Here is a 72,089-nt window from a genome sequence, read left to right as displayed (position 1 = left end):
TTCTTTGTGTATGCTATGGCAGTTTTTAATTTATATAATATATATATAATTTTTTATATATATAATTTATATATATTTATAAAATTAAATTGCAAAGCAGTACTGTGATATGGAACACTATCCAACACTAACCACTTCTACAAATTTACTCTCTTTATAGTAGTGCAAACACTGCAGTTCTCGGAAGTATGAGATGGCTTATAAGAGACACAACTTGTTTGGAAATCAGGAAAAATTGGCTATATGGTTGCAGAATTGATGATATAGAAGTAGGGCCTCTGCCATATCTGATACTTATCTTAAAAATATATCATGGACTCCAAAAGTGAAACTTTACTCAAACAGTAAAAAAAACTTTCATAGTTACGAACTTATGGCTCAAATAACTTCTAGGGAAAACGTTTCCCATAGAGTTATCCATCTTTTCTCTGAATAATCGGATATTTTGTCATTTTTGGAAATTGAGGAATCCATTATCTTGTGGATTGATTCAGCACAATCATTCCTATATTTCAATCACAGAAATGTAAATACCTACAGTTGTATATACAGCAGTGTATAATATTGTAGCTAGTTTTTACAAGGGAAATGACTTAATGAGCTACAGAAGGCAGTAATGCATTTTCTAATCTGTAAGTGAGTATGCTTCGGTACCATTGCTAGTGGTTTCTCATAACTTGATAAATGTTGGAGAGAAGTGTGCAGTTTCTGTACTGACTTACATGTAATTTCTCTTACTGTAGGTGTACACCTGTCTAAAACCATGCAAACCAAACTAACCTGTCTCTAAAATCCTCAAGAAAAAGGACTTCTGGGTCATCTTCTGGAGCAAGGAGGTTCTTAGTTTTCTTTTTCTTACTGAACATTCACTTTCAATGGTCCACCTGCTGCCATTGATGTTAAAGATTCCAGAAACAAAATTTTAATGTCATTAACTTGAGATATTAAGCAGAGATTAAGTTAAAATGTCTTAAGCATTCTGGTTCATGGAAAGTAGAGCAAGTCAGCAGACTGTGAAATAGGAATGGGTCTGCCTCAAAGTTTTAAGCTAGGAGTGGGAGTGCTGGAATGTCAGATTTCTGCCTCCACCCTGACTTTTCTGTTACTTTTTGAGACTTTTTACTGCACTTTTCAAAGAAAGGTCATGAGTAGGAGCATAGTCCTCTGCTGTTCCTGAGTGCTTAGTCCTCTACAAGGGGAGAGTGAGTGGAGTGATAAACTGCTTTCCCTCTTTCCATTACCTCATCCTTCCACCCCCTTGTTTTTTCAGTATAAGCCAGTGTTGCAGATGCGACTTTTTTTGCCTACTCTTGTAGTGACCTGATGGGCAAATTGCATGTTTTCCTGCTTTAATGCAAGAAGCCTATTTTTGGCTTGTGCTGTACTGTAAAATAAAGTGCGCACTTAGTGTTGCTGCTTAGCTTAACAGTTACAGGAGAAAGTGATATTTGTATTGGTCTTTTAATTTCTCAAAGCTGTATGAGTATATTTTCATAGCTTGTTACAGGGTGGGGGGGAATGACAAACCACCTCACTACTTGCATTTACTTTCTACCCCATCTAGCTTTCCTACAGTCTGTAAGAGCATGTCCTGCCTGGGGAAGGGAGCAGAGTTTCTCAAACGCATTTCAGCTCTGCAAGATATTTAGTGGCAACAGCTGCTTCCATGTGTGTACATGTGCAGGAAGAGATGTTCAGCTGAACAGGAGGCATTCTCTTTTTATTGTGGTATGCATAATGCTGACATATGTTCTTAGTTTGCAAATCTGCAGAATATGGCATATTTTTTTCTGAAGCTCATTGAACAAAATATGACTGAAAAAGAGTGTGTATGTATTTGTATTTTAAAAACAAACAAAACCAAAAAACCACCCTGAATTGTGTTGCAGTAATTTGAAGACATGGCCTATTTGTTAATCTACCAAAATTACCTCCTGTTGTAAAAGACAGGTATGTTACTTTCCTTTCTGTGTATTCCATCCTACAAGTGAAATACTGCCTTCTGTCTAGGTCTCCAGAGAAGGAGCCAGGGCTTGTACTCCTAGTTCTGACAGTGCACCTAGAATCTATTCACAACTGGCTGACATCATGTCAGGCAAAGTTTCAATTCACTGAGCCTGTGTACCTCAGTCCACAAAATGTATTTTCAGTGCAAATCTATATGTTTGGGCATTGGGACATAGTTGTCATAAATTCAGAATTGCAAATTTGTTTTGTTTAAAAAAAAAAAAAAAACAAAACAAAACCCCAAACAAAAAACCATCAGCAAACTGAAAAGTAGGAATTCTATTTTGGGATAAAGACAAGTGAGTTTCCCCTTTTCCTCCTAAAAAGTCTGGTCAGTTACTTGTGTTACTTGTGCTTGTGTTAGCTGATGTTGCAAAACAGGAGCTGACTTGAAGCCCAGCAGTCAACTCCTTCCTCTGATACTATGATTTAAACACTTGTTTCACTTGTGCTTGCAGACTGAAGGGAAGGAATGGTGTAAGTCCTGCTTCAGTACCAGACAAACTGGATAAAATTAATACATTGACAGCTTAGCTTTTGTGGAGAGGAGTTTTGACTTGGAAATCTTTTGAGGGAGTCAGTGAGCATGAAGGAAGAGTTTATTAGGAGCAATCAATGTTCAGGGCAACCCAGGCAATGTAATATATGTATGGCACAGAACAGTGTTTTTTCTTGATTGTCTGCAAAAGCTTGGAGTTTGAAAATAGAAAATTAGCAGACAGAAGAAAGAAGCTGAGATGTTGGCACACATGATATATCAACAAAAGTAGTATCATGTATGATGTGAGCTAGAGGAGAGACATTAGACACACACTTCAGAATTCAACCAGGACTAGTTCAGGTGCAGTACTACCTCAGGTCAGCTAGAGAGAAGACAAATGGGATTTGCAGTACCCTGCAGTCTGCACAGAAAGATAGGAACCATGGCATAACTAATGTTTAAAACCATTCTAATTATCTTAAGGTATTTGGAGCCAACAGCTAAGTTCTCCTGCTTGCAAAGAAATATTTGCATATGGGCATAAATAAAGTTAACTGAAAAAAATGAAAAGCAGACCTGCTAGAATATTCTGTCAGTCTGTTGTTCTTATGTTTCTTACAGAGTATGGATTTAAAAAAAAACCAAACCATATTTTATTCAAGTACTGTTTGAAGTACTGACTTTCCCCTTCTGCAATACTGTATGTTCCAGTGATCAGTATAGACATGTCCCACTTTGAAGTGGTCTATGCTTAATTACCTTGTTGAAATTCCAAGCAGAGCTCCACTTCAAAATTTACACTGAGATTCTTTCCTGCCCTCGTGAGGCTAATCGGTTCAGACACTGTTTATTTTCAATCCAGGTACAACTACTGCTTTTTAACTCTCTTCCAAACTTCAAGAAAAATTGGATTTCATAGAAAAAAATAGTTTAGAAAGTGTTAATTGGCATGATATTCTGATACTGATGAGAAACTTTGTTCTAATCTCCTTCTCAAGTATCCTCTGCAGAGATGTGATGTTGGCAAATGAGCCCAGATAGTTTGTAATAGTTATTTCCACCTCAAGTAAAGAACATATAAACATGAGATCATATTCCTGACATAAATCAGGGTTTAAGAGTATTAGAAATCTGCCATCAGCTTGCACACAAATATCTACCTTTTGATTATTTGTATTGTACAGATTTGATTACATTTTGGGTACTGAGTAAGGTACTTTATATTCATGTAGTAGGCAAGATCAGCATAATGCTTACAGTTCCGCAGACTGCTAATTCATGTAGCTTTCCGCACCCCATGCAAAATGGGTAGTAGAGGCTTTGATTGGAGTACATGTGGAAGTATCCTCACCCGGTGGTAATCTTCAGGGTATGCTGAAATAACTTCAGGGCATTCCTGAATGCAAGTCTGCTCCCTTCCTATCACTCCTGAGGCTTCTACTGAGGAAAAGCTTCTTACTGTGGAGAAATGAGATTTCTATTTAAAACAAACAAAAAAAACCCCAAAAACTTGATGGTTAACTTCAATGGAAACAGGCTCCTTTGTGCCTAGAAATTCTTGACTCTTGAGACCATCAGTTCTGAAATTAAGCCATCCATTCAATTCATACCAGCAGTGAAGAAGTTGTCTGATAACTCTTTTTTTAGTGGATACTGCCTAAAGCTGGCTATCAGCTAGCATGTTAGAGAACTTCATTTCTCACTCCTAATATCTAAGCTGTATTATTATTTTCTGAACCATTCCGCATGCAGTATACTTAGTTTTTGGTGTCTCATAATTTCTCAATCTTTGCTTTCATGTTAAAAAGCCATTTAAAAATTTCCTTATTTTTAATACTTGGAACTATAAATATTTAAATAGCTACTTGTTGATAATACCTCTGTTTTGTGGTAATGTCTAAAGCTGAAGACAGGGCAGATGCTGTCATCTTTCACTTTGTTTTTTATGAGAGACTTGAAAATTTTTCCTTGAAGATACTGTAGATGAAATAATAAATCCATACCAGTTACCTTTTAGGGAGAAGGGGGAGATATGATGATACACCTAGTAATCTTGTTACATAAAAAAATGTATCTTGGTGTAGAAGTCCCAAGTTAAACATAGTTTTGACAAGAAGTCATCATCCAGGAAAAGTAGAAGTTATATTTTTTAATTGTATTAGACAAACTAAACTAGAGGATTATCGGTGAAGCAGCATGGAAGAAAAAACCAGAGTTACCTGTTTGATAGAAGGGTTTGCAGGAAAATTTTAAGAACTCATAAAGATATTGGGCTAGTAGTCATTGGACTCCTTGGGTAACAGTGGAGTGAAGTTACTTGTAGCTCTATGGTTGGCTCAAAAATAGCAAAAGAATATGGGACTTTTCTGTTGAAACACCATCGAGATGACCCGTTCGGGTGTATGATCAATGAAGTACATGAAGAGAATGACTACAAACCTAAACTCTCATCTGTTCAGAGAAAAGCTATGCCATTTCTGGGGCCCCAGGCAGTCACTGCTCAAAACCAATTCAAGTCTACAAAAACGCTATAAGAAAACTAATGGATGCCTCCAAATGCTACCAGTCGTAAGGCTTTCGGGAAGGGAAAATGTTCATTTCTACCTTACATTTCTGTGCCAGTCCCAGTAGCTCCAGGACAGACATCTGCTTTTCATAGTTGAAGAACTTTTTGTCTGCTTGTCAGGATTGACAGATGAGGAAATTGATGTGACTGTCACTTCCAGGTAATTGAAATTATCCTCGCATCTTACCACTTTAGGTGACTTCTCCAAGACAGTGGTTTTCTTTCATAACCTACATGACATATAACCAGCTGCTATGGCAGTAGGGATGTCTGCTTCATCCCTACTGCAATTGATATCACCAGCCAGTGTACATATGTCCTGTTAGGTGATCCAGCTGACACTTTGCTGCTCAAACTTGTAAAGCAATATCCAGATACAAGAATGTCTGTACTGAACAGTTGTCAAAAGTTGAAGGTAGTTGAAGGCAGCAATGTTTTGCAGGCGGGCAAACTGCTGTTACCAGCCTGTTCAGATGGCAAATTCAGTTCATGTTACTGGTGATAAAGAGGATGTGTTACAAATAGAAGAATGGAGCCAAGAGCCACTGTTAGGAGTGAACTGAAATCAATGAGTCAATTCCAAGGCAGGACGTGCAGCTCTCCTAGCTGGGTGGTGTAGCAGTACAGGGGAAGCAACAGATACCCTTTGTTCTTACATTTTTTGGGGACAGAATGTGTAGATAACTGGTAATTTGACTTCTGAAAATTATGTGTGCCCATGTTTCTCACAGTTTATTAAAAGCTTTGTTTCTCCTCTTTTTCCTCCCCAACTACAATGGGTTGTATGAGGGGAAGGGGTGAGAGACTCTGCCCTGGCAAAAGGAATTTCTAAAACTCATCTTAAGCTTTTCCTGTGCAAAAAGCATAATCAATCAAGAGTGGGCAAAGGTTCATGCTAACACAAACAGGATGCTGAATTTGGATGCAGAATGTTGCATGTGACAGCAGTCTTCAACACATGCACACAAACAGTGAATTAGCAGTGCCTAGGTAGCAGGCAGCAGCAGTGTCATGGGATTTCTTAAAACTGCATGTCATACAATAGATTTATGACTTAGAATGTCTCAGACGGTGCTTTAAGGCTATTTCTAATGTGCAAAAAACATGCACAGGTTTGCATGTTGAAATGGTCAGTAGGTTTGCCATGTTAACCCTTCTCAGGACAGTGAACTTCCACGTACCAGCAATTGAGACACAACCTTGCTCCATATTCAGACTTAACTTTCCATTTTGGAAACTAAGTGTGTATGTATTAGCATGTATCTCTGCTACCTCCGTCTCTTGATGTGCTGGATTTGTTCTGCTTAACTTTTCAAGTAAAACAGACAGAACTGGCTAAAGACCCTTAATTTTCCTGCTTGCTTGGAATCCATTTTGGATTGCCTGGGGTGTAGGAAGGGAAGTCAAATATTGCAAGCCATTCTTCCAAGCTGTGACAATGAATGCGTGATAATCTTAAGTCTCCAGTGATTGTACTGATCGAACCAACAAAATCCTTCCACAAATATTGTGATTTCTCTCAAACTGATAACAAAGGTAAGTCAACTTTTTACCTGTGACAGGCTGCTTTGGGGATTTTTGCCTCTCTTTGGCTTTTGCTTTTAAGGAGGTAAGTTTTGGGTTTTTTATTGTTGTTATTCCCGGCACATATCTTGGCCAGATCCTTGGGTTCCAACCTGATGATGATGTTCAGTCTCTCTGCTCTCCTGTAATGTGACTCTGGTTCCTAGGTCAATTTACTCTTCAAGTCCTTTCATTTTCTTCTCAGAACATTTGTCCAAAAGGCGAAAAGAAAGGATTCGCTTTCAGATGCATAACACTTTCAAATGCACACCACTTCCAGCAAGTGGGTGTTTGAGCCCTTCACATTAAGGGCAAGTTGAGGTCCTGCTTTGTCATGTGCACTTTCATTTTTGTCTGATCTCTACCTGGTTCTGACTTATTCTTGTGGCCTTGTTGAGAGGCTATCTTGTAGTTGGCATACCAGTTCTGGTTTGTCTCCTGCTGACCTCCCATCACAAATTCACAGAGGATGTCTGAGCTTCTAGCTGGCAAGCCATGTTTTGGATGCTGAAAGGTGATATCCAACTTAGTGTCTATTTTGTTCCGCATAGGTAGTGGTATGGGGAACTTCACTGAACCAGGTGCTCAGAATGAGATACTTGTGCACAAATAGTGGCAGGGGTTGGGCTAAAATCCTCTCAGTGCCTAAACATGGTGTAGTGAAGACATGCCTGTAGCTAAAACCCTGTTTTAGCTTTTTAGGTTTTTTTTTAGCTTTTTAGCTAAAAGCTTTTAGCTAAAAAGCTTTTTAGCTTTTTTTTAGTTCCTTCCTTGACAAGAATCAGTTTGCAGCATAGCTTCCATTAAGTTTTGTTGATACTTAGGATTTTTTGCGTGTCAAAACAGCAGTGCTGAATTCAACTATGGAACTCTCATTGTTTGAATTGTTTCTACCTGCTTGAGACTATTGTTTTAAAAAATATTTTAAAAAGGAACACTTTTTATGGCACTGTAAGTCAATGTTCTGTTTGATTATATAATGAATAATTAAGACAATTTCCTTATATTATCAGTCGTAATATTGGTATATGTTTTGATACTTATTTCTTCAGTGGTGAATACACTTTGTAAGATATTTTGTAACCATGTACTGAAAAAAATGCTAAAGACTCATCTGCTTCATTTTTTCCTAACTTTGCTATTGGAAACAGAAAATATGTAGATACCTAAATTGCATTCCAGCATGACCTACTAGCAGGCAAGAGGATTTCAGCTTCAGTGCTGCAGTTCATTAAACAGTAGTAAACAGAAATGCTGCTAAAGTGTACTATGGGCATGTGATGAGAGATTTCTGATAACTTCAAGGCTTGCTCCCAAATGATCTTATTAATTTTGTGAGTAATCCGGGGAAAATCAGTGGGGTTTCTTTGACTTTTGCCCTCTGAGGTTGCAGTTCTTACAGCTTGGAGCAGCTATTAGTAACAATAGCTCTTGAAGTGTAATTTAAAAAACCCCAGGAAATGTGTTCCTGTTTTTCTTTCTGATGCAGTTACAACTGACAACTCCTCTTCCTTTAGCCCCTAATTCACTGTGCCACTGTTCCTGGAAACCTGTTTGGAATGTTATAATGAAGTTTGTCACTTGACTGAAGTACATCAAATGTAACTTTGAGCCCGGTTTCCAACAGAGACTTCATTCTGCATGTGGTCAGCTGTTTCTCATGAGTTGCACTGTTGGCTGGGTAAGGAAGGAAAGGGTTGCTTTGTGCAGGCTCTGGGAATTTCATGATTTTAATTCTGTATCGGGAAGGCTTCTGTTACAGTTGTCAGCTCATTTGTGTTCAATGTAACTAATCCAGGACCAGAAAGTGACATCTTTTGTAGCTGTTAGTGGCAATTAAAGCACTGATTAAAATTTACTGTAGAAATCTGGACATAAAGTGTCAGTTTTGTGGTGATGGATGGAAGAAAAGTGCAATAAGTATTTGTATCTTTTCTTGTGAACGTGTTCTCTTTTATCTACCTTGCAGTTTATTTTTTTTGTCAGTTCCCCTTTGAGAATTATTTGCAGTATCATTAAAACCTTATCTTGAAGAGTAACACAAAGAGCTACTTCAAATTGCTCTTCTCCTTACGTAGAGTGCCCTTCAGAGTGGCATCATCCTGTCTAGAACTGGGCTACCTCTTTCCAGGTGTCTTTTTTCCTCCTGTTCCATTTTGCCTACTCTCTTCACAGTTGTCATCATACAGTCTGCGTTGGAGAGGGCCAAATTCCTGAGAATATCAGACATTAACTGTTTTGAAAGGCTTGTATCTGTGGCCTGGTGTCTTGATGTTACTTTATATATATAGTTAACATTTCTGTGTATATAAACACTTCCATTTTAAGACTGTTCCTTACTATGCAAATTAACTTTGTTCTTTAAAACTGCTGCTTTTTAAAACTGCTTTTCATCTTAAGGTAGGCATGCTTACCTTGCTATTCAGTGTTAGCAACATATTTCTTTGACGCATATCCATATAACTTTGACACTATTATAGTTTTCTAGTTTAGCTAGCTGCCTTATCTCTCTGCTTTAAAGTCAGATTTGGTTAAAGTATACCCTTTTAAATCAGATAAATGGGAAAGCACAGAACTTGAGACAACAGAGTTTTTAAAAGTTTGATCCAGTCTTCAGTAGTGTTTAACCTTTGGTTACTGCAGTTAGGAGATTATGAAGGGTTCAGATTTTTTCAGCTTTTTAAAATTTACTGATAATTACTAGTTTTGAAGCTAGCAGCTGTGTTACTTGATGCATCAAACAAGTAGATAATAATATTGTGATTAAACTTATCTTTGGAAATCTTTTCCACTGTTCGGTATCTGTTAAGCCTAATAATACCAAAGTCACATTTTATAACCCTGGAATGTCATAATATTCATTATAGTTGGTTAGTATTATTTTTGTTATCAGCTTAGAAAAATCACAAAATCCAGTAATGCTATTAGGAAGTGTGTTTTTTCCTCCAGATAGTTTTGATAAGGAAAGCTACCTTCTATAGCTTCTCATGAACTAGATTAATTGAGAGTTCATATTTGATTATTTTTTTCCTGTTAGTTTTCTTTCACTTATGTTTCATTGTTCTTCAGAGACTGAAAGATAACAATAATGTCTTCATTTCTGATTTCAGGCAAAGGCAAATTCAAGTTAACCAATGCATTGTATTTACATCCCAGGACCAGGCCATAGGAAACATTATTCACTCTATCACATGTAGTATATATAGTATGGCCATTGGCAGTGTTTAGGCTTGTTCTCCTTTCTGCTTCTCGCTTTTTCTAATTAAAAGAATATTAGGTCAATCTTATAGAATAGTTTCTTAAATACTGTTAGAAACATATTAAAGTATGCGAGAAGAATTTTCAGATTACAGTTAGTGACATACAACACGCCTTGGCTTACCTGCTTTGTAAACCAGATTCATGATATTTGCAGGGTTTAGATAATCAGAGGAGATGTAGCATTTAGTGTTTCACGATTATCAGTCATTTTGAATTTTGGTGCTCTCGAACGATCACAGATCCCATTGCAGATGGGGCTGGGTAGTGTGCCTTTATCCCTTCAGTAAGTGTATAGGGCAGGCTTCTAACTGTTCAGCTATGTGTTTTAAATGGTAGCGGTAAAGAATTGTTCTTTTTTTCCTTCTTATGACTTCTAAAGCAGCTTTTTTAAAGTATAAAAAACAGTTTAAGAAAAATAAATACCTACAATTTGCCAGTATCCACTGTTATTTTTAGTTCTGTTTTCAAGGGTTTAAAGTTCTAGCAGTGGTTTTCAGTATTTTCTTTTAGAAAGATAGGGTCTTTGAGGATAAATAGCTAGTGTTTGTTCAGTGGTCTTTCGACAGTTTGAAGTAGTTGGCTTGATCTGGAATTGGTGAAATGTAACTGTATTGTAACTTTGCAGCTGAGTAAGAATCATTTAGAAAGGGTTTTCTGAAATATTTTCTTGGTGAAGTCAGTCTGTAAAAACAAAATCATTTTAATGGTGACTTTGAATATTACAGTTTCTCACTAATGAACAAAATTTCTGATTTCATCTTCCAACTGTTTCCCCTAGGAGGATAAATAGCTTTGAAGTAATCTTAGCCTAAATTGGAAAACTTGAGACGTGCCTCATCAATGAGCCTTACGGTGCCTGACACTTCAGTGTTGTGGAAGGTGCAAATGCACTGCAATGATTAAAAGGTGAAACTGGTTAATGGAGTCTGTAGAACCCGTGTGCCCACAGAAACTTCTTGGTTGTATGTTAAAACTGTCCTGCATGTCAAAACTTCTTGCAATGATAAGTAGTGCTTATGCAGAGAGGTATTCTACACAGTAAGATTGCCTACAGAACAGATGCAGAGATTTCTCCTTTCTTATCTAGACTGCTGCTTCTAGAAATTAATCTTCCGAGTTTCTGGTTCTGCTGATTCAGTAGACTTTGTAATTAGGAAAATTCAGGAACAGAGGAGATAAATATAAAAATAGAAGCAGGAGATGAGAAAGAAGCAAAGGTCTGTATAAAAGAAAGAGAAATGGTGCTGTACCTGGAGCATAAGGAGAGACTGTTATTGATAGACTGGCAGAGCTGTGCAAAATGGGTTCAGTAGTAACAACAAATTATTTTGCTGCCTTAGACTGAAAAGCAGGTTTTGGCAGCCTCTGCTTTCTTTCTTACTTCCTGATTTGCCCATGTGGTGTTCTGAGTTGGATATTGAGGAACTGTAGCTCCCCACTGTGCAGAAAACCATTTTTATTTTAAGTTTCATTATATCCCTCTGTCAATTACTATATATATTTGTACACATTCTTAAGGAATTCTGGAATATATGGGGACGATGATCTCATTTAGATTCTTATCGCCCAAGTTTTCAGCAGCCATAAGGGGGGAAAATCCAGCTTTATCAGATGGAATATACACACAAAGAAATGTTTGCTTTTGGCTTGGTGCTCAGAAAGATTTTTCTGGAAGGATTTCCTTCTAGTTAGAGTGCGTAATTTGGCAACTTTAAAGAATACTATAATATATTAATACTTTTATTCACAGCTTCAGCTAAGATGGCATGATCAATGGCTTTAGCAGGTTTTAATTACCCTTCTGCCTGTTCTGTTACAACAAGAGGAGTAAATGCCTTATCAACAGATTTCTGTTAAGTGGGAGAATTTAACTCAGTGTGTGCTTACAAAAAGAAGGGGAAAACTGCTTTTGTCTCAGATTACTCCGTAGTATCTTCTATGTTTACATCTCTTTTAGATTTACTGTAGGTTAAGTTGTTAGATTATGGGTTTGATGTAATACATAAATAGGATGTGGAGCATTTCTCTTGTAGATTGCTTTGCTGAATGCTTGTGATGCCAGCAAAGACCAAACTGGCTTCCTCCTCTGGTAGCAGTGGCTAAGCTGTCCCTGCGGAGCCTCCAAAACATCCACTAGCCGAAAGTGCCAAAACTGGCACTTGTTTTCCTGTTTCATGTTGTTTAATGCTTGCATTTTGTTTGTCTTTCCTTGGGTTTTTTGATTAAGCTTTTACTTCTACTGAATCTTCATCTATGACAGTTCAATTTTTTTGAAGATAAATTGAAGTGGCATATACAGTAAAATAACTTTTCAACAGCTTAGTGTTAAATGTTTCCAGATATAGATGCAATTTAATCACATCTACACTTCATGAAAAATGTAAATCTGTGGTTCTCTAAGGAATGTTTAGTAATACTTTTTAATGTTTATCATTCTACATGAGGAAAGTGTACATAATCCCTCTGTGTTAGAAAGAACCTTCAATTTAAATTTATTAAAGATTACTTTACCCTGTCATGAACAAAGTGTCCCCTAAATCCAGTTCCCTCCCATGAAAGCGTGAGAATTTCTCCACTACTTGGGGTCTGTGCAAATCATCTGCACTACAAAAGAACCCTGGCTCCTTCCATTTTAGGAATCTGGGAAGGGTAAATATTTAGAAGTGCTGGCATAACAATAGCAGAAGTAGAAGGAAATTAAAGTTTGGGATCCAGTGCTGAGACGCATTTGGCTTAAACTGTGGGTGGAAAAAAGAAAAGCTTTTTAGTAAATTGGTGAAAGCTTATGATTTTCCCTTTTTTGAATAAGGAGTATGCGGAACTGTTCTATGTAGAAGAAACCGCCCAGTTTCACAGACAAGAAGTCTCAGTTTTGAAAAGGTAGCCTTTTTAGTTCTTGTTTAGGTTTTTTGCCTTTTCTGTCAGACTGGAGTATGTTGTTGTTCAGTTACTTTCTGACAGGTCGCAGGAACTAATATTTCACTGAGCAAAGACTAGCGCTGTTAAGTGAACAAGTCTTTTTATGGAAGATTACTGCTGGTATGAGAGCTTCTTGAATGTAAAGCTTAGAGGCTGTAGGTTGAATGAATATATGAAGTAGACTGAAATTAAGACCATGGCATAGAAACTGACTTCATTATAGAAACCCTGGTGTTCAGGTCGCAAAGTATTTTGCTCTGTAAAAGATTTTCTGTAAAATCTCTTCGAGAATTTCCAGCATCTGCTGTTTGCAACAGCTGTTAGATATTGAGCAGAAAGATTCATCTATCCTCAGAATAGCAAAGAAAAAAGTATTCTTTATCTTGATAAATTCAGTTCAGGTTGAGTAACTCTTTGGATATTAAAACCAGTTTTCCTGGTGTATTTGATTTGTCTTTGGGAGATTCTTGGCACTGTGTTCAAATACCTAAACGTGTATGTTCTAAAGACTGAAGTCTGTTTCTGCCAAAATTTGCTGTGTGACTTATGAGCCTATATAAAGACCATTATAGTAACTTAAGCTGATTCTTGGCTTGTGTTTATGCAAGACAACTCCAAATAATCCTTCAGCTTAATTTTGAACTGTGCTACGTTTTTCAGAAAGAGACCGTATAGAGTTGGCTGCAGAAAGGGAACTGTACTTTTGCAAGAACTTCAGTGTGTTGGAATTTGATTTTTTTTTTAGCCAATTTAAAAGTTAAAACAAAAAATTCTGGATTTCTTTATAGAACGAAATAGAGTTTATCTCCAGGGCGTTTGCCTCCACAGATAGGAGACCCTGCTGGGTAGCCTCATCTCATACCTCAGGGCTCTTAGCTCTCACTCAGCTTGCTCTAAGCTGTATGGGTCATCAGAAAAGGCAGGTTTCCAGTTAGTTCTGTTGGAAGATTGTCAAACTTTACCATCACCATCATGTTTTTACTGTATTTTTTCATTAGCCTTCATATAATTTTGATTTTTACAGTTTCCAGATGGTAGATGATTCAGTGCAGGCCCTGACAGAGATTGTTGAATTTCAGATCACCTAGTGTCTTGAAGGCTAGCAGAAGTTGCTGTTCAGATTTAGGTGCCAGGTGCTGCAAGGGGAGCTAGACCCACAGAACTTTGGAACTATAGTGAAATAGTATTAGTGAAATACAGTGTAATAGTGTTTGGAGATACAGTAATTTAGACCACTCCAGGACTTCAATGTCTGAGTTTTCTTACAAATGTCTCTATTTTGGTTATCTACTTATGGATATTTATTATCTTGAAGTTTCATTTGTGGGATGACAAAATACTTCAGTACTTAAGTGCCTGTCCCCTCTTGGCTGAATCTTACTGAGTGCTCTGCAAATTCTGCAAAGTGGAGCAATTCAAAGAAATTCTTATTTCAGTAAGGTCATTTGTTCAACCTAGACATCTGAACAGCTAAACCCAGTGCAAGGAGGTAATTGAACAATGTGATCTTCCTCTATACCACAATGATAGAGAAACTGGCACAGCAGAGAAGAGGTTGTTTGCTTGCTTTGTTCAGAAGCAGATGTGCCCTGCGCAAAAGGTGATATTGAATCTCACAGCTGATTAATCAAGTACTTTTTCAGCCTTCTGCATCATTTTCTGTTACTGGGTATCTCTAGTTATTATGTAAGTTGTGTCAGTTGTTAACACAAAACCCCTTAAAATATTAAGCAGAAAAAAGAAATTACAAAAGGAACTGTATTTATAGTAAACTGAATTTAGATCATGAAATCTGCAATCTATGGTAGTTTAGTCTCTTAATGGCAAGTTAATATCAGTCTGCTTAAGATTCAGAGTCTACAGGACAACTGTTGAATTTTGGTCATAGTTCCACAGAACTCGTGATGACAATCAGTGGGATTCAAGTACCTTTGCATAATAGCTTTCTACTGGTAAAATAAATCATAAGAGTATGATTTTAATCTATTTAAGGCATGTGGAACTATGAGAACTTTAAGTTCCTGTTCAATTCTAATGAGCGTGGCTTAATTGTGACAGTAAGGTAACACTCCTTTTAGTGTGAGATTTACCATGACCATTTTGTGGGGTGTTGCTTTTCTTCCCCAGTAATTCCACTATAGCACCATTTTACCCGTCAGTTCCTTATGAACCATCAGAATTGAAGATGTTTATTTTACCCTGTTTAAAAATGGGGATGCTAAAATGCGTTTAGCTAGGATAGTGTCATTACTTCTAGAAGCTCTTCTGACAAAGTATAGCGGAACTTAGGAGGGACAACAGGGATGAAGGCCCTCATTGCATGAGGGGGAGTGGAGAGCTTGGCATTAACAAATGCAACACTCCAGACCCCTTGCAGTCCAAGCATCAAGGTATATTGACGTGTTGTAGAGCAGAGGCTGTGCCCGGCGCTCTTTCTACCGATGCTCTGGTATCTAAGTTCCACGCAACAGCCATAAAGAAGTGTCTCTGAATGCCTTGCAATACTTTGATATAATTGCTGAGTGACTATGATAACTCCAAGAAAAAGATGTGGATTTGATGCCAAACTCCATCTGAAGGATTTCAAGCTCAGGTTTCTTCCCAAGTAGTGGAGACTTAACTACTTTAAGTACTCAGCTGTTTACTAGGTTGGGATCAAGGGCATCCTTTGTACAACTGGGAACACAAAATTTATATGACCAGAGTGAGGGAGAGCACAAGCAAGAGAAACAGGATTTTGTAATCCAGGGATGAGGTCACTTACCTGGGAGGGGGGAAACAGGCTGTACTTTGAGGACCATATATGTATTTTACATGAAACAGTACACAGAGTTTATTAGCAGTCTTGGAAGCTTAAGTAGAACTAAGCATAGCTTATAAAGTGGTGGATTGAATAATTTCTGTCTAAGGTCCTTTGTAAATAAGTGAGCGAAGCTTTAAAATGGCAGTAATGAACACAGAATGAAAGTAAGGTTTTTGTGCATGTGGTTTCTTGTTTTTTCCAGATTCTTGATATTTGCAAAATTGATTCATTACATAGCAGAATTTTGTATGATGAAAGCCTCTGTTTAATCTTACTCTAAATATGCTGATCAAGCTACAGTTTGTGTACTTGCCAGAGAAATTATTCTTGATTTGTGTTATGGTTTTAAGAGAAAGGAGCATATTGAAAATCAATAGAAATTCTACATCCACATCTGTGGATATAAAATGTTGATGTAATAGTGGTGCATGCCAGCACTCATGTGTTTCTCAGTTTATATCTTCAAAGCGAAGAAAATGCAAATGTATTGTACCTCAATGCATGACTAAATTAGAGTATTAAAACAGGTTCTTTATGTTTACCTCTAATTTTGATGGTTTAAAAACCTCACTTGTTAGCTAAATTTACAGTGGCAGTTTTAGGTTTCTAGGAAGCTCTAGTGACCTCTGTAAAGAGGTAATTCAGTGAACCTGTCACTAATAATTTCATTCTGCAGCTAATAGTAATGGGTTTAATCCAGAAATTATGAGCTGGGCCCCCCTTCCCTGAGGGAAGTATTTCTTTCCATCTTTAAATGTAAGGGGGGGCAGCATAGTAAATTTAACAGGACCTGGCTGTTCTTTTATTCTTGAAGTCTCAGGCTTTTGCTAAGTACTATACAGAATTTAGTAATACACAGCACAATTTTTCTTGAATTACCTCCATCTGAAGGCAGACACATGGGTTTCAGCCATGCCACTTTAATGGAATACAGCTTTGTTTGCTGTGATTCACTGCAGCCTTGCAAACCAACTCATGATGGCTGCTGTCTTTTAGCTGTGTTCTGTGCACAAGAAGCCTGACCATTTCAATCATGCTCCGACAGATAATTTGAAGAGTATTGATGCTTCTGCTCAGTGTTTACAGTAGCCATGCAAGTAGATTAGTAATGCAGCACTTGTGAAGACAGTCATAGAAGATAATGACACTGTTGAACTGTTGACTTTTTTAGCTCTGAAAGAAAAAGTGCAGTCATTCAACAAGAAAGCAAGAAACCTGGGAAAATGCCTTCAATGGCTTTACCAGTTGTACCCAACTACGTTTTAGTACTGAATTAGAATGCTAATCACTGAGTTCTTCTCCATCTTGTCCTAATGAAAGAAATCCCTGTATGTAGGGGACTGGAATTTTAGTTTGTAAGCATTTCAAACACAGTCCTTTGTTTCTGCTTTGTTATTTTGTGAGAATTTGAAACTGGTTCAGCAATAACTTGTTTTCTATAAAAACTTAAAACCAGATATTATGTGTTATGCTTATCCCTTCGATTTGCAGTTCTACTTTTTAGTTAGGTTCTGTGTACTACATGCTTTTTCTTAAGCAAATGTTTTAAAAAGTTTCTATTTAGTGCTATGTATCAACTCTAAAGCCTATTGCTTTTACAGTGTGCACTGTAATACACACATTATAGGCATACATTCTCCTACGTGGACATAAATCATCAGTGCCACTGAAAGAAGCGCATCTCCCCACTCCTGCTGGTGATTCTTGCCTGTTATGGTTGCTATCCTTATGCCAGCAAACAAGCCTGTGAAGGTATGTGGTGAGTTGAATTTAGAAAATTTGTTGGGATTAAAACTAATCTATGAGGAGGAAGTGTGTGGGTGAGCGTCTTGGCATGTGTTTGCGCAATAGGCGCTTGCATCTTAAAATTGTCACCTAGCTTTGAAATTCCTTGTCCTCTGACCTCGGGCTGAGCATTCCAGGTTCCTTTTTCTCCCTTCTTCCCTGCCCCCTTCCCCTTGAAAGGCGCAGCTTGCTCTCACCCCTGGCTTAAAATATGCTGGTAACCAGGGAGCTCAGGGTCACCTGTGTCTACTTGCCATGCACAAATACTGCTGGTCCTGCCTGACACCTCACACTTGGTTCTCCTGGGAAGGTGGGAAGAATGCTGGTGGATATTACAGTCTTTTCTAATGTCTAGCAATAACTTTGTATGCATTTGGCTTTGAGTACTATGGCCAGGTCCATGTGATACCTTTTTTGTTCACTGTGAGGAAAAAAAAATGTAATGGCTATGTCATGCAAGCATGAAGAACAAGTCATCAAAAATTGATTGGGATGCTTTCATCAAGGTTAGATCATTTTTTTTTCTTATCTTTGTCTTTAAAGCAAACTCTTTGGGAAAGATTTTTTTTTTGTTGGTAGATTTATACATAAATTGTTTTGGAAAGGGTATATGCAAAGATTAATATCTTCCGACAAATGGAGCAATCTTGCTGTGGCTGCTCTTTTGCTTTCACTAGCTGATTGGGCTTTGAGTTCTTGCTGGGAAGGTCAGTATCTTATGTATGCACTGCTCATATTAAAACAGTATCTGGCTGGTGACTGCTAAATATTGTAGACTAAAGGCTGTTCTGTTAAATAAGATTGAAAATTTTAAAAAGAATATTCAGGTTTTAATATCTGAACACTGCTATAAAGGTTCAATGGCTTGGTAGTAAACCAATTTCTTAGCTTTATTAAAATTAGCAGTGCCTATGCCCTGGAACATGGCCCAATTAAGTGAGCTGAAAGGGAGGGAGTTGTAAAGGGACCAAACTTTTCTCCTAGCCACGGAATGGCTGTGCAGCTGCTGCTGCTGCCACAGGGCTGCCAGAAGTCTTCGGCAGCTGCTGTATGCCTGTCTCTGTGTCTGATATGGAGGTGGTTTACTGGTGCTGACTTTGTACAGCTGTGGTACTGCTGGCATGCACCCAGTCACTCTTCTTTGCCAGGATATAAAAAAATATCTCCATGGTTGTACTCTGTAATGACCAAAAGTGACTAGTGTTCTCTCAACTCCCATACCCTGTTTTCCTGTGCAGAAGACTGGTATCAGTCTTGCTGCTTCGGAGTCCTGGAGTGCTTCATGATTCTCAGTTCCTGGGTGTGGAAAGAAACTGTACTCTGAAATATGTTTCAGCACCTGATCCTCTTCAGGTTCCTCTCTTAGTGAAGAGAGTTAATCTGATACTAAAATTAATGTAACCAGTCGAGAACCAAATCCTACTCTGATGAATCTCATAGAAACACGTGTGGTACATATAAAATGGGTAACCTGTAGTAATTGGAAAAAGCACTGTTGTCTAACTGAATTGACTACATACTTCACAGAGACTGTAGCAGGAGTAATCTAATTGAAGTCTGATCTTGAATTCGATCTTTAAATAGCTATCCAACTGTACTTATTGAATGTAAATCTCAAGAGGTATCATCAGGTTTGAAAAGCCTTCACGTACATCACCTTAGACATTTTGTCAATACTGAACACTGAATATAAAAATTTGGTTTGTTAAATGGACCTCATGCAGAGAAATAATATATCTGGATTTGTAGTACAACTGTAATGCAATTTCTGTATACCCTGTGCTTTTCCAAAGGATTTTTTGATTTGAGAATTGATCAGGAAGGTATACAGTTGCAGTTTTGTACTGACAAGAATACAGCTCAGAACTCTGTGGCTCCAGGGAACCTGTGTGCACTGCAGAAAACGCCAGATCAGGTTTTTGAGCAGATACACCTCAGTATCCCTAGGGATAATATAAAAGGAATACAGATAGCATTTTAAAAAACCAAACCACAGCCATGTAGGGGAATGTTACATAGATGTTTCATAGTTTAGACTTGTCTCAAGGTTTTTGACTTAGAGTAGCAGGTAAAACAGGCACTTAGCAAACTACCTTTAGTGAACAGCTTTGGAAATTGTGTGACTTGTGTATGGTAGCTAGTAACTGTAGTTTAGTCTAAACAGTGGGAAATCAGAGGCTCCCGGAGAAATCTGACATCTCCTTCTAAAGCTGTGGAGGTTGGTGCCCTGAAAGGTCTGGTTCTTGATTTATCTGAACATACGAGAAATTCCCAGGCCCACATCTGTTTGCGAAGAGACAGCTAGAAAAGATTGACTTCCCATTGCAGGAGCTATGTTTGGGTAACCCTCTGGCAGGCAAGCAGCCTAGTGAGCAAACATTGAGTTTGTGCTCAAATAGCATTTTCTCTTGCCTTGTCTGTCAGGCCTTCGTTAGTGTGTCAGTAAAGCTCACATCAAATAAAAGCTCCTCTATGGGATCTAGCAATGGTTGTTTACTCTAAACACTTAGATCTTTTTTTTTTTTTTTTCCCCTGAAGAAAAAGAGATCAGCTTTGCTTATTTCACTTTCCTAATGAGGAAAGGTGAAGGTGTGATGTGCATTGTGCACAAAATGGGGGGAGCCCTTTCATGCATTATTTGAAGGTTTAGGCAGTTAATTTTGAAAATCCTTTGGAAAAATGCGTAATTCGGAAGCTGGTAGGGGTTTTCTCTCCTGTTACTTTTACTAAGCCAAGGGAACAGCATGCTAGGTTGAAGGCTGAACTTGCAATAGGTAGAAGAAATGCTTCAGAACTACAGTTGTCACCTAATTTGCTCTTAAATGAATAGCAAGAACTTCTACTTTAGCTGTGAAAGTGAATGAAGTGAACAACAAAATGAGTAATTTCCTGATATCTCCAACATAAATGTTTATTTTACACGTGTTTATATTGCACACATATTATATGGCAATACTTATGCAGTTGCAATAAATATTGATGTTATGTTTGTAGTTTCCCTGAAATTAAGTGCAAAACAATGGTCCCCATCTTAAAAGTAATTGACACTTCAGTGTTTTAAAAAAAAAAACTTACCTTTCAAGTCTTTGCTGTTTCCTGAACTGAGAATATGAATCTGAAAAAGTGACTTTTCCTTTTCTTCTGTAGCTGAAATAGAAATAGTAGTAGTTGTGTTTTCTGGACTGTTGCTGTATAAGCGCCTCCAAATGATGGGAGAAATGCAGTTCTTTGTTATTTCTTTGATTTATAAACAAGTTACTCTTAATATAGTAATTACTTGAACAATGTTGGTAAAGTGCATTTCTCCTGTGACTTGGAAAAGGATTATACTGCAATAGTCACTTTCACTGTAACATCAGGACAGTGGTTGTAATTTAAATACTGTTGTTGTATAAGTGATGGAATTACTGCTTTTTGTGTCACTTGTTTATTTTATGTTCAGATAAAACATTCTGTTAGTTTTTCCCTCTGGTATGTCTGGACTATTTTACAAGTGACATTATACATGTGTGCACTTACATAAGATACACTTAAGTGTAGTTAGTTCATAGTGGAAAAGGTACACCTGTGGGAAAGGAATGTGAATGAGAAAATGTAACTGTGTAAACATGTTTATGCAGCTGCATTTTAATGTAAGTTATTATTGGAGTGCTCTGTTTAGAGAATAAAACTGTTATGGCTGAAGACAAGCTATTAAAAATTCCTTCAAAACATTGTGAGCTGTAGATAAATCAAAAGTATAGATCTTCAATTCTACTTCCAGATTTATTTGTACTTTTAACAAGTTTTCTTCATATTAGTATCTGAAAACTATTTGAGATGCTAATAAAACTGTCTTGCAAATTTTCCATATGAAAGCATTTTTGCAGAGTATTAAAACTGATTTTGTTGTTTTTCATGATTAATACACAGCTTTGTTTTTTACTTTAGCAATGTAAATAATTGCTTCCAATATGGGGATTTTTTTAAACTTAATAGCTTTTCAAGACTTGTATGATATGGGACTTGAGTTACTGTGGAGCCTCAGATATGGATTTCAATTCAGAGTACCTGTGACTTGGAAACATGCAAAATAAAAGATTTATGTCTATTGATCTTCACTGAAAAAATCATTAAATTGATGTTGTTCGGTAAGTAGATAAAACAAGATAGTCTTATAGTTCATAAAACTCAACCTTCACATGACCTGGTTTAAAACCTCAGGATCTCAATGAAAAAAGCTAGAGAAATACTGCTAGAGTGTCTTGTTTCAGTTGGAGGGACAAAAAAAAGACTGGAAAATGTCACTATCATACTTTGAGAGCTTTTTTAAAAAATCAATAAAGGAAATAGTTTAGAATCCCTGCTGTATTTGTTTGCAATATCATACTGAACTGGCTCTTTAATTACACTAGGGACTGAGAGCACATTGTTCTAGGCACTTAATGGACAATGAAGGACCCTCTTTGCCCCCAGAAATTTATTTCTGTGCTTTGACTTTGAGTGTTATGTAAGATGAAGTGACCTTAAATGTCCAGTTTCCAGAATATTAAAAGAATGTGTTGGTATCTGTTTTATTGAATGTAGTGTGCAGAGTTTAAATTTCCCAAGTACAAGCCAGAAGTCCTTTGTTTATCTAAAAAAGCAAATAGAGCATGATCAGCAATCATGTCTAACATTTCCCCTGCTGCTAGTGCTGGAGAAGACTGCTTTGCAAGCCTTAAAGATTTTTCAGCCTCTATAGTCACTTAATTCTCAGCCTTTCTTGAGGATATCAATTATGAAAGATTTTGTGATGAAGTCTGGATGAATAGAAACTGGAGAAGGACAGCCAATTCACGACATCTATTGAACAATGTTTCAACCTCATGGAGCTAGCAGTCTGAAAATGGAAGGCTCAATACTTAAGGCTTCAGCCATAGATATATAATGATACTGAATCAGTTTTGCTTATATTACAACCTATATTTATATGAAGGTTGTCTCCTCCACACCTGGGGAGGGGACCGATGTGTATAGAAGAATGCCAGCGTAAGAGGTTGTGAGTTTTTATGTTTAATACTTTGTTTTTCATTCACTTCCCATTCACTTCCCTTTCTTCATCCTGTATCTCAAAGAAATAAATCCACAGATCTTGAGTACAGGGGGTTTTTTTCATTGCTGGGTGCTTTTTTTATCCCTTAAAATATTCTCTTTCACCTCTGGAAGGGTAACACAGGTTGTGAATTAAGTTCAGTCTCTGTTTAGAGGCTCTAGAATGCCAATATTGAGAGTTTCCATCTCAACGGTGATGCCTGATGAACACAGCTGTTCTGTTTTCAGGCTCAGTTTAGGTCTAGGAGCAGACAACTCACATTTGTGTGGCTGCAGTCTCAGATAAGTCAGTTTATGTCTCTGCCTTGTATTTCTGAACCCAAGAGCACTTGAGAGCACTATGCAGGCACTCAGAGGTGTCTGCAAAATTGTCAGGTGTGGCATAATCAGTGGCAGTCTAAATCTAGTAATTTCTGATGGATCAAGCTGATTCAGTCCGATTAACTTTCTCAATACTGTGCTCCTGGCATGTCCCATGTACTGCTATAATCTGGAAGATCCCATTGTGTGCCCTGTGTGCCTCTGAGTAGTTAAAGTAGCTGCTGCTATCACAGGATTACCTCAGGTGTTGCATGAAAATGTACCTTTAGTATGAAAAGTAGTAAATAAATGGTTGGTTCCCTACCATATTTCTACCACTGCATTGTTTGTTTTAGATGGCTTTTGGTAAATTGCCTATTGGAAGTACTGTGCTATAGCATCTAGGATTCAATAGAGAATATTGTGTCCAGGCAAAAAACACCAGTCGGGAAATTCTGTAAATGGATGGGAATTGTAATAAAAATTCAATGTAGTTATAATAAAATACTTGCAGAGTACATGTGCTATGTACAGAACTCATTCTGTCATTTTAGCCTTTAATTAGTTCTTTAATTCTGTATTCCCTTATTCTCCCCAGTTTGTTAGCAATTCAGCAGAATTTCTACAGCACCTCTGGTGCCCTCTGTCTGGCCTTCAAGGATTTCAAAAGCCTCTGCGCTTTTTCCCTGAGCATCAGCATCAATTTGTCCCCAGAGCACCCAAAAAGGCCACCAGCTCTCCTATTAATGTCCAACACTGTCAGAGTCCTTCAGCTTCTTCTGAATCTCTCTCTTGTTAAGACACTGCTCTGACAAGAAGAATCTGTGATTAATGTCATATGAAGCTCAGAGAGGCATGTGAAGGCATCCAGCCAAGGAATGATATGGTGAATAGCTGCAGCTACAGTGTCGGAAGGGTGGTAGCTCAGTAGCAGCTCTCGATCATGGGCAGCCAAAGCTAGCAGAAGTGGCTGGCACTTGATGGCATTGCCTGGTGTCTTCAGTTTAGCCTCAAAAGAGGCTATGAAAAGATCGCGGCCAAGAATTGCAATGCTTTGTATCTTGTTTGAATAGAGAGAATGGTCAAACTCCATATGTTACAACACAGTATGTCAGCCATACTTTGTAAATACAAATACGAGCTTCAGGTTTTTAGGCTTATCTTCTTATATATTACACAAACTATAATCCATTTGAATCTCTAATATGATTATCATCATAACAGTATTTATTTCTTTTCCTAAGGATTGTATATAGAATTCTGGGAGCTGCAGTATTTTTACTACTGCTTGATTTTTATTAGTTAAGCATGCTATGAAAAATGTTATTTTAAAATCTCGATAAAAAAAGATGCTTATCATGATAAGTTATGAGAAGAGATGGTTTGACTGTTTTTCTAAGTTTAAAGGATTTTTCTTTTATCAGAACATGTAAAGTACTTTTGCCCAGAGCAGCATGTCTACCTTCAAGGGCTTGAAGTTTGCAAGTTTTTAAGTAATCCATGAAATCTAAAAGTAATAATTAATCTTCAAGATGGTATAATAGTCAAATTTGATTCTGCTCATCTTCTCTTTAATGTGTAATGAAGTTTTGAGAGTTCATTTTATTTATGATAGAAATTCTGTTGCTTGTAAAAATGTATTGATAGATCCATAGGTAGATGGAACTTCCTGGTGGATTGAGGATCGTATTGACTTAAACCAAGGCTGAATCAGTAGTGCTGATATCCTGCAGATTCTCTGCATATATGTATTTCCAGGTGGTGGCTAGAGCAGAGTGTTACTCATTTATCTTCTCAAAGCCTCCACAGACCAAATTTGACATCCCTGATCTGCCTTGAGTTGGTCTAAATTCTTCCATCCTTTTCCACCTTCCCCCAATTTTCCTGTACCGGCACTCCATATGCTGCAGAGCTCAGTTGTCTTTCCTAATCACTTACAAATGAAGAAGTCAGCATTTGTCTGATATCACTGGAGATGAACAGCGGGATAAATAGCAACGCTAAAAGTTGAATGTGGTGCAGAAGGGGATGTTAAAGGGTGTATGATGGAGATGTCAAAACCAGGAGCGTGCCGGGGGGGACACTGGACAATTAAGGCTCTGTGGAGATAGAGCGTAGCATGGGGGAAAGGTTTCTCGGCACTCGCAGTGCCAAGTTTGCTTTTCAGGTACTGTAAAGGCAATAATTGACTGCAAGTCTGTAATTCAAATATGCAATACAGTATTTAAATCCAATTTGCGTGGGAATCATTTTATTAAGCATAACCTATGAACATACATTATGCATTCATTTTACTATCATTCTTGGGAACAAAGTAGCTGCAGTAAGTTGATATGCTAAGATACAGTAACACTATTTTGTGCAGTACATATAATCTAAGAGCTTTAATAGATTGTAATCCTTTAGATTTTTATAGTACTTCTCCCCCTAGATATCAAAGCAGTGGGCAAATATTATGTGCCTTTTGTCACTTCTTTGAAGTGGTTAGCAAATACAAGTGATACAGTATCTGCAGTGAACTGATATGCAGTAATAACTACATATTTAAGAAATACTTTTATTAGATTTTTCAGAAATACATAGAGTTTTGTGACTTTGGAAAAGTAGCTTTGAGATTATTCTTGTGATGCTTCTGGGCATATATTATGTATTTCAGATATTCAGAAAGTGAATACTGAATTGTAGTCCTACTTCTATTTTGAATTATGGTTTAAAGTTATCTGCTTTGTAGTATTGCTATTTTTGTTCAAGAAACATATCTGAGTTTCTTGTATACAAACTGTCCTGGACCATTAGCACTGGATGGCTCTATGTTGGATGGAAAGCAAGTTTTCTGTTAGAGAATCCATTAATGTTAGAAAAATTATGTTCTAGATAGGATGCTGATGGTGTGGGAGGTGGAGACAGGGCAGCCGATGCCAGTGAAATTTTCCAGTTGAAGCTAAGTGAGAAAGGCAAGGAACAGTGGTTGTTTGTTTTTTTTTTAAAAAAGTTTCCCCTCAGAAGTGGGGAAGCAGCAGTGTCTCACCACCTGTTAAAGACCAGATCCAATGAGCAGGAAGAGCTGCCTTGCGTAAAAACTTGTACTAGAGTTAGGATGCATAATTTTGAGGTCACACTGAGGGAAACTGAGCCCCAGTGTTTCCTTTGGTAAGATTTTTTTGCTTTACAAAGAGTAAAGATGCTTGTAGATGAGAAATTCCTTTTGCTACAACCAGCTCAACTTGACCCTGAAATCAGAGCTCCTGTATTTCAGTGGAGGGGAAAGAGAGCTTCTCTAAAAAGCCAGTCCCAGGTGGATTGTGACCTGCTTTGGAGTGGCAGGGGACTGGTTTATAAGATCTGCCCCAGGAGGATGTCAGTTCTGAGGTTTGCATCTGAGATGCCCAGAGCTGAGGAAAAACGGGAAGTCACCTCCCAAAACATGAGGCTTGTGAGCATGTGAGGGTCAATAGTTAGTCTGAGCATACCCTGGCAGAGCAGGTTGAGACCAGCTTGTGGCGTTTCCCATAGTAGTATTTTAAAAAGTCCTTAATACAGCTCTGCAAATGGAATGAGTACAGTGTTTCCCACCTTAATACTGAGCTCTTTCTAAACACGACCTGCTGCTTTGTTCTTGAGGTCCTAGACTTGGGGGTTTAAATATCCCCAGAATTTGGCAATCTCTGGTTTTTGTTTTGTGGGGTTTTGGTTTGGTTTTTTTTTTTCATTTTTGACTTGTGACCAGGCTATCTTCTCTGCTCATGGAGTTTTCAGCTTTTTTGCATTAATAGTCTGTAATAATTCAGTTTGTATTTATAAAGTCTTTTAAGCAAATGTATCTGAGGAGTAGGTGGTGAAGTTCACTTTTGGACTACCAGGTCCTCAAGTGCTCAGGTGTGAAGGAAGCTCAAGAAAAGGTGTTTTAGGTACAAATATCTTAAAACCTGGTGGGGCAAAAGCCCTGTTTTCCCAAGTAGGCTGGTTTTTTTTTTTTTTTCTTGTCTGTTTGTTTTTGGAGAAGTGTCAGCGATTTGTAGCCGCATGGAGCTATTTTGTAAGAAATGCCTGACAACCGAATGATGAAGTCAAGAGCTTGGGGCTGGGGGACAAGACACGTTTGCCAGGAATTACTGAGGACTGAAGCGAGGTTGAAAACCGCTCCAAACGACACTCGCTGCTCTTCGCATCTCAGAAATGCGGGTGGCCGGGCGATGCCCCGCGTACTGCCCACGTAAGCACGCGTGTTGAAGCTGGAAGAGGGGCGCGGGTCCCGCCGCTCCAGCGGCCGCGGGCAGGTGAAGCCGCCGCAGAGCGCGGCTCTGATCTCCACATCAGCCTTCGCCAAACCAGATCAAAGAGGGCTGGAACCGAGGGCGGGGAGCGGCCCCGGGGTTCCCGCAGCGGCAGGGAGGAGCCGGCGGGTCGCTGCCAGCTCCCCCGACCTGCCGCGGGGAGGGGCAGCCCCGGCCCCGTCTCCCCGCAGCAGCAGCAGCGGCCGGCTGGGCTGGGCTGGGCTGGGCTCGGCGCTCCCCGCTCGGGGCCACTGTGTTGGGGCGAGCGGCGAAGCGGGCCCGGCTGCCGGGCAGCTGCGGGAAGAGCGGGCGCCAAGGCAGGGGATACCTGGATCGAGGGGCGGCTGCTCTCTCCTTCCTGCTGCCCTTCTCCGGCCGGGGTCTGGTAAGCGTGAAGTGCGTTACATTGGGTTGCTTCAAATCTGGCCCTGCATTCCCGTAGTCTGTCTTAGGTTAGAGCCGAAACAACTGGGGCTTTCAGAAAGCGCTAGGATGTAGGTTGAACTAAGACTATTGTGTACCTTCAGTTTATTTACACAAAAATGCTACTTTAAGGTGAGTAGACTCTTGGGCTTGTAAAAGACTACAGCTGGGTAGAAATGCTGGAGAGCTTGGAACAGGACCCTGCTAGCGCTGAAGAGCTGGTGAGAAAGAAAAACACCCCCCTGACTCGAGATCCAGCTATTTCAACAGATGCGCTATTATAGAAGCGGTATCTGGGGTTTATCATTTGGCCTTCAGAGCGTGGCTTAGCAAATGGGTGACTTAAAACCAATGTACGCTTGGGAAATGAAGCGGGGAAAACAAAAAAATCGGTTCTTGCGTGTTTAGCTTTCGAAGAAAACGATTGTTGGACTGCTAGTGTAAAACTGTTGTGCTGTGTTTTCTGTAGCTAAATGCAAAGAATGCTCTGTGTTTATCAAATAGGTGTGACTGCTGGTGTATACCTGCTTGATGTGCCCTGGCATTCTCACCAAGTGTTTTGCTTGTTTAATATACAGTAGTTGTAAAATTATGTTAGTGCTTCCATTAAAATATGAAGAAAAACTGCTATTATTAGTAACAGATTCTTTAAAGATGTTCAAACATAGCTTTTAAATTTGGACGGAAAACAAAAAATCTGCTTCTAAACAGATGGTCGAGAGGTTTCTTAACCTCTTACGTAACACTAATATAGTCAGGATGATGGTAGGCATAGCTGGAGCTGTATCCTAAAGGGTATTGCTTTTGTGTCCCTTTACAGCTGTAATAATTTCAATGTTAATCCCACAGCATGGTAAAGTAAAAACCTGTGGAACTTTCAATGCGAGTAACTCCTTTTACATCCAGAAAGAGACACATTTTGGTTTTCCCCCCTCTGTCTAAGCAGGATTAGAGCTATTTTGGATCAGAGTATTTGCAATTACAAAAACTTAAATGTCTTTCATATGGTAATGGAAAGTCAGTAAGTTCTGTAAATAAGATTTAGTGTGATGACAGTGTCACAGTTGTAAGCAACATTTGGGGTTTTTTTTAACAGCTTTCTATGCTCTTAAACTGTGCTGAGGTATACCTGCTTTCCAGAACTACGCATGTTTTTTTCTTCTTGTAGTAGTATGTTTTGGGAAGTGATAGAGCTACAAGCAGAAATTATTGGAACAAAACAGAGTATTTTAAGCGTTTTTAGGTTTTCTTAATACATCTTTTTCCTATTTCCCCTATGTATATATGCTTAAGTTATTTTTAAATAAAATTTTAGGATTATACAAAACTTCTGGAAGAGAATTTTCAGGGCTGCTGCTTGTTGTTTCTAGCTATAGTTTAGTTAATTTATTATGAATTCTGACTTTAAAAAAAGACTTTGTAGTTAAAGCACTGCAATTGATTTCTTTAGTCAAAGCCCTGCAAATGATTTCTGTAAATGGTCTGCTCTTGTTTTACTGTTTGTGCTAGGAGAAGTAACTTTAGCTTAAAAGCAAAGCAAAATCTATTTCTGAAGTTCTGGAGAATACCCTCTTTCCCACCCTTTGCAGTCTTTCCCAGCTCCCTCACCCCACAATTGTCGCTGGCGGGTCAGTTTGTGTGCCAGCTTGGCAACCCTGGTTCGCTAGTGCCCATCTGTAGCATGAGCTGTGGTCCTGGCACTGTGACATCTGGAAACTCCCTGTCACAAGAGCTGCAATTCCGGAGCCTGCTTGCGATGCAGGAAATGAACTCATGGTGTCTCAGGTTCAGGACGGGACAGCTTTCAACCTCTCAGGCTGCGGAGAGGGATGGAAGGGCTAGGTGGCTTTTGAAACACTTGCTACAAAATGGAGGAGAGGGAATTTCCCATCTGAAAATCTTTTCTGCTTCATAATTGTTGTCTTCTACTGCATGGTGAAAGTACTTAGATTGCTGAAAATCTTCTCATTAACAGGGAGGCATTAGTTGAGCAAATGGGTGTTTATAGGCTGTGCAGAAAATAAACTGACCATAATGGCATTTCTCAAAAATAGGAGCTACTTTGCATCAATCCTCAAAGTGAAGCAGTTGCATTAATAAGTATATCACCTAAATGTGTGTGCTGATAAAATAAGAATTGGAGAATCTTCTTGAAGATTAAATACATACTTTAAGTACTTGAAAAAGTGGAAAGGACAGGGAAGGCTTGTTCTAGTAAGTGTCTATATTTTGTAGAGTGAAAGCTTTTCAGGGAAGACCTAGTGGTTAACAGCTGAAATGGCAAAGCAAGAATTCAGGGTATTGAGAAAAACGAAGCACCGCATATGAATGCATAGGAGTAAGAGCTAGAGAATTTGAAAAATGTCTAGCTGAGAGCCAAAATGGAGATCAACAGCCATAAAACATTAAAAAGCTGCTTGACTTGCTAAAGACCCTTGCAATGATAGATAACTAGATGTCTCCCATAAAACCCAGTATCAAACACCAGGCACCACCTGTTACTCTTGTGAGTGCTGAGAAAAAGCAAGGATGCAAAGAATTTTGGTGATGTGAAAGAGGAGAAAACCCTACTTAAGAGTGGCTGTGCACTGGCTGGCGCAGCAAACCCAGTCTGGAGAGGATTTAAGTGAGTTTACAGATTAAAACTGTGTAACCTATTTGCCACATTAAAAAACTTTAGCATCTTAAGGGACTGTAAGTCCATTATAATATTTCATCTGGAAGGAGACTTAATAGGTAGCACTGGGATTGTTAAAAGTTGCTTATTTCAAGAATGCACTACTTTTAGACTCCAACTGTTTTAGATGGACTTTTGACATGGAAACACATTTTTGTTACTTCGGACATCATGTTCATCTCAGAACCATGATGCTTTGTAGCTGACAGAGCTGCAAAGCCCAGAAAATCTGGACTGGTTCAGCTGAGTGGCATGATGCTGACTACAGCTGAAAGGCTTTAGATAACTTTTAAATGAAATTTGAGTTTTGTCGTACCTTAAATGAATAATATAAAGTCTTATAACCAGCTTATTTTAGTGCAAGGTACAGATTTGGGGGATTTTTTTTTCTTACATGGTTAAAACAACCCTCACCACTGCTGGTTTCTGTCGTCTTCTAAAGATCTATAAATTATCTATACTAATATACTAGGTTATACTAAATTTCCACTACATCATTCCCTCTTGAATTTGCACTTCTGTCATTCTCAATTGCAGGCATTATGCGTCCAGATGGGGGTTGTTGAACCAATGTTTTTTTAAGTCTGTTTTTTTTAAAAAAAGAAACTTTAAAGCAAAGAAATTCTTTCAGTTGCAGCCAAAGGAACAGGTGAACTTAATCCAAGTCTAAAAAGAACATGCTAGTTAGGGAACACCAAATCCTACATAGTTTGTGTGGTACAGCATTACTTTATTTCCTGAAGGGCTTGCAACGCAGATGGCAGATGTCTGCTGGGTAAGCTGTGTTCATTGTTAGCTCCACAAATAATAGAGGGATTACTCCATAAAACTGTCACTAAGTAACATTGCCTCTGCAGACCGTGTTACTTTCCAGATATGACACTCTTCCAAGCTGTTGTTCTGAACTGCGTGGCTAAAGTGCTTTCTTAGCAGTTACGGTTATCAAGCATGCAGTAATTAAAGATAATTCCAGTTTTCTTTCCTTGGCTGTCCAGCTGGCATCATTTCTACGTAGATGTTAATGTTTAAAATACTGTGTGTCCAACTAGAGAAGTGGATACCTGTGTGTGATGTATTAAACATGTAGGTTAACACTTTTTCCTAAGTGAATTTAATCTTCTGTTAAGTAGGGCTGTCTATATTAGAACCTGTATTATTTACAACCTCATTATTCAGAATACCTGTTCATTGCTTCAAAACCTTCAGATGTAAATTGGAGTAAGTCTGAAAAAAAACACTCTGGAGAATACTAAGTCCAAAAGCATTCTAAGGAATGCAGCGAAAATAAACTTTCAGCACTGAAAGAATTCAGAAATCTCAAAGACTGCATTTTGAAAAATTCTTGGGTTTAGATTTTTTTTTCATGATAAACAGGTTCCTTGTGTTCCCAGGTCCATATGTTGTTAAAATCTTACTGTGCTTTTACTTGTTGCGTTTAGCTTTCCAGTTTGTGCATCCTCTGAAGGAGAGATTGGCAGTTAACTTTTCCTTGGGCAATTACATCTCACAGTAAGTTCCCAGTCACTGCATTTGTGGTTAGGGGAGACAAAATACACCGAGATAAGAATACGTTCTAAGAATATATTTTGGTGCGATAGCTGCAGGTGAAGTTTTGCTGTCAGTGGAGTTGCAGTCACTTGTATAGAATGTGACATGAATGAAGTACTACAGTACATAACTTTTCATACCCTCAAACATGAGTGAAACAAAATGGGTAACATTAGACTTGTCAAGTGACATCAACTGTCTTATATTTGTTTAAAAAACAGAAAAGCTACCAAACTAAATGAAAAAATACAGCCCAACTCGTGTTCTAGAGAATTGGTTTGAGTCCCAGTTCCTCTTAACTGTGATTGAATAAAATACTTAATCAGATGGCTACCTTAAGCATGCTAAGTAGTCTTGCTTACTTTAATATGGCATTGAAAGAGCTTCAAGGTAAGCAGGTGCTTCCATTGCCTTGCTCAAAGACTCCCATGAAAATGGACAGAACTCAATAATTTCTCAAGGCTTAGGAAGAAAGAATGAATCGGCTTGACTTGTTAAAAATTTTTATAGCTTGAGATAGTTCATGAATAGCCTGTTCAAAAGGAGAACAAAGGTGGAATTTTATATTGTAGTACTCGTGATGATGATCTTTGGCTTTTCTTTGAATTTACTAGTTTCTAAAGAGCCTTTCTGAAGGTTGTGTTTAAACTGAAAGGCATGCAGGTAAATATTACATATGTTGAAAATAAAGCATTTTATCTTTGATCATATTCAATGGAGGCTGCTGGGCTGTCTGGAACAAAAGTTATAATTCCTGTGTTGGTGTTCACGAGGGGCACAGAAACGCTGAAGATCCCAAGCCTGTGTGTCTGTGCTGGGATTACCCAGTTTCCGTGGGTGCAAGTTAGCTTGCATCTCTGCCTGGTACATGTATGCTGTGCGTGTAAATGCGTGGTTTCCTTTATAAAGTCATTTGAAACAGCTACTAAAAATGATGTTGTGTTATCTCAGTTGCATGCTGCAGATGTCCTGCGTTTAAAGCAAAAAGGATGGTGCATCTGTCTTCATGAAGGGCTACATATTTGCAGTATCTCCATGCTTTATTTTCAGTGTAATAGTAGTCTGCAGAACAGTAACTTTGATCAGTGTACAGTGGTTTCAAGCAACAATATGGATGTGTCAAACCAACTTGGAAACAGAAATGTAACAACATCACCATGCAGCCTGTCTCTTACCTGAGTGAATGTAAAAATAAGCAGCCAGAAATTCCTAAAATGCTGCCAGACAACTCAAGAGGAGCTCTCTGCCTTGATGTCCAGCTCTCTCTCTGTCTACTTCAGTAGGCACTGAAGCTGCCTACAGTGTGAGAGAAAACCAGACTGTTCAAACACGGCAGTATTTCACATAACTAATATGTCTCTTCAGACTGAAATTAAGTTTAGCCAGCCACTTGAATTTACCCTCTGTGCTCAGCGGAAAGCCCTCCATGGGCTTGACTTGCCTGGGCCGGGAGATGGGGTCCCCTGCAGGAATGTGTGGAATTGGAGGCTGGAAAAAATATGCTCATCAAGCAGCATATTTGCCTGTTCTGAGCAGTTATCTAAATGAAAATGATTTCCCAGGGCATCTGGCTCTGCACATGATCTAGAACAAATAGCAGAGGATTAATTTTCGTTTCAGAAGTGAAGGGTTTAGCTATGTCTAGGGGAGATGCTGCGTGGGGGGGCTGCCGGGGCTAGCATTCCACTCTGTGAAGCACTTTCTGCTCAGAATTAGCATTCAGGCCATTAAATAGCTCAGCTGGCTGGGCAGGCTTAGCTCTCTGAGCACTCAGCAAAGGTATCAGGGAAGAAAATGAGTTAGACACTTCCTTGCTTGTCTGTCTTAATCTGTTTGTTGTGTCTTTCTGCAAAGTTCAGTGGCTGTAATGCAGGCCTTGAAATTTGGACTTGGAATGTTGTTGATTAAATTCAGTATTAAAGAGGTACCATTAAGTTAGCCAAAGCAGTTGTAATTAACTGATTCTGGTTTTTAAGCAAGTGTTGAGTTATTCTTCTAAATAGTACGTAGTTAGTGTTTGTTCTTCCTTGCTCTCCTTTCTCCTCCTCCCTCCCCCTGCCATGGAACTTGGGTAACAAATTCTTACCTAAGTGTGGTGTTTGACCTTTCATGTTGTTTATCAAAGTAATAATAACACTGGAGGAAATTAGCTGCTGTGAGCACCTCAGACAAGTTTTGGTTTTTGAGCTAAGCTCCTCAGTCACCTTTCCAGCATTAATAGTTTTTACTTATTTGCATTTTACTTGAAAGAGACAATACACTAAAGAAAATCTTTAATATCCTTTATTTATAGCACAGTGCATTTCTTAATAACATTTGGAATACATGTCACTTGGGAGGATGATCTTCTCAATCAGCATTGATTGAATCCCAGGATTTTTTTTAAGCTTGGGAAAAACTTGTGGTTATAGCATATCTTTTTAGTGTTCATAACAGTTCATTTTGAACTTCTGCTAGAGACCCAGCCTACCATCCAGAAATTTTGACAGACGTCTGCTGAAGTGGCTTGATTTATTTCAATAAGGCATTTTAAAAGATTTTCTTCAAAAATACAAATACGCCTGGTTTTCAGTAGAAATTGGAGGTGGGAAAGGAGGTTACTGAAACAGCACACTAATGATTATTAAACAATCTCTACTTTGTGGTCCTGTCTCCTGCTGACTTTCAAAGCGCACAGGCAAATTGCAGTGCAAGGTGTGGATGGTTACACAGTTTATGCCAAAATCTCTCTTCATAAGTAGTGGCTACTACTTAGTCTTGTGCAAAATGATCTTGGTCCCCTGCATCTCAACCATTGCTGTGACCAAGAGTCTGACAAATGTGTGTTCATTTAGAATAACCACACTTACATTCTGGTTTAATCGCTTGGCGTTTATGTAACTTCACTTAACTTTTTGTTGAACAAGTGAAAGTCCTTCAAAAGATCCCTGACAGTGTGTGTGTGACTCCTTTCCATTTCCCTGTGTTGTGACAGGGCAAGATGAGAAAGGTGCTTTACTTGCTTTAGAATAAAGTTATTTCTGAGCATCTGAAAACACCGCAGCTCTGTAAACTTTACTGTTATGTTTTTTCAGGAACGTCACATATCCATCAAGAGCTTGGAGCATGGCTATGAGCAATGTCAGTGACTCTGTGGTTCTGAGCAATGGCAGCATCTTGTCAAATGCTACTGGCCCAGGTATCATTGCAGCTAATGACGGAGATGTCACGGTCCAACAACTCCCATCCAAGGAAGCACCAAGAACAAAAGCGCCTCCAAATGGCTGCCTGCAACTTAATGGTACAATCAAACCATCCTTTCTGCCTTTAGACAACCAAAGAACTCAGCAGATGTTGTCGCAATGCTGCCACCCTTGTCCATACCATCATTCTTTAAGTAGCCATAACAAGCAAGAATGTCATTCAGTGGTTGGCAGCTCAGCACCATCTCCTATGACTTCGTGCTGCATGCAGCCACATACCGAGTATTCGGCATCTATTTGCCAAAACCACACCCCCATGTATCAGCCTGCCTGCTGTCTTCAGCCCTCCCCATCCTTCTGCCTTCACCATCAGTGGCCTGACCATTTCCAACATCAGCCTGTGCAGCAACATATAGCCAGGATAAGGTAAGCAGATTGCATTATTTGTTAGTTCTGACTATGGGTAACCTTTTCCATAACCATTTCATTTTCTTACAAAAGCAGAAGATCAAAAAGGAGATGAACCAAACTTCTTCCCTAGTATTTTTACAAGTTAATCTTTGATGTGTTACCAACTTTTTTATTTTTTTTTCCAGAAGAAACCAAGTCAGGAAAGTAGTTTTGCTGTACTACATGAATATTCCTGAAGTGAATTAGTGAATTAGTTCTTTCTGGGGGAAAACAGGCTGTTTTTTTTTCTTCTTCCTGGGGATTGTTTGGAAGCTTGTTAACTCTTTTACAAGACACAGTATATGCCCTTATTATGTGAAACAAACCAATGCAGAGATAGCTAAGCAAACACAGAAAGAACTGGTGTCTCTGCATAGCCTAATCAAAACCCGTATTTCCCAAAAAAGATGCATTGAAAAATACTTTCAACAATTCTATTAGTGTACTGGGTGTTTTTTCTTTGTCAGGTCAGCGAGTTGCCCCCATATCCTTCAGTGTATGTATTTGCTAAACTTCGGAGTTGTGCTTGGATTGAGAAATTTTGGGTTGTTCCAGGTTTTAATTCTTTCTATCTTCCACTTCATCCAAACTTGCCTCTTTATGTGTGTTAGCTTTGGAGTTCCAATGATAGTAGTCTCAGCTACAAGGAGCAACAATCACAAGGAAAATCTTCTACAGTCTGCCTGCTGGTTCAGGGCAAAATCAGTCAGTCCAAGAGGCAATTTCTGAAAATCAATTTCTCCATTGCAGTAAGACACTTCTAAGCTTTTATGCAAAGTTATTTTTTTCTGAGTTGCAGTTGAGCCAAACTGGATGAACTTGCACTGGGGTAATAAAAGCTACCCTTCTCCTTGTCATCCAACATCTGCATCCTTGCTCGAAAACTTGGAGCTACAAGTATTTCTGTCAGTTATAATGATTTTGTCTTGATGAAATGTATGAACTAATTTTAAACTTCAGAGAATATCAGACTGGGACAAATATGTAATGTGGAAAAAGTCAAAGTGAATAAAGCTTTTTTCCTTAAGGTGAAAGCAGATGAAAATAAGGATAATACAAAGAGCAAATCAGTTTTTCCCTGCCAGTTATTCCTCTTACAAATGGAAAAAATCTTAGTTGGAACTGCTTACAATCAGACATGTTTTTTCCACCCTGTGCTTGTTTAAATGTTAAGTAAAGATGAAAATGTTTATGTAATTTTGTATGCAAAGGTATGCAGGAGGTTGAGCCATAACAGAATCAGTCAGTCTTACTTTTCAGACTGTAAGAATGGGTGCACTAATTTCACTGTTTTTCTCCTTGTGCAGCAGAACTGTTAAACTTCATCTGTATTCCATAGTCTTGAGGAAGGGAACAAATATGATCCGTAATCTGTGTTTCTGTTCTTAGTCTAGAAAAAAGAACAGTGAAAAGTTCTTCCAGATATGGTAAAATAATGTTTTCCATAGCACTACACAAATATGAAGACTTTGTTTGAACTGCTCTGATTGGGATCTTGAACCAAGATGCTTTTTTTCATTTTGCACTTCCTCACCATGGTGTACATTTCTACATAAATGTATGTAAATTATAAATAATGATTTATGGTAAATGTTCATCTTGCTGTTAGCAGTCAAAATAAGGATACAATCTGACCTTTAAAGCACCTGTACTTATTAACTATATGTGTTAGCATACTGTGCATATCCCTATCAAGTGGTTACTGTTTCATTTCTGGACTTCCTTGTAGCTAAGGCAACTGAATTTTCTCAGCCAGAAGATACTTGCAATGTGCATCATAGGTCAGCAAATCAAATGAATCCATCTTCTAAAAGCCACCTAGCTTCTGGTTGCTATTACCTGTTCTTTTAGCCTAAACATGGTAAATAGGACTCGGGTCCCATGCCATGTTGGGGAAGCTGGACTTCTTGTATGCATTTTAACTCTTGAAACTGGTCGTGGCTGCATTAATGGACAATGCATAAGTCTGACTATCGCTTCTGTTACTAGCATGGAACCAGACTTCTTTTCTCTCTGAATAGTCTACAAGGTGTGTCTAAATGTTAGTCTACTGTTGCATCGTAAATCTGGTTTATCATACTGAGAGGCCATTGTCAATGAAGACACGTTGGTAGATGGTAAAAACATGGAGCAACTGGATGCAACCTTGCAGGAGGATGGATACATGCTCAGAAAGAAGCAAACTACCTCATCGGTAGTTACTTTGCTGTGCTAAAGAGAGTAGGTAATAAATGTGTATTCATTTTTTTATATGCTCAGATAACTTTCTGTACACAGAAGAGTGACACTTAGGTGTGTGATATATTTACGTGATCTCTGCTCCACACTCTATTTTTACTATATTTTGAGCCTATAACCTGCAAAACAGCTTCTTCTCCACATATTTTTCTTACAAGGCTAATTGGAAATTATCCAGCTTTATAACATGTGCATGTTTTAACAGGGTTATTAAAAATACAGGTTCTCATATGATACATTAATTAAATTCAGTGTGTAGTCAAACTAGCTTTCATTTTGGTTCTTTGTATTTTTAAAAAATGCATTCAAATATTGTTCTAGTTTTAAGTTTGAGGGGGGGAAAGATGTGATTAGAGGGGGGCGAACAGTTTTTGCAAACTATCGCTAATGCTTACAGCTCTGGGCAGGTAACCAATTGTTTCATCAGGACAGGTTTTGTCAGGTTTTGAAGCCCAAGGCTTAACATTTGTCAGTGACCTAATGTTAAAGGAATGTGACTCCGGTATATCACTGCAGATTGGAGTGTATAAAGAAGACAGATTGAAATAATGCCACGCTTGTCCTATCCTCTTAAAGCTGGCTGGATCTGGAATTTTGTAGTGTGTTCAGCTTTGAAGTTTAAACTAAATTACATGGAAATGTCATCTATACACCGTAACTTGAATGTCTGAGCAACTGGTAATTTTTTTTAGATCAGTGAAAAAGGCTCATAGCATGAAAGAAAATATTTTTAGTGGTTTGTGGCTTACAATGTGATTGTGGCAAAAAATTCTGTTGTAAAAGTGGGTAAGATAGGTCAACTGTTGGCTGTAATGATTCTGATGATTTTTAGATATTTTTCTGAGGTTGGAAGACCTTGAGCAAAGCTTTTTTTTGTGTGTTATTTTGTGCATATTTAAAATGTAATTCATTCAAACACATTCATACATCTTTTTTTAGTGGGTATAGTATCTTGACTGCACAAATACTCCCTGGGAAATTCTAGCAATCTCTCCATATCAGAATGCAATTGTCCAGGGACTTGATTTGCTTTCTGACAAACAGTTTCTAAACTTACCTGTTTGGAGCACGGTATGATTAGTTCTTTTTTTCAGGTACTTTTGGAAGGTGTGGGTTTTGGTTGTGGGTTTGTTTGGGTTTTTTTTTTTTTCCCCCCATCCTGCCCCTTTGGAGGACTGATGTTGAAGTAACCCTTTTAGGCTGAATGCACTTATGTATCTCAAGAAACCTGCGGGACTTAGAGCCACTGGGAAGGTGGGTAGTTATTGTCCCTCCATTGCTACCATCTGCTTTTGTAATCATCAGCAACCTTCAGCGGGTAGACGGTAGAAATGAGGAAGAGGAACCAAGTAAGGCTGTTAATCTGAAGAAGTGGAAGAAGCATGAAGATGATGCTTGACAACTGGAAGCTCTGAGTTAGGAGTCACTAGGGAAGAGTAAAAACTATGCAGCCCAGCAGCGTGTTTAGTAGAATGAAAGGAGGGTAAAATAAATAATGAAGAGTTGGATATTCTAGCAGAACTAAACACTACAGTGAAGAAATGTAAAACCAGAAAACTCTTAAAATAATTCCTGGTATTTTTCAAAACCTGTTATTTGTATAGGAATGTATGCATGTAAATAGGAGCAGAAGAGGAAGAATGTGCAGAAATGATTCAGTAAGTCGTCTCAGGGTTGTAGAAAGCGTGGGGTAACCGTGCTGTGCATGGCTGTCATCTCTGGTACCAAACTGAATTGCTTCTCTCAGACTTGTATGTGAGCTTTTTAATGGGAAAACACCAGTTAAAAGCTACTTGTATCCTTGTTAATCTTGATGCCAGCTTTTTTGGAATCTCTCTTTGGTGATACAGTTTAGAAAACTTAGGTCTATGGACTCACAGACAGAAGGTGGGGGAGAAGAGGTCAAGGAGCTGCAAAAGAACCGATGGTACTGCTGATAAGGAAACTGCTCCAAACTGCCAGTGCGTGTAGTGCTTGCATTTCCGCCATATTGAACCAATAAATTCTTTCAAGTACACTTCACTCAGTGTAGACCTGCTCTATATTGCCTACCATTATTTACATTTCAAGACTATACTGTTAATGCTTTCGGTTAAAGGAGATAAGTGAAGAGAACTGTTTTGAAAAGCATCTGAATTCTCTCTGGCAAAAAACACAGGATAAAAGGACATGTGGGATGATCTCTCCATGATCATGCAATCATCTCAAGCCAGAACATGAAAATAAAATCAGTTTAAAGCCTCACAGAATCATTAGTTTGGCTAAGATTTAAGACTTTGGGATATACGTAAATTGCTCCTCATTCCCCCACTAGCCTAGTTTGGAGGTTTTAGCTCCCAAAGCGTAGTTTGAATTGCTGGATTCAAAGTTTTTGCTTGCTAGACCAGTTTATATTGTAAGCAAGGCAAAAAACATAGTACTTCAGAGTCGGGGAAACTGGTAAAGTGTTAATATCTTCAGACTTATTGTACATCTTCCTTTCAGTTAGATTTAAGCCTTCTTTTGAACTGTTTTGGGATTACAGATTTATGTGACGGTTCTGGGATTTTGAGTTCTGCTGTATCTCTGAGTTCTGTGCCACACGCTGTTTGAACAGTATTGCAGATACGCTTCAATACTTACGCTTTAATACTTTAAAAAGGAGATCTATAAAAATGAAAAAGCTGTGAAGTGAGGACAGAACATTATAGCTGCCTCTTACCCATTTTATATTTTCCTTCTAGTTATTTAGCATAAAGATTAGAACCAGAAAGAAATAAAAAGCTCTTGTTTTTTCAAAAAGCAAGAGAATGTTTGCCAAATACCAATCTTAATAACAAGACTTTGTTATGAAACAGCTCCCTGCTTGATTCCAGGAAAAGGATAATTGTTATCTAGTACATTCTGTGTGGCTTGCAGAGCTGGTTATAGGTGTATATATGTGTATACAGTCTTTTGAAATATTTTAATTTCAGCAACATTAACTGTTCATGAGAACTCCTACATAGAGTTTTTTAAACAAAGTGTTTTCCACCTGTCTAAATATTTTCCATTTCTAATATTGTTAGCTTCTGCTCTATCTGATGCATTAGAAGATACTTCTGTTCTCACTTTTTGTATGAAATGTGTACTAATGTCTTTTATACAAAATACATATGCATATACTGTGTTATTAATAAGAGACTTATTCCCTCCCCCTAGGAAGATTAAAAATAGATACCTTTTTAAAAAAAATCCTTTAAGTCAGATTTTTGGAAATTGTTTCTGAAACTTTTTATTAGCCTTTAGCAACTATGTTGTGGTTTAACCTGGTGGGCAGCTAAACACCACACAGTCATTTGCTCCCTCCCCGCCTCCCCACTGGGACAGGGGAGAGAATCTAAAATTTGTGGGTTGAGATAAAGACAGTTTAATCAGACAGAAAGGGAAGGGAAAATAGTAATAATATACAAAATCAGTGATGCACAATGCAATTGCTCACCATCTGCTGACTGATACCCAGCCAGTTCCCAAGCAGAGATCGCAGCCCCCCGGCCAACTCCCCCAAAATTTATGTACTGAGCATGACGTCATATGGTATGGAATAGCCCTTTGGTCAGTTTGGATCAACTATTCTGGCTGTGCCCCCTCCCAGTTTCTTGTGCACCTGGCAGAGCATGGGAAGCTGAAAAAGTCCTTGACTAGCATAAGCAGTACTTAGCAACCACTAAAACATCAGTGTGTTATCAACATTCTTCTCCTATTAAATCCAAAACACAGCACTATGCCTGCTACTAGGAAGAAAATTAACTCTATCCCAGCTGAAACCAGGACAAACTAAAAGGCAAAAGCTGTTACCATCATTTCATTCAGTTTTCAGGATGCTGTAAATACCTTGATTCGTGCTGTGGATCAGGAGTCCCTGCATCTTGGTAATTTGTATGGAAACAATACAAATTCTGGCTCTATTCTCATTTAAACCATTTATTGCATGCTAAAATAGGAATTCTTTATTCAGTGGTTTCCCAGAATGAAGAGGCTGGAGGCATATGGGAACCACAAACTGGATGCTTCCTTTCGTGCCGCAGCATTAACAGCCTGGTGGCATACTTGGGGATTTTGATGTAGTTGAGGAAAGGAAGGGGAATGTGTAGCAGTCTCATGCATCCTTCTGAATCTGAATCCAAATGTGGGAGTCTCTGCTGTGCACATGTGGAGGAAGAGCTCTGCCTGTGACCAAACAAGTGAACTTGTTCCTTTTCTTTCTCAGAAATAATTTTTCATGGCAGTCAATAATTTGAGCTGTGCTTTCTCTTTTCTACTCATTTTACTCATTTTTACTTTTAGTCTTACATTATCCCCGAGTGTGATACCTTAAGAGGTTTATTCCAGTTTTATTAATTCATTTACTCTTCTCATGATAATTATTGTGCATTGTCAGCTATGTGAACAATATGCTGCACTTTCTGTTAGTCTGGCACAGAGCTGAAAGCAAAGGACTGACACACAGGCACTGGAATACAAAGAAAAAATGCCATTTATAATTCAATGGCTGGCCAAATTAAAAATAACATGCATAGCAAACAAAAAATTAAGTGCACTTAAGAAAAAACAAAACAAATGCACTCATTCATTAGGCAGTCCAAGGGCAGGCTTTTAATTGTACTAATTAAGCATTAGTACTTGTCTAGACTTCAGATCACTTTGAAGCAAGCATTTCTGCAATAGCAAAAAAGGATTTTGAAGGTTCCTGCTCTTGTCTGAGTGCAGCTGAGTACCAGCCTGGCCGTATTTTGACCTTTAGTCTCTGCCACTTACAAACTCCAGGTTCTGTGCATGCTTGAAGATGAATTTCCCGTGCCCTGTATCACTCACCTTTCCTCGAACAACAGAAGAACTAGTACTTAACTAGCAATCTGCTGGGCCTTTGAACTGCAGTCTTCGGAAGACATAAAGCTGATAATGTGAGGGAAATGGTAAAAAACACAAGTCCTTTCTTTTGTACTAAATTGACTGGAAAACGAGCATCAGCTGTATTCATTCTTGAAAAGGACTAATTGGTGTGGTTTTGAGATGACTTTTAAAACTGAGCATTTATGTACATGCACTTAGAAAAAAAAAAAAGAAAACGTGGCAGAACAGCCAAAATGACATCAGTTTGTTGGAATGCTTTGACTGTGTATAGTTGTTCTCACGCACTTTTAATGTAATAGTAGGTTGTGATAAGGTTCAAATGTGAAACAAGACAACAAAGAGCAAAAGTCTAAACTAAACGTGGCCAGTGACCTGATTTTCAGCACTCTTAATGAGATGGGATTTGAAAGCTTTGGGTATTCTTCCATCTTAAAAGTTTTCAGTCTTCCTTATGCTGGGGGGAAAATGCAGAATGAGGAACATCGACTTTGGAAAGCTCTTTGTAAGTTGCCATAATTGTCTCTGTCTCTAGCTCCTTCCAAAATCACTTGTCCTTCCTCTGATATTTCAATGTTGTCTTCATCTCCTAGTAAGTAATAATTGATGTGTGTGCTTTTAAGTAGTCAGTGGTGCTTGAACGATAAAACAAAACAAAAAAACCCAAACACAATACAAGAGGGAAATACAGAGGGTGCCTGAGGAATTTGGCATTAATTTTGCTAACTAAGATTGCTGTGCAATTTCTGCCCAGGATATCTGCTGAATAAAGAAATCTCTTAAAGCCTTGACTACCAATACAAAATAGAAATGAGATGGTACCACTAACAGGTCAGTATAGGTAAGGGAAGTTACAGGTAGGAATCCTGATCATATTTCAGAAAGCCTGGCCCCTCTATTTGGAAATTAGAATATTTTTTTTTAAATAAAATCATAAATAGATGAAGGTACTGGACTAGAAGAGGTTACATGCATCACTTCTGTCACTTTTCCAGTGTTTTCGGTGATGTTAATGGGCTACCTTTCCACAAAATTCTTGCGTTTCGTTTCCAGTTTGTAGGATGTTTAGTTCATTCAGTCAAATGGATGAACTTTTGTTAACTTTTTGCTGAACAGTTTTGATTATATTAAATCTGGTTTATAGTCTGTTTAATCTTGCAGTGCTTTTTTGGCGTCTTAGCTACAATACTGGAAACCTTTAACTGTTCAGTAAATATTCCCTTTTTGCTTGCTTCTTACTGAGCAAACAAAACAAATTTAATCTCAGGAGGTATAGAAGGTGATGTTGCATTATATATGTACGGTTTTTCATCTATGTCAGCATAAGCTAAAGAGCCTTCTTTGTGTAATTACTTACTGAATCCTTTTAAATCTTTTAATTGTGTTGAATATACAGTTGCTTTATATCATTTAAAAATTATGACATTCTAAGGGACTAAATTCACAGACATTGGAACAGCAGCTCAACACTGAAAGGTATGTTCAAAGTGAAATACTTCGCTAAATTTAGAACCGAATTGCTTAAGTAACAGTATTTTCATTTGCTGCAAGAGATTAAATACGTAGAAAGATAACAACTAGCATTTGTCCCCATAGTCCGTCTAATATTTTTTGAGAAATGGTAAGGGATTGTAGTCTATCTTCAAAAAAGCTCTCTGGTCAGAGGACGTTTTCTGAGAGGAAAAATGGCCCCCATGGTGACTTACATTCACAAATTCTTACATCTGCACAGGAAGGAAGACTGAAGCATGTACCAGTTGAAGCGTGATATATGACAGTTTGAAGCCTTCCGACTCCAGAGTCAAACTTACATATGCTTAATGTCAATTATTAATGCCTATAAGAACATGGATTTCAGCCTTTGTGGATAAATACCTTGATAAAAATAGGTGCTCTTGTACATCTCATTCTCTTTGGTATCATGGGATGGAGTTTTTCTTGTGTGTATGTTGTGATTTCTTGGGTCATGTTAATTTCCTGTCTGTCAGAGAAATACAAGATGTGGCCATGACCTTGGATTGCTCCATTCAACTGGGAAGTGTAATAAAAACAGCTTTGAAATAAAATATTTCTAAGGAAGGAACTTTTTGCCAGTAAAAATGCTGAAAACTACTCTAGTCATCATTTAAATCCCAGAACATATCTATTAATTTCACTGTAATTACCAAGAAAAGAAAAAAAACTAATGGTTTTAGACTTGTGAAGGATCTTGAAATAATATTAGCCTGCTCCAAATTAGCTGTTGGCTTGTTTTCAAATAATGATTCATGGTGGTATTTTACTAAGCCTTTTTTATTGTCTTGAACAGTTCAGAACTTTTGTTTAACTTGCCAAGCAGTACTATATGTGGTCCTGCCCTTAGTGCTTCAGAAGTTAAAGGAATATATATAGAGAGAGCACTTTAATGAAACCTTTTGAAGAAGAATATACTTTAAATTATGTATAACTTTGCCATTTAAAGCTGGGACAATCCAGTTTAAGTATGTCTGATGGCAATTTTCTTATTGACAGTTTGAGAACTGTGTTTAAAAGTGGCTACACTCATTAGAAAAAGTTTAGGGAAAGAAGAATGTAAGAAAAATATTTTTAGGGTGTATATTACTTGGCTCCTTCATACACTGTCAGATTTTCCTACGGAGAAGATGATTTACTTCCTGTTCAAGACAAGTGAACCAAGTAGACGCTATTAAGGAAAAGAGACAGCTTTCCTAGTATTTGATAATATTTAGCCAGTTGTTGAAAATGAAAGAGGAAAGGCATTAGAAGTCAGTTTTGCAAAAATGAGTTTCTAAGGAACTTTAAACTGAAGACTTTGTAAGTAAATCTGGGGCTCCTACATGTATGCCATCCACATGGAGCAGTTGGGGGGGGAACAAACCCCAAACCTTGGAGATGTTTATATGAGCATTTCAATGTCAAGTCATCTGTATGTTATAAATTTATAGAAGTTTCAATTTTAGCATATAATGAATCATATGGGGATAGAATACAATAGACTAGACTATTTCAGTTGGAAGGGACCTACAGTGATCTTCTAGTCTAACTGCCTGACCAATTCAGGGCTGACCAAGTTAAAGCACGTTATTAAGGGCATTGTCCAAATGCCTCTTAAACACTGACAGGTTTGGGGCATCGACCACCTCTCTAGGAAGCCTGTTCCAGTGTTTGACCACCCTCTCGGTAAAGAAATGCTTCCCAATGTCCAGTCTAAACCTCCCCTGGCACAGCTTTGAACCATTCCCACATGTCCTATCACTGGATACCAGGGAGAAGAGGTCAGCACCTCCCTCTCTACTTCCTCTCCTCAGGCAGCTGTAGAGAGCAATGAGGTCATCTGTCGGCCTCCTTTTCTCCAAACTAGAGAAGCCCAAATCCTTAGCTGCTCCTCATCGCACATTCCTTCCAGCCCTATTGGTAAACTTACCAGAGTAACTTCAAAATGAACATAGGTTATGTATAGGATGTCAATATGATTGCATTGAGCTTTTCCTCTCTCTCTTGACTTGATGGAAACATGTTTTCCTGTTGTTTGTTGGTGTGAGCTGGAAGTTTGTGATTGGGGGTTGTCAAAACTACCTGTTACTTTTTCAAAGTAGGTTAATAAAGTTTAATATTAGATTTCATAGCATAAAGAAAGTGAACAAAACCTTGGCTTAGTTAAGTATATAGAGTTTGCCACTGATGTTCAAGGACTCTGTTTTTACCCAGGGTACATGCTGTAGGTCAGTAAAACATACACTTTTATGCTAATTTAAATCAGAGCAAGAATTGCTTGGACAATGACTTTATTGTTAACGCCTTCCTTAAAATTGCTTTTCTTGCAGAAAGGCAATGTTATTTGGTCATACTTGCTGTGAACATAGAGCAGATCCTCGGATGGAACTGAAGAGGTAGGTAAGAATACAAGAAGAGCAGAGAAGAACCTTTATAAAGCTTGGTATCTCAACTATAACACTGTGAATTGACATCTATAATATAGTTGCCAAATAGCATTGATTTTTGGTCTCTCTGCGACAAAGACTTTCATTTTGCCTAATTTTATGCATAAGAATAGTCTTAGCAGAAATAATTCATAAGTATAAGGTTAAGCAAAGCTGCAACATTGAGATTTCACGCTTTTTAATGGGATGAAATAGCAGTTAGTTTCAGATCATCTCACCCTGATAATCTAGAAATAAAAAAATAAAATCCTTTTGGATTGTTCCTTGACATTTTATGTGGGAGAGAACAAGAAGATTCTTTGCATTTTTCTTGTTTTCAATAAAACCTTAAAAAAGGCAACTTACCAGAAAACTGAATTCTCTTTACAACATCCTTCTGCTGTGGGTTATCCTTTTCTTCCTTTATAGATGTAAATAAGTAAAGCTAAGTGCAGACAAATACAATAAATGCTACATGTTTCAAAAACATCCAGAGACAGTTCATGGTTAGAATCAAGGAAAACTCTACACATCATAGCAAAAAATTAAATTAGGAGACTTGTAAAAAGTGTTTTTGCAACTTAATCTGTTGGATTTGTTGCCTGAGCGATTGTAGTGATTGTTAAAATGGTAAAGCACATAGGTGTTATACCTGATATAGCAGCTTGATATTTAAGAGCAATTCAAATTGTTCTCATGGGTCAATGACTTCTGAAACACGAGGATTTTCTTCCTCTGTTGGCATTTAGTTTGTATTGTATGTTCTAATGGAAGGTGTACAATATGATGCATATCTCATTCTATCCTGCAGGGTTTTAGCTTCTCCTTGAGTGTAGTAATGATAAAAAGCTATGTTTTATTGCTTCTTGTAACCAGATCTACCAACAAAGGGAATGGCTTCCCTCTGGCAAAGTAAAGCATTGAGGTTAAACACCTCATAATCCTTGGACCGGCGAGTCTTTATATTGATTTCCCCCCCCCCCCAGTAAGTACAGCTATTTATTGTAACTTAACATTTTTGACTCAAGTAAATCCTTATGTGAAAGGCAAGAGTGCAAAATTAGGTTTTCTGCTGTTGGCTCTTTAATGATTATTTTTTTGGTATAGCTATGTTTAGACACCTGTGGTATATAAGGTGCTTCAGAAAGAAGATACAGTTTTTGTCCTAAAGACTACACTATGTCACAAATATGCTATATGTTTTTGTGGATGTGAAGTTATTTGTACTGAGAAATAATACATCCTTTTTACAAATACCTGCATGAGGAAAGCAGAATTAAGATTATTTGAAACAGTCAGTATTTGTCCATACTGCCAGAAACTGAAGGTGTTACAGATCTTCTGTAATGTCTACAATTTTAATTTATTCTGGATCCCATTCTGCTGAAGCAGTTGTCATGATTGCTTCTGCTGTTATCTGCAGTATTATTAGTGATCATTTACAGCCCTGTAACAACTTCTTTATGATAAATAGCTGTAAGCTATACATTTATTTTCAAAATTTTGTGTTGCTCAGTGCTACAATGGAGATCAGTCCACCTGACTGTTAGTTTTCTCTGAACAATTGGAAAATTTGGTTTTTCCTAATCAGTCAAGTTTCTGTTAATGACCATTTACATGCTATACTTGTGCCTGGGTCTGAGCCCTGAAATTATGGTTGGCTGTCACTGTTCACATCCAAACGTCACCAAGCATGGATCTCAGCTGGATTTGCTAAGGGATGGCATTTATCAGTAGTCAGTACTTGATTTCATCTGACACCAGGTCCTGTAATGAAGTAGGAAAAGTGGTTGCAAAGACTGGTGCATATCTTTCTGAGATGCTTCTAGTCCATTCAGCTGGGGGTTCACGATAAACTGCTTGATGGCAGGCAATGGTATGAAGAAGAGCAGTGCTTCCTCAAGTAGCGCTGGTTCCAGCTGAGAGATTGTCCCTTTCACTGAAGACTGGCTCGGCTGCATCAAAGCACCAGAATCATCTGGATATTGCTGCTGGGAGCAAGGCTTTCTGATTCCCTTAGCTGCTGTCTCCCAGGAACATAACTGAGGAGAAGCACATGTACTGGTAGTTTTGGATTTATCCATGATGCTGTTAGTTGTTTCCTTACACCTTAGAATAGGGTTCAACAATCCCAGGCAGTGCCTCGGTGCTGCCCCGTGTCAGGGTGGTAGCCCCACAAGCATTAATTTTAGCTTGAAGTCTAACTAGTTTGTTGTTCCTCCAAGGAAAAAAGGGGAAAAGTCCTACATCTGAGTCCAGTCTCTACATCTGCACACTGTAAAATAGAAGTTAATTGCATCTAGGTGGGATGAAATAAATCAGAAATCAAATGTTTAACCAGTGCAATATCCAGAATTATAGTAGGAATTTAAAATGTTTTAGGAAGGTATTGTTTGGATATGTTAGTACAAATGTATGTTTTGGAATGATGCTTTGTAACTGACTTTAAAAAAAAAAAAAAGTTACTGGCAAAGTAAGCAGGAATGTTCCTGTTCAAAATCATATTAGTGTCTCTTTCAACCTTTTAGGTTATTGGTAGCTGCTAACACTTTTTTAAAATGTTGGTTGCTCCACAACAGGTAGAAAACTCTCTTCAACATATGCTTCAAAACATAGCCTGTTTTCCTAATTTTCTATTTCATGGCTACCTTCTGCAGGTTTTTTGCACCTGCTCAGGAAGCAGCTAGCATTGATTCTTTGTGGTGTGAGGCAAAGGGGGTTAATTAAATTGATACCTTTCTCACAACTGAGGCTTGTAAAGAAAGACTGCAAAAGAATGTCTTGGAATATCTAGGTACTTTTATTGTCCTCTGACACATTCAGGTTTGTATTCCCCTGAAATGCATTAGATTAATGAAACAAATATACTGCAAAAACAGTAAACAATCTGTAATTTTATTATTAAGTGTTAAATTCATTTGGAACAATCCCATGCTGAGGAACATGCTTGTGAAACATTGCTTTGTGCATGTTCAAAATATTGGTAAAAACACTGGGGTTAAGTGCTTATCTCTTCTCCCAAGTAGTTAGTGATAGGACAAGAGGAAATGGGCTTAAGCTGCACCAGGGGAGGTTTAGGTTGGATATTAGGAAAAATTTCTTTACGAAAAGGGTGGTCAAGCATTGGAACAGGCTGCCCAGAGAGGTGGTGGAGTCACCATCCCTGGAAGTGTTCAAAAAATGGGTAGATGTGGCACTTTGGGACATGGTTTAGTCTAGTCTACCCTTGATTGGCTTAGAGTAGACTTGGTAGTGTAGGTTAATGGTTGGACTGGATGATCTTAAAGGTCTTTTCCAAACTAAACGATTCTATGATTCTATTCTATGACTCTATTTAGGCTGGAGAGGTGAATATTAGAGCTGTAGTAGTCCAGTCCAAACTGGTGCCCTAATCTTGTAGGAAGTAACTCTTCTTATTTCCTACAGTAAGCTCAGATATTACAGCAACACTTTTTAAACACCACTCCTCCTTTTCATCGTGTTGCACAGAAAGATGCTAGTCAACCAAATAAATTTCATGTTGAGAAACTTCTGGGGTTTTTAACCAATCTAGTTATCCTTTCTTTATGTAGTTCCTAATTGTATGATGCTTAGTCTAAACTTGCCATTAGGAAAGGACAGGATGAAGCAAAGCATCTGTTGAATAGGGGCTGACTTGCAGTAAATGGTGGTAGAATAGAGCCCGTCCTTTTCTTCCCCCTTCCTTTCTCCCCCCTTGGCATAGTATGTATTAGATTTTAATCAGTGACTGTAATTTATGTAATAACTTGGTTGTGCTGTCACAAACAACTGTGATTGTCACTTTCCGCTGTCAAACTTGTGAGAACTAAGTACAGAGGTAATTTAATACACAGATCAGCTTGGCATTTGTCCCAGCACAATTATGGAATTCACCATTTCTTTCTCATGAAAACTGATGAGGATTTTTTTTTTTGTCTAGACTTTTTTTTTTGAGGTCAGTGGTGTTATTTAAACTGGCTAAATGAAAGTATAATACTTCAAAAATTAGACACAGCAGTATTAATTAAGTGGGAAAGATCTGGTTTTGCCATGCATTTCTGTATTTTAGAGCATAACTAAAGAATTTTTGGGGCATAGTTTTCAGGGATAACTTTTGACCAATATAATAGAGTCATCACAACAGCTGCAAGGGATTGGTTACACTGCTGGAATTCACCAGGGTGTACACAGGTTTTTTTAATGCATGCTTTTCGAAAGAAAACAGTTTGATAGCAGGTGTGACCTTTAACCCTCCCAAACTTTGAAGAACTTAATCACCATCATTTGTTCAGCACTGAATATATTTTGCAGGTGGAGGAAACAGAGGGAAATGTAGTTTGGTTTTGATGGGAAAAGGGGAGGACAAGGAATGGTTGTGTTGGTATTTTTACCCCTTTTGTGTAAACCAGTCAGACAAAGTTAATTTTCAAAAGTTCTATCTAAAACAAATTTCAAGTTCTGTTGAGAATATCTGTTTTGCCATATAGTTAGAGACATAATTGAAAGACAGAGTAAAGCTTGAAGAGAGATATTTAAAAAGTGCCCATCTACTAAGATTTTGCGTGCAGAAGGGGCTGGGAGAGCTGTGAAAAGAGTGAATATACAAGAAGATACATTGAGAAGGTGCTTGTGTCATCCCCAGAGCATTACCAATTACACATTGGTCCCTTCCCAACAAATGTTTGTCTTGCCAGCTTTTTGAGGACCTCAGATGAGGTTCTGTACCTCACTGTCTGAGCAAACCCTTGTATTTGCGGGGAGCGCGTAGTGATGTGGACATGGCTCTCTGGATGAACCAGCTGACCCTTTATAGAGCCACGGGGATCACAGTAACGATCATACAGCATGGTGTATGATGATGTGGATAGCAGTGCTGTAGCCCATGCAGAGGAAAACATGGCCTCTGTGGGAGTTAATTCTCAACTGAAGCACCTGATTGTTTCTTCATCCTTGTAGATTTAACTGTTGTAAAAGTGGGTACTAAAACTGACAAAGTCCAAGGATACATAAGGCAATTTTATCTGCCCGTATAAACTGGAATTGTAATGTAAACCTGCATACAAGTCAGCATAATTAATTACAAAGTTTGTACTAGTCGTTGTCCTTGGACGGCTGCTGGTTATGCCAAATAGTTGTATGGTATTGTTGCTCATGGTAGGGTCCATTATGACACAGATGAAAGCGGGACTCACTTTCACAAGTGACTGAGCATATATGGAAATTCAGATCTTTACAAATGAAAGCTAGAAATTCATGTTTGAATCACGATATTAACAGTAAATATGTCTGTATGTATTTCTCTATAATCTGTAAACCCAAGAGTGTATGCTGCAATTACAAAAATCTGTTACCTGATTCTGTAGCTTTGTCCCCTTTTTCATATGGGCACGGAAGCACGCATTCAGTTTCCGCTCTGCATTGGTGCTGAATTAGACCGTGAAAGGGCTTGTCTGTTTAAGCATTTCTCTTCATACAGACTCCTGTTGTAACTAACTTCAGATTCAAGTTTAGTGAGTTCTGACTTCAGTACCTAGTTTCTTATCGTACAGTCCAGCCTTAGTTGAGAAAAGTTGATTTTGTGGTTGAGGCTGTAGATAGGATGGCGAGAAGTCCCCTGAGCCTGCCACAACTTTTCATCCTCAGGCAATTTACTGTTGCAAAATCATTTCAGAACTCAGTTTATTTGGGTTTCTGTACATTTTGGCTGCTGCTGAGTCTGTTGTGCTTGTGGTGGTATTTTGGCATTAGTTGTGAAATTGAGTATGTTCGGTACCTCTGAAAGTCAGATTTGTGCATCTTGGACTACAAACTGAAGGTTGGTGATATTTCATAAATTTAATCTTAATTTTTGTGCCTGGATTTAACGGAAAATCCTTGTCTGTACATTTCCTTAATCCTTGAGTTCCTGCAACTGCAGGTTGGTTATTCTGCTTTTTTCCTCATTTTCACCAGCTTCCTCATAGTTCAAGGAGCAATTTTTACTACTGTGTACTACCTACAGGCATGTCCCAGTTACCAGCTCTACTACTTTGTCGGGTTGGAGCATTTCCAGACAGCAGTGAATTACGGCTGATAGAAGTTTGCTTTTATACAATTCTTATTTCTTACAACAGTTAAATTAAGATTGATTTATATTTCTTGAGGAAATAAATATTTTAGCTTTCTATTTCTTGATGGAATATTCCATCATAGTTATATTTATGTGCTGTATTGCTTGAGATACATCATGAATGAAGATGAAGGGTAGAGGAGGGCTTAGCATCAGTGTTTAGCTTTGCTAGATTAATTTGTTCTTCCATCCTCCCTGCTGAGGAAAAGGATAATAGGAATAGTCACATCTATATTACTCTACGCTGTCAATTACATTTTCATCACCCTTTTGCTATTGTGTTAGTTAGCAGTGCTTTGAATATATGTCTGAAGTGGCTTGTTACTGCGTTAAGAGCTGGTTTGCATTGGATTATACTTTTTTTTTTGGTGTAACAGAGCATGGTGTTTCTGAGGCTTGGTTTTATATGGATTATTTCTACTTTATCTTTACAGTTGCTCAGAGTTAGATACAGTCTAAGCAGTACTGTCACCTACTATGGGCATGGCTGCAGCTACATTGAGATGATGATGCCAGAACATTTTGGTTCCCCAGGACTGGAATTTCAACCCAGTGTGTATTTAAATCTCATCCTTTGAAGGACAGCAAATCTCATTCTTGAGTGCTGAATTAGGCTTTAAACTTTTGTGAAAATCTGAGGAGTCCAAAGTTGGAGCTATTAATCTGGTGGTGTGAAAGTATGCAAATCTTTACTGTTTTGGAGACCTCAATGTAGAAATACTAAGTGATCTATTTTATGCAAGCAGATGTTTCTTAATTAATTGTTTTTGAAACCTTTTTATAGAAGCAATAGTAAGTATGTCCTTGATGGTAACGCAAGTCTATAACTTATAGTATGGTTACGTCATTGGAGTCATTGTATGTCACAGTCATAGGCAGGAAATTCTTGAAAGGACTTACAGATTCTTCATGGGAATTTTTTTAAAGTGAAATTTATGTGAAACTTACTGATCCAATAGCTAACAAAATGAAGTGTTCCCTGAACAGCAGCAGATATGAATAATTCGCATTTGGGTTTGCAATCTCCTCATGAAAGTAATGTTGTTTGTATTAGATTTTTAACAAATAACAAAAACTTGCATAGAAAAGTTATTTTATATAGGTACCTTTATAGGTTATTCTGTTTCCTGCATTATGACAAGACAGAATTTATGTCCAAAATAATTTTTTGTAGTGGAATTACAAAGGACAATTAAGAAGGTTCGTGAATTGCGATGTCAGAACATGGTGTTTTGGTTGTCTGTTCCCATCATATGTAAACTTTGTCACGGTTTTTAATGGTACTGAATTTTTATTGTGTTAGTTTATTTGGTCTCTTGTTGAAAAGCAGAAAAGCCTCTTAAATAGTAATGCCAAAAATCAGCTGCATAAAATTTCACTTTTGAAAATCCAGCTGTCTGTAGCTGTAATTATTCTCTGAATTACTTGTTTGCAAAGACTCCATTGAATATGATTGTATACCTTTTAAAATAATTAACATTCTAAAATACCTGATTTTTATAATTTAGCTGCTTATCCATGTATGGGAAGAATTAAACAACTAGACACGTGCATGTATATTTTATAGATTTTCAATTACTCTCTCTTTTTCCTCTTTCCAGGCCAGCCAGACCATTCAAGTTACCAAAAAGGTAAGGTCTAATACTGTCACATGTGAGGCTTGCAGAATCATAAAGGCAGTAGATAAGGTGTTGGCAAAATTGTTACTCCCCACACAATGCAAGAGTAAGGAATGTTCAAGGAAAATAGTAGGCAATCAAATTAAAACAGATTTTTTTTAAAAAAGTATTTCTTTATGCAGTGGGTAGTGAATTTCTGAAACTGCCACAGGAGATTGTAGAGGCAGATAGCATCAGCAAGTTCAAACAACATTTAGAATTACTGATCTACAATGCGTCCCTAAGTAAACACTGAAAGAAGGAGCCAGGGACAAGGTCTTTAACATCCCTAATCACACATCTGTGGATCCTGCGGGAGCAGGAAGGAGATAGACCACAGATGGTGGCCAAACTCTTGTGCTCCCCCTGAGGAGTCTTTCCGTAGGCCAGAATTTTAAAATCTATGCAGATTTCAGTGTTCCTTTTGGCAAATACTTATGGTATTTTTTGCTACAGTCCATGCCATTCTCTTTGTGTGTATATGCACTTTCTGCACAAGCATAAAAACCCTGTGACTCAGTACCTTTTTGATTAAGGGTTATTCTGAGAAGCAGCTTGATTGTATCATCAGTAATGATAAAATAACCTGACAGAAGAGTTCAGAAATTTCATTGTAATAATCTCTTTTTCTTCCTAAAACCAGAAACCCCACACAGTCAAGGACATTAGGTTTGGACTGCATATTCTCTGAAGAATGGCAGGGTCAGACAGAACAGAGCAACGTGTCTAAAACTGTTACGATTTGCCTTCAGTAAAGAGCAAGCCTGTTTGCTAAATATCTGTTTTGAGTTACGTAAATCTGTTTGTTAATATGAATTCAGCCACACAAATATCTGTTGCTCATAGCATCTTCTTTATGATAAGGAAACTATATATGGTATGTTTCTGTCTCTTTATATAAGACTGGAAAGTGGTTTAACGTGAGTATGTCTGCACATAGGTGCTGAATCAAAAAGTTTAAAACTATCCGTGTGTTACGCTATAGCTTAAAATGAGAAAGAAAAGTGGAGCACTATTCCTCCCCGCCTTTTTTTAAGAAAGCATCTGTGGTCTTAGGTCACCTTGAGGCAAATTGCTTGAAACCAGTCTTTAGCGGTACTAAATGTTTGAGATAACTATAGATTGAATTAATTACTGTATCTCCCAAGCATCTTAGTTGTTTAAAACATGAAGGAAAAAAAAAAAACCACCAAAAAACTCAAACCTGTTTGAGGTGTGTGAAAAACAGTGAAAGAAAAGAAATTAATGAGAATTATATGCATCTTCATGGTACAAGGCAGCTTACAGCACTGTCACCTTTCTAACAACTAGATTGAAAGCAAGGAGTGAAGTGGCATAAAAAAGAGATTTCAGTCAGTGTCATAGTTACTGAGAATTCATCATTTAGTGCTTGAATAGTTTGGAGGAAAAAAAAAGAAATGATAGTGTAACAGTGTAGCCATATGCCCAGCTCATTGAACAACTGTAGTTTTAGTTAGGCATCAAAAAGCAGGACTTAGAAAAGTACTAAAGTATGTGCTTAGCACTAAGGTTGTGCTTTCTGAATGTGAGTGATTCCTTGACTGAGGAATTGATGTAAGTGCTTTCCTCTTGGACTTAGACATTGTCAGGCAAGTGGTCATTTATGCAGAATCCAAGTCAGGGCAGTGGCTTACTTTTCACAGAGAAAATAACAAGTAACTGAACTCATTTTATGGCTTTTTAACGAGTGAAAAATAAAATTACTGCCATCTGTGTAGCCACTTATGGTGGGTTGGGATCTAGGCTGGCTGTAGGCAACTTGGTTGGAGCCAGAGCCCTCAGCAGCACCAAGTGATGCTCAGACAAATAAAATTAAAATATAGTGTGGTTGGTCCTTTTTGATGTGCTAGCCCAGGTCAGCTTTGCTTATCTGAATATCAGTATGTGATACAAGAAACAGGACAAATTTGCAGGTGTAAACAAACACTTACTGTCTTCTCTGTGTGGCTTATTAATGTGTTAAACAGTTCACCTAGGACACAGTTTCTTTTACAGCTAGTGCCTGAAGAATTTAACCATTTTAAGAGCTGCTCAGCTGAGAATGGAAGCGTAGAGACAACATGTCAAAGTGGTAAATCTGGCACTAGTGATGAATAGGAAAATAAATCTTTTGGGTATAATTTTTATGACTTCAGAGCAAATGTCTGTAATAGCTAGTCAATCTAGCACTTAGTGTTTATGAAAACATTTAGTCCTATAAATAGGAAAATTCTATTAGGTCATTTACTTCCCTTCACTTCTACTTTGTACAATATGCTCATTTGGCAAGCTGCCCCTTGGTGATTCACTTTAATAAAAACTTACACTTCAGATTGCTTTTCAAGCTTTTGCTAATTAACCTCTTGTGTGAGAATGTAAGAATTATTCCACGTTTACCTAATGGGAAATTGAGATACACCCAGTGCTTTGGACTTCCTTGTTCGTTAAAGCTGTACTTAGACCCCTAGACCATACCTATTTTGACATGCTATGGAAAGTCAGCAATCAGCTTGCTCACTGCCATTGATTTTACAGTTAGAAAACTGGGAAGCTGTTGCTGGAGTGAGGAACTGGGCACTACTTCCCTTCTTAGCAATGGAACAGAAAATTTCTGTAGAGATGATAATTAAACTCTGATTAGATAATGAGTTGCTCTGAAACTGAAAAAGAACCATAATCTTTCAAGACAGTAGAAATAAGGAATGCTCTGCTATAAACATATGTTATATTGCATGTAAGTTGAGGAGGAAATAAGAGTATAGATCTTCTTGATCAATATTTAGTGTATACAGAGACTATGGGCATAGAATGGCTCATAGCCTGTAATTATTTTTCTAATGCCTTTTGAACTTTGTGGGACTTTCTGTACTCTCTTTGCTCCCAAGATGTTGCCCCTGAAACATAAACTCTACAATTCAAGTCTTTCAGAAAAATTACGAAATTAAGATTTCTGGGTTTCATTTTGTTTTCTGATACTTTTCTGTCAATTTAACAAAAATTAAAATATTTTATGAAAATGATGAAAATTAGATTTGCATATAGAAATTCTTGCACTCTTAAAGTTTAGCATGAACTAGGAATTAAAATCCAAGGATATGTGTTATACTAGAACACTAAGCAATTAATGCTGATTAAGTATCATGTTGCAACTTCCTTGCACCTTTGAATTTGCAACAGATTTTATGGATCATTAGTATATAGGGTTTGGGGGGGGGCTTATGACTTTTAAATATAGAGGAAAAGTTTTCTTTTGGGTTCTACTTTAAAATTGATTTTTCCTTTCTTTGATATTTTTCTTAAAAAACACTTAAGCTTTCAAAGAAGAAACTGCGGTGTTTTCTATCATATTTAACAAAGCATCTATTTTCTAGTGGTCCCCAACCATAGATAATATCCATGCCAAAAGTTAAGTATAATGTTGAGGAAAAAGTATTTGTATAAAAAAATGTTTTTAGTCTTACACAACGGTTTTCACTTCACATATGCTTTTTTTTGCATTTTTAATGTAAAAAACATTCTGTGTAAATTATTGCTATGTTTTAAATTCTGAGCATGTACTAAACAACAGAAATACCTATTTCAGTAGCCCATAGTTAATCACCTCTGTAGTAGCACAAAGACAATCTAAGATAAAGCCTGCATTTTTGTCAGAATCTTGGGGTGGGGAAATAATAGTCTGATATGAAAAGCTTTTCTATATAAGAATAGAAAGTTTTGGTAGGGAGATTTGATAGAAAGTGGGGGGTTTTGTTTGTTTTCTTTAAGAAAAAAAGTGTAGAAATAATCTGTTTCCAAATGGTTTCCATCCATATGTGACAGCTAGCTTAATTTCATGGAAGTAAAACAATGAAAACAGGTCAGTGTTTTAACATGGTTCTTTAGAGAAATACAGATTAATTTTGTATATAACTTCCACTTCTGTAACATGTTTTTCTCTGCTCCTCTCTATGTAGCTATGCTGCCCTGATAGCCGACTGGCCCGTGGTGGTCCTGGGCATGTGTACTGTGTTAATAGTGGTGTGTGCACTGGTTGGAATATTAGTTCCAGATCTTCCAGATTTCTCTGATCCATTGCTGGTAGGTAAACATTAATCAATTGCACTGTCAAATAAGTATTTTTGGTTTGCTGTTTTTTCAGTGATACCAGTAAACAGCAGATACAAGTACAGCAATTGATACATTCCTCTTAAATTGAGATCTGCCCAGAGGAGAAAACGGACTGTTAAAATGCCTGAAAAGGTTCACTGTACTATAAATCTGTTTGGGAATCAATTTCTAGAGTTCCAACTGGTAGTAAGCTTGCAGAAGCAAGTTCTGTCTAATGAATCCATGAAAGAAATGAGGTGTTAAAGAGCCTTGTAATTCACCTAATTTTTAAAAAAAAAAATTGTATTAAATCTTGACATTGGAGCAGCTAACGGTGATAGAAAGATGCATTTGCCATCAGAGAGTGTTATCCACTAGTTTAAATTCCTTCTGCATTTTGCTATTGAAAGCTCATATGTCCTTCAACAGAACTGCTGCACATTGAACAATGTAAATTCATCCCAGTTTTAGATGTACAGCACAGTACAACACAGACCATACGTTCTAAATCAGGTTTCAAAGAGTGAGGGCCAGGATCTGTTAAAGGAAAGGGAATTCTAAGTGCCTTCTGGGGATGAAATGATATCCATATTGAAAGACTGAAAATAATTTTTATCAGATTCTATTAAATACTGTGCTCATTTCTTACTTTTCATGAGCTGTCTTACCCATGAGTAGCTTTCAGGACTTCCATTAAAAAATTGTATTTAATTATTATCCTCAAATAAAAATATACAGTTCCTATAAGTTATTGTTATTTATAGTAGCGTATATCTGTACATATCCATATGTAATGGATATTTCTTGAAAACAGCCAGGTTATTAAAGTTGTTTCAAAGTCACTTTCAAAATTATTTAAAGATTTGCCTTATTCTTGGAGAAATAGAGAAGAATATACTTGAGTGTTTTTAATCAGTAAAGAGTGGTAATTGAGATATGGAAGAGGACTTTGTAGAATGCCCTTGCTCTGAAAACTAAGTGCTGAACATTTGATAGACTAAATCATCATCACTTCTCAGGGAGAGAAGTAGTACGTGCAAGAATTCTTAATCCCTTGTCACTCTGTACAGTTGGTCATTATTTTGTCTGACCTGTCATAAAGCATTTTACCTTTAAAAGTAGATGCCTGGAGTAACTATGCTTCATAATGAAAACTATCCATCACTTTGATCATGTTTCCACTTTCCTGTTTGAGCTAAAGAATGAAAAGTATTAATGGAATTTTGTGATGCTCTGCTCTCAGGGTTTTGAACCAAGAGGGACAGCCATAGGACAGAGATTGGTCACATGGAACAATATGGTGAAAAACACAGGGTACAAGGCAACACTTGCAAACTATCCTTTCAAATATGCAGATGAGCAAGCTAAAAGGTAAGAATTTGTGTTAAAAATGCATTTTATTGGGGTTTTTTTGTATGTACATGGTGCTTGCCCCAGTACCCTCTGAAGTTAATATATATACTGCCACTGATTTCGATATACGTTGAATCTGATCATGTACAATTCTCGAGGCTTTTCACATGGAACTAGATGTTTCCCATCGCAAGGTCTTTAAAGTGTATAATTTTAGTTTTCTCTTTGAATTATGGATATTTTCAATGCTGGTGTCAACGTCATTTCCTTTTGAAGTCTCTAATTTAAACAAAAAAAATCAATGAATATTTCAGGTTTTGTATACCAAAGTCACATTGGTAAAAATGTGTTTTCTCATAAGTAAGAGCTATTAAGATGTGTGACTTGTTTAGATGCTCCTTTTATTAACAAACTCTTTGCTAAGGTAAGGTAAAACTATTTGTTCTGGTTTAGTCATCAAGATGACAGATGGTCAGATGATCACTATGAAAGAGAGAAGAGGCAAGCAGACTGGAACTTCCACAAGGATACCTTTTTCTGCGATATTCCAAGTAAGTGGAGAAATGATGTAAGAAAGGCTAAAAACTTTTGCTAGTTGAACGATCTCTGAGCTCTTCTGTATATTGTATGCCTTGTTAGGAAAACATTTTTTGCTTAGTATATTCACAATAAGCATCATCTTTCTGTGTGCAGAAGTCTTTGAAGAAATTGGGCTGAAATGTTGTGTTCTATTGGTTCTTCCTAGGAAGCAACTGTATTTACTTAAAGTGCTTCCTTTAAGTGGTTCCATTTCCTGTAAAGATTTTTATTAGTTATTGGTAATGCTGATCATTGTAAAAGCAGTAGCACTTAATTCACACTGAGGAAGAAGTTGTGTTTTCTCTGTGCCATTAACTTAACTGTAAAAAACTAAATGAAAATACTTTTTCTGTATATGTCCTAAAACACATCCACAGGTCATATCTTGTACAGAATCTAGGGGTTTGTTTAGGAAAAAAAAACCCAACACAAAAAAACCCCAAACAAAACACCCCCCTCAAAGAAACAAAAATACCCCCACACACCTCTTAAAGTACTGAAGGCTTATGAAGCTGTCTAAGTTAAACTAGAGGACAAAAAAGACAAAGAAGTCTTTATTGACTTTTTACAAGGCGTACTGCAAAACTTTGATAAGTTCTGTTCTGGCAGAGAGCATGCATTAGCAGATATAGATCTTGCCTTTATTCATATAATGACCTGGGCTCTTTTGCAGCTACTTCAATATGTGAGGACTGATAACAGAGCACAAAAACATAATTGTGAAATTATTTGTTTATATTACTGGATCTGAGAGAGCAATGACCAGTAAAAACCAGGGTGAAAAACAGATTTATGGTATTTTTTTTTCGATTACAGTATGGTCTTGCATCTAAGTGAGAGGATGTGAGCAGAAACAAATTAGGCTGATCAGATCTTGTGTAAGGAAGAGGAAATGTATGCGAAAGTCTAGTGAGCATGAACTGCAACTTGAAGCAGAATTAACTCCTCTTATCCTGCCCGCTGTTTCTGTATAGTCTCACTCTGATTCTTTCCACTACTGTTTCTGTGTAGTCTCAGTTGTGACAGTCATGAAGGAATTACGCTTCTATGGGAAAGTTTGCCAGTCCATTATGTAAAGAAAACAGTTGATTTCCTCCTGACCCATTTTTGTCATTTATGGTATCTTTCTTTGTCTGCTCCAGGATCTGCAGATTTCAATTTCCTTGATCCTAAAGCATGGTCAGAGATCGTAAAGCACTACCCCTGAGTCTTTCCATTACAGCCTTGTGAAAAGCAAAATCTGCACATTCAGAGCAGCGGGAAAAATTCAGCCTTTTGGTTTTTGGAATATTGTCATTAACATGATGTTTCTTAACCCAAAGTACCATGTTGTGTTATGCAGTACCGTATATTTGTGTTGGTATATATGTTTCCCTTGTTAGCTATGCATAAAGATCTTGCTGCCACTAAGTAATTATTTCCTTTCCTAAAAGCTGTCTTCTAATAAATGTGATTTAATTTGTAATTTAAGCTGTATGTATCTAAACTGTAGAATTCTTTAAAATGGCCTGAAGGATATCACAACAATTTCCACTGCAGTCATTTGCTTCTAAAGCAAAAACATTCTTGTAGAAACAGCTTTATAATTATTATTTATATTCCCAAATGACTTACTAAATCAGCCTTTGATTACTATTATCTGTGTACTGCCATTATGCTGTGCCAAGAATTTCATAGTTTGCTGATTAGATCTTTTGATTTGTATTTGTTTGTCATATTTCAGAAGATAGTTTGCTTGAATAGAAGTCTGTAGAGCTTCTAAGTGGTATATAGTATTGAAGATGCCGTATTTACTATAAGCGCTTTGAGGAAACTGAAACTTTCACGTGGACTGAGTCTTACAGATAAATAGCTCATCTTGAAAAGGAGGTGGATTCCCGTGACCTGACAAAGATCTCATCTGTGTCATTTGAATGGTGGGATTTTGCCTCAGTCTTTGATACCAGACACACCCAAACAATCTATAAAACCCCCCTGCTGTAATTTCAGGTGATCGCTATTCACGAGTGGTGTTTACATCAACAGAAGGAGAGAATTTATGGAATTTGAATGCAATTAAGTCAATGTGCAATGTAGATAACTTGAGGGTAAGTATTTAATTTGTTTAACTTGCAGATATGAAGCATGTATTTGAAACTTTGTTTTGCTGCCCATTGCCATCCAGTAGCATATGAGAAGACTTTACATTGTTCATATTCTTTTTGAATAGTCAGTGAGCATGCAGATGAAGTTAAAAAACAACTTTCAATTGTAAATCGGAATATTTAGGGGAATTTATTTGGTTTTGCTACTAATATGATCCAGAATGGGGTGGAGGAGGGTTGCTTCAGAAGTTTCTTTGCAGAAAGCACTATCTTAACTTCTGCTGTGTGTTTACTCTTAGAATATTATTCCATGGATTTTTGTTCTTGTTTCCCAGAAAATAATTGATTTTTCTTGCTTTTTCACCTTCAGGTGAACTAGCTGCATCCTCATAGCTTGTGCAGTTTTCTCTGACACCCAGTGGGTCACTCAGATGATTTTTTTTTTTATTTGTTTGTTTTTTTTAAAAAAAAGCTAAAAGAGAATAGGTTGGCCGATGGACATCAAAGGAACATACAGTAGCTAGAAATATAGCCCAATTAATTAGATGTGGATAGTGATACTTTCAGAGTAACACTAGTTTTCTCTTTAAAACTGAGATAATGAAAGAGGACGTTTCGGCCTTGTCTGTCCAGCCCTGTTGTAATTTTTCTTGGCTTTCCTTGTACTCAGTACTTTGCGTAGTCAAAATTACCATTGTAATATCCAGCTTCAGAGGCTACCATAGCTTCTTTTACATGTTTTAGAAGATAATTTAGTGCACTGATTGAAATCAATGTCTGGTTTCAACTAATGGAATTTAACTGACAAAGGCTAAAATAAAATAAGCATTCAGATGGTACATTTATAAAATAGAAGCTTGTCACTTGCTGGAGTGAAGTCCTTTGAACTGCTGAGTAACCATAAATTCTTGTGTGCTAGTTGACTTTGGAAATAAAGCAATATGTTTTTCTTCTATTAATAATGATCTATTTATTTTCAATTTTTTCTCCTCCAAAACAAAAATAATCATAAACAATTAACTTCATATTATACCACATTTATTTCATGAGGGATACTTTCATTATTAGATTTATTTATCATTGCCTTTTAGACAACTGTATTAATTTAGTGAATTCCCAAACTGTTTTCCCTAACAGCTGGCATTTGCTTGCTGAAAATGTTGAGCTGTAGTGAAACACTGTATAATGAATGTCCCTTGGCAGTCTGCTGACAGGCATTTTGTCCAGGTTGGCCTCTGTTGGTGTAAGTGGGTTTTGTCCTCACATGCTCATGAAATGTTCCCTATTTCCCCATCAGAGATTATTGCACAGACAGGATGGCTCATGTGATTACCCTTTATCTGTTTCAATCAGAATGAGCCAGGTGAGCAAAGTACGGTATTTAAACTAACACAGCTCAGTTTTGAATGAACTGAGCTAGGGAGTAATTGTATCGCCATTTCAATCAGGAGATACAGTGGAGAATAATCTTTTACAAGGGTAAAAACTGAGTTAGGGAGGAGATGCTAATCTGTGCATTTAACTGTAGAAGTTTAGTCACATAGACGGCTGATGCAGGTAAATCCCAGGTAGTATAGATCATTGCAAAGCAGTGCGGTCTGAATTAAAAAAAATAGTATTTCTGTGTAACAGAATAAAGACAGTGAATTACTTCTGAAGAATAATCTTTGTAATGGTTGCATTACTCGTGAGGAATTTTTCTTTTTTTCCTCCCTATATGCACAATTTGATGATAATGTATTTCAAATACTGCTTGACTTTCTGAGGGAAGGATGAAACTACTTCAAAAAAAACAAGCACCACACATCTTGTATCCATAAAAATAGCTCTTTCCTTGAAGTAAGAACACTTCAGAAAATTAAATGTTTGTTACTTCAGCTACACCCGCAGTTGTGTAGATATTTATAGAGAATATTGCTGCAGATAAAGTTTCTATGGATCTTTTTTGTAATTTAGGTATTTACTTAAGAATATAGTAATGAAACATCTCAGCTCAGCAGAACCACAGTGCATCATGATAGCAGCGTTGATTTTTAGCTAGTTAGTAGACAAAACAAATTTATATGGTTTTGCAATTATTGCTGGTCTATGTATGTAAATTTATAATAAAAATTAGATACTGAGGGCACAGAAACGGACAAAGCTTTTTTCATTAATTTTTTTTAAAAATGCTTGTTACTTACCAATAACATGTTTAAACGATTTTAACACTTTCTAACAATTTCTAAGCACTTCTGATGCTTTTTAGAACTCATGAAGTGCTGCAACATGCCACACCTCTGAATGTGAAGTTCTGCTAGCAGCCAGTCCCTAGAGAGGATGCTGACTTGCACTGCAGCTATGGGAAGAAATTGATGACTTCGGTGGCCTTCTGGTTTTACAGACTCTCTTCTGGCTGTAGTTATTTTTGTTGTTGAATTCATGCTTGTCTAGGGCCACAATTCTGTTGAAATAAGTGGCAAAGCTTTCTGTATTCAAAGACAGGAAAATCAGATGCTAATTTCTGGAAATGCAAACCTTAGAATTTATGTATTTTTCTGATGATAAGCAGGATTTCAGCACCAACTAATATTTACTTTAGTATGAACTAACAATATATCCCCTATGTGTTAATTGTATTCCCATCTGCTTGTAACTACTTTAACTACATGTTTTACTGACACTTAGGGGCTCCATCCTGCAGCTGCTCAGCATATGGTAGTCCTATGATCTTCATGGAAACTTTATATACAAAATAGCTATAGGAGGTGTTCTAATTTTTTACTACTTGAATAAGAGCAGCCCTTTTTTTCACCTGTTAATCGCAGAATGTTTTCCCTATAAACTGTAAACAGTTATTTTATAAACTTCAAAGACTGTAAATGATCTCCTCAGACTGATTCTCCAAAACTGTGTATTTGTGATTCTCTTGTCACTGCGTAGATCCATTTGGGCAGATCTGCCCACAGATCCAGCATGTGCGCAGGTTGCACAGCTTAGTTTCCTTGTTCCAAAATAAATGAAAATACTGCCAATGGCAAGACCAAGTCTGGCAACAGCTAAGTGGCCTTTTCAGTTAATTTGGATCACCAACAAAGCCCAATGCTACAATATGTTAACATTTTACATAATATTTTAACGAGCTATCCAGAGCTAAATTTTGTATTTTAATTTCTCATTTCCAGCTGCCAGCTCATGTTACTTTATCTTTGGCAATAGTTACTTTACCAGTGAATGTTTATGGCCTGCAGCAAGTGTTGAAGAACAGCATATAAACCTCATTGTCCCATCTTGAACTTGAATACATAGAGAAGACAATACAATCCTTTCCTCCCAATTTGTCTATTATATCCTCATAGAATTAACCTGGAGATGTGCCATGAAAAATACAGATATGCTATTCCAGTACTTCCTTTTATTTAGTAGGTTGTTCAGTTTTTCCTGAGTTTGCATATGTGAGTGTTTGTATCTGGAAACAATCAAATGTGAATTATCCTGGTTTTTTGGAATGCCAGTTTGTTATTGTTCAGAAACTGGTTGACAAACTTAAGTTCATATTAAAGCCTTTATAACTGCCATGAGAATCCCCAAGTGCAGTTTTTTGTCTGCATTATAAAGGATCGCTAATAATAAACCTGTGCTAAAACTTTTTGCTTAAAAAAAAAAAGAAGCAGCAAAGTGGTATATTTCAGATCACCTAAATTTAAAACATACATGGATAATAGTTTCAAGGCCCATTCCTCTAAACTCTTAAGCACATGGCTTTATTAATGTGACTATATTAATATGTGTTCATTCTATGTAACTTAAGACTGAAATTTTACCTATACCTAACTATTTGAAGGATTAATTCTAATTTGTCACACACAACAAGCCAGGAGTTCTGGCTTTTAAGACTTATATTCCCTGTGCCCTATAAAGACTGAGTTTTCCCAGCTTGGGAAGATTTCCCTCAGCTAACCTTGTTACTTAAGAGTTTCAGTTCTATTTTATAGATACTTTCAGTTTTGCATAGAAGTGCCTTATGGTGATTTAGCTAAGTCGTGCTCTTACTGGCTTCAACTAAATCTGGAATATTCTTGAAGTGAAAGAAGAGTATCCACATAGGGATTAACACTCATTTAGCTAAGGAGAGTCCTTTACCAGAATGTTAAAATTGCTATCATTTTTGTAAAGCTCTGGTAGGAGTTCCGAGGCTTTGGGCTGTCACTTGAGCTGACAACAGCAGTCCTCCCCCACGACCCTGCTCTGTGCCCTGCCTGCACTTGCCACTGGCGCCTGTTTGTCCCCGTGACTTCTCTGGCCTTGCTGCTGCTGCATCTTCCTCCACTCCTGAGTCAACTCTTGGGACTTTGTCCCAGGGTGGGTGCAGCATTCAGAGGCATGACTGTTGTCTCTGTGCAGCAGGGCTTATTTTGGGGTGCTTCATGCCACAGTGCAATTATCTTGTGCTTGTGGCTTGGAAATCCTGCATGACTTGGGGACGCACAGTGCCTGGGTGGCAGGCTGACCCGGTTAGGGGAAACGTCTCTCAGCTGCACAAGAGCTAAAAAAGACTCATAAAGTGAGGGTTGTAGAAGAGAGGTCAGATGATGAAGTCGTCATAAAGCTGTCACATCCTTTCTTTCTGGATGGTAAGTCCCTGCCTCTCCTAGGAACTTCAGTGTGTGATTCCATGCAGAATGAAACTTCTTTGATGTATGGCTGATTGTTTATTTCTGGGAGTATAGCATGATATAATAGAAGAGAGTTAATAGTCCTCAGTCGGGTGTGTGGGGGAGCCACCTCAGTGCATCTTCAAACAATAGAATTACAATATTCTTAACACTTCTGCCAATTTTATGCTGCTGTGACACGTCAGTATACTGAGTTACTGCTGGTTTAGTCTGCTGCATGTAAGAGGATACTGATCAAAAGCAATGCCTGTGGAAATAAGAATGTAAAATGTTAACACAAAAGGACCGCAAGCTGAATTTTCATCACTTTGGGATTTTTCTTGTGGGTGAATGTTTCTAACAATTCAGACTATTACTTTAAACTGGATTTTTTTTGCCCTGCCTGTCTTTATACAGATCAGATCCCATTCCCAATTTGGCGATCTCTGCCAGAGAGCCACTGCTGCTTCGTGCTGTCCTAGCTGGACACTGGGCAACTATATTGCTATTCTAAACAACAGGTCATCGTGTCAAAAAATTGTAGAACGGGATGTCTCTCACACCCTAAAGCTGCTTCGCACATGTGCCAAATACTACTACAACGGAACCCTGGGGCCAGACTGCTGGGATATGAATGCCAAAAGGAAGGACCAACTCAAGTGTACAAATGTGCCTCGCAAATGTACCAAGTACAACGCTGTTTACCAGATCCTTCACTATCTAGTGGACAAGGATTTTCTAAGCCCAAAGACAGCTGACTATGTCTTACCAGCTTTAAAATACAGCATGCTCTTTTCTCCGACTGAGAAAGGGGAAAGCATGATGAGTATTTACCTAGATAACTTTGAGAACTGGAACGCTTCTGATGGTGTAACAACCGTCACAGGGATTGAGTTTGGAATAAAACATAGATTGTTTCAAGATTACTTGCTGATGGATACTGTGTATCCTGCCATAGCCATTGTAATTGTTTTATTAGTTATGTGTGTCTACACGAAGTCCATGTTTATCACGCTAATGACTATGTTTGCAATAATTAGTTCCTTGATTATTTCTTATTTTCTCTATAGGGTAGTATTTAATTTTGAGTTCTTTCCATTCATGAATCTCACGGCATTGATTATTCTTGTTGGGATTGGAGCAGATGATGCTTTTGTCTTATGTGATGTTTGGAACTACACAAAATTTGATAAACCTCATGCTGGAACCTCTGAGACAGTGAGCATCACATTGCAGCACGCTGCTCTTTCCATGTTTGTCACAAGTTTTACCACCGCTGCTGCCTTCTATGCTAATTATGTCAGCAATATCACAGCAATCAGGTGTTTTGGTGTTTATGCCGGCACTGCCATTTTGGTGAATTATGTTTTGATGGTTACATGGCTACCTGCCGTAGTTGTATTACATGAACGATACCTTCTCAATATATTCAGTTGCTTTAAGAAACCTCAGCAGAGGGTATACAACCACAAAAACTGCTGGACAGTGTTGTGCCAAATTTTCCACAAGATTATTTTTGCAGTTTCAGAAGCATCCAGGATATTTTTTGAAAAAGTTTTGCCATGCATTGTTATCAAATTTCGATATATTTGGCTTTTCTGGTTCCTTGCCTTAACAATTGGTGGAGCATATATCGTGTGTGTAAATCCAAAGATGAAATTGCCATCACTGGAGCTCTCCGAGTTTCAGGTATTTAGGTCTTCTCACCCATTTGAACGATACGATGCTGAATACAAAAAGCTTTTTATGTTTGAACGTGTCCACCATGGAGAAGAGCTCCACATGCCAATTACAGTAATCTGGGGTGTCACACCTGAGGATAATGGTGACCCTTTAAACCCTAAAAGTAAAGGAAAGTTGCAGCTAGATAGCAGTTTTAGTATTGCTAGCCCAGCTTCACAGGTTTGGATTTTACGTTTCTGTCAGAAGTTAAGAAATCAAACATTTTTCTATCAGACTGAAGAACAAGACTTCACAAGCTGCTTCATTGAAACATTTAAGCAGTGGATGGAAAACCAAGACTGCGATGAGCCATCTCTTTACCCCTGCTGCAGCCACTGGAGCTTTCCATACAAACAGGAAGTTTTTGAATTATGTATCAAGAGAGCTATAATGGAGCTAGAAAGAAGCACAGGGTACCATTTAGATAGTAAAACCCCAGGGCCTCGCTTTGACCTAAATGACACCATCAGGGCAGTGGTGTTGGAGTTCCAAAGCACCTATCTCTTCACGCTGGCTTATGAGAAAATGCATCAGTTCTACAAAGAGGTGGACTCATGGATTTCAAGTGAGCTTAGTTCTGCCCCTGAAGGTCTTAGCAATGGTTGGTTTGTGAGTAACCTCGAATTTTATGATCTTCAGGACAGCCTTTCTGATGGTACTCTGATTGCCATGGGTCTTTCAGTTGCTGTTGCATTTAGTGTAATGCTTCTTACAACTTGGAATATAATTATAAGCCTTTATGCAATAGTTTCAATAGCTGGAACTATTTTTGTCACTGTAGGTTCTCTGGTTCTTCTTGGATGGGAGCTAAATGTGTTAGAATCCGTCACTATTTCGGTGGCTGTTGGCTTATCTGTAGACTTTGCTGTTCATTATGGAGTGGCTTATCGCTTAGCCCCAGACCCTGACCGAGAGGGAAAAGTAATTTTTTCTTTAAGCCGTATGGGTTCTGCTATTGCAATGGCTGCATTGACTACGTTTGTAGCTGGAGCAATGATGATGCCCTCTACAGTGTTGGCATACACACAGCTTGGCACTTTTATGATGCTTATAATGTGCATTAGTTGGGCTTTTGCAACATTCTTCTTCCAGTGCATGTGCCGATGCCTTGGACCCCAGGGCACTTGTGGCCAGATCCCACTACCAAAAAAATTGCGGTGTAATGCCTTCTCTCAGAGCTTTTCAGGAGCCCAAGGAGGCAGAGGTCAAAATAAATCACATCCTGTTAGCAAATACCAGCTGGACTCCAGAAGTCAAAAACCAGAAATGGAGCATGAGCACTATGAGCTCGAGCCTCTGGCGTCACAAACTGGTATCTGTAACCCTGCAGAGAAAGTGACTTTCGAAGAAACTCATATCTGCTCAGAGCTCTTCAGCAGCAGGGCCCAAAACACATGTATGCCTATGCATTCAGCCTATAATAGTGAAGTGAGTAAGAGCATAAAAAATGTTGCTAGTTCAGCTATGCTACAGACATCTATTGACCAACACGCCATATGCCCCATTTTCTCTCAAAACAGGCAGTGTAGCTGTCCCGATGCATATAAGCAAGTGGCAGTGAAGTGGAGTCCACACTCGTGTCAACAGTTAAGTGACACCTTCTGTTACCAGTGTTCTCCTTCACCAGGAACCGTACAGATCCAAAGCTCTGTAGCTCCTATAAATGCTTTACAGCAAGCTGCCGAAGGTTATGTGCATCCAGTCCAGCATGTCCTCCACTGCAGTTGCCTTCAAGGAAGGCTCAAAAGAACGATGACACAGAACTCTCTGCCTAAAAATTTTTTCCTCCAGTCTGTACAACAGTTTCAGGCACATCAAAGAATAAATAGGACAGATTCACATGCTCATCAAAACCCAGAGGAAACTGTAAGAACTGTTCCAAAGGCGATGAGCTCCTCACAGTTTCTGTGCCGAAATGCAGGACCTCTAATAGTGCGTTGCTCTGAATGCGAGAACAGTGTATCAAATAACCAAAAGGGATTCTGTCAGCAGACAGACAAGTGTGATGAAAAGGGTGGTACAGAAGCGAACAGGGTTGAAAGCAGGAAAGCCTCTCTGTCAAAGCAGAAAAAGAAAGCTGAGAGCAAGACAGAGCCGTGTTCTTTGCAGAATGACCGGGTTTTGAAGGCTGACCAAAATGATAAAAAACATCTGCTGAGTAGGTCAGTGAGAGAGGCTCGCTACGAGGGTTGCCGTGAAAATTCACACTGTTGTAGCAAGGCTATCGCAGTGAAGTGCAATTCTGTTGACTGTCAAATGCCAAACATCGAAGCCAATGTGCCTCCTATGTTAATGCGCCCAGAACTTTCCAATGAAAGTTTGTTAATAAAAACACTATAATAAATCTTTAATTTGGCAATCCTGTGTTTTTCTTTTAGAAGTAAGTTTAAAACACTAAAAAGGAAAGTCCTGAATAAATATGAATTAGAATTTGCATTTTGGAATGAAAAATGTATTTTATAGAACATTAACATTTATACATTTCATAAAGCCATTACGTGTAGTAAAACCTGATGTTGTCCAGAATGTTTATTTGCTGTAACTGATAAGCTGAATTATGCTTAATTTAGGTTTTGTCCCAGGGCATTAGAGTTTCAATTCTCCTTATAAACCATCTCAAGAAATAAAGCGTTGGAAAGAAACTCTCCCTTTTCTGAAGCTAGGGCTTGTGAGATTGCCACATTTTCAGAGTACATCATTTACTTTTATTCCACTGCTGCCTTGGCAGGCCTGTGCGTACCTTGAAACAGCAGTGGGACTATAACTGTGTTCATTCAGGATTGTCTGAAAGCCCAGCTCTGCAGGGTAGCCTGTTTTGGGAATATTTTTAACTATTTATCCTAACAAAATCTAAAGAAAAGCTCTTGGAGTTCAACAGCACTTGCACCGCCATTGTTGCATATCTGTATATAGTGCAGTAAAACATTTTAAACTGCCCTTTCTGGCAGTTACTGCATAGACTTTACCATTAAATACCAGAGAATACAGGTGGAAGCAATAGTAAGTGAATATTATTTACTTCTCAGTGATGACAAGAAAAGTATAATTCATGTGTATGACATATGTATGTATATAAAGTCAGGAGTTATAAAATTGGGCATGAAGTGCCTTGCAATACTGAACTTTTTCCCACAAAGTATGGAAATTAGAAGTAAATCTACTGTGGAGAAAGGCATAGTTAATGCACATATTCTAGACTTACTGTCAATAGTATCAGATAAAGTCAATTCAGGAGGATCAAATACATGAATTAAAATATTGTGCTTGTGTTTTCTTATCCAGAGAAGTTCCAAGATGTAGTTACAAATAGTGAACTAAACTATGTAACCAAGACATTGGATTTCAGACACTGTATATGTGTAACTACAAGATTTAGTTAAATGACAGCTGTGGTTTGGTCATGGGAATACTTGCTGATCTCATCATTCAGGGAGAGTGGATTTGAGAGCTGGAACTGTGTACTATGTCATAATTGCTATGCACCTTAATGACAAATCTCTCCATATAATTGTTTGGTTATGCTGA

At 37.9% G+C, this 72,089-nt stretch overlaps 1 protein-coding gene across 2 annotated transcripts; it reads left to right on the top strand.

The window, feature by feature from the left end:
• The first annotated feature begins 34,754 nt into the window (after positions 1-34,754).
• DISP1 (dispatched RND transporter family member 1) lies at positions 34,755-70,904 on the top strand. 2 transcript variants are annotated; one of them, XM_009481594.2, is made up of 7 exons: positions 34,755-35,288; positions 54,050-54,079; positions 58,060-58,183; positions 59,436-59,563; positions 59,999-60,096; positions 62,114-62,211; positions 67,260-70,904. In XM_009481594.2, exons 1-7 carry the CDS (start codon positions 34,786-34,788, stop codon positions 70,902-70,904), a joined length of 4,626 nt encoding a protein of 1,541 aa, XP_009479869.2. In that variant the 5' UTR covers positions 34,755-34,785. The 2 variants fall into 2 exon arrangements, with proteins under 2 accessions (XP_009479869.2, XP_075563585.1); XM_075707470.1 differs by lacking the exons at positions 34,755-35,288; positions 54,050-54,079 and adding an exon at positions 56,172-56,198.
• Positions 70,905-72,089: the final 1,185 nt, after the last annotated feature.

Source organism: Pelecanus crispus, chromosome 3 (genome assembly GCF_030463565.1).
Source record: "Pelecanus crispus isolate bPelCri1 chromosome 3, bPelCri1.pri, whole genome shotgun sequence".
NCBI lineage: Eukaryota > Metazoa > Chordata > Aves > Pelecaniformes > Pelecanidae > Pelecanus > Pelecanus crispus.
The sequence above is the reverse complement of the archived record's forward strand: the minus strand, read 5'-3'. Positions and strand labels throughout refer to the sequence as shown.

Coding starts and splice junctions, on each gene's coding strand:
- DISP1 (XM_009481594.2), top strand. CDS start 34,786: ATGGCTATGAGCAATGTCAGTGACTCTGTGGTTCTGAGCAATGGCAGC. Junction 60,097..62,113: donor CTTTTTCTGCGATATTCCAA/GTAAGTGGAGAA, acceptor CTGTAATTTCAG/GTGATCGCTATTCACGAGTG. Junction 62,212..67,259: donor GCAATGTAGATAACTTGAGG/GTAAGTATTTAA, acceptor GTCTTTATACAG/ATCAGATCCCATTCCCAATT.